General features: G+C 43.6%; 1 protein-coding gene across 1 annotated transcript; it reads left to right on the top strand.

Annotated features, from left to right (window-relative positions):
• Nucleotides 1-33,876: 33,876 nt before the first annotated feature.
• On the top strand, nucleotides 33,877-55,007 carry HSDL2 (hydroxysteroid dehydrogenase like 2). The gene is made up of 11 exons (XM_082301434.1): nucleotides 33,877-33,973; nucleotides 36,783-36,946; nucleotides 37,359-37,457; nucleotides 37,580-37,694; nucleotides 42,650-42,753; nucleotides 43,678-43,776; nucleotides 49,115-49,309; nucleotides 49,803-49,874; nucleotides 53,466-53,654; nucleotides 54,150-54,278; nucleotides 54,711-55,007. The coding sequence occupies exons 1-11, from the start codon at nucleotides 33,957-33,959 to the stop codon at nucleotides 54,821-54,823; spliced, it is 1,296 nt and encodes a 431-aa protein (XP_082157560.1). The 5' UTR covers nucleotides 33,877-33,956; the 3' UTR covers nucleotides 54,824-55,007.
• The last annotated feature ends 17,082 nt before the right edge of the window (nucleotides 55,008-72,089 follow it).

Raw genomic sequence — 72,089 nt, 5'->3', positions numbered from 1 at the left:
GCCTTTGTTGAAACCAGGTTTCATTTCAAGCTGCACCACAGCACACTACAGAGAAATCCATTCCTGTGGTTGCTAAAGCAAGCAAAATGCTCAGGGATATGAGGAGAAATTTAGCTTACTTGCTGTCTGCCAGACTGGAACAAATGGATTTAGGAATACTTCTAAAAGAGATGCAAACAAAAAAAAAGCCTCTCACAGCATTTTAAAAGGCCTCTGTTTAGAATAGCTGTGCAATACAAGGACAAATCTGCCAAAGACAAAAAGGGAAGAAATTAAAATCTCTTGGCTGTACACTTTTGGAAGATGATAGATAGGGAAAGGGCAGTCAAAAAATTTCTCTCTCTGCAGCACAGCTGTGCAAGTTAAACATTTCATAGCTAAGAGCACTGTATTTGGTAAATAGCCATTAATTTTTTTTTTTTTAACGTAAAGCTTCTGGTTGTTCTCATCCAGAGTCCAGTCCTACAGACTAGGCAAGATGGACAGTGCAGGGCAAGGGGATGGAGAGCAGCCTCTGGGACAAATACACCATTTGGCAGGCAGGATTGGTTCTGTGCCAGTAACTGGAAGTGATACTTGAGTCAACTATGTGAAGATACAAGACATGCAGAAGAAACCCATGGTGGCACTGCTCTCCAGTGCATGGAGATCACTCAATCCAGTGGCAACAGGTTGAGAGCCTAAGAAACTACCTTGCCACTAGGCAGGTGGTGCTTGGTGAGACTGACTGCTCACCTGGGTGGGCTGCAAATGCTTATCACTCAAACATGGTGCAAATCTGAACCACAGCCATCACCGTGCACCATCCAGTGATGGGGCTGTATTTATTAGCTTCAAGCTTTACAAACAACCAGTTCACTTTTGTTACCTATGGACTATTTGTGAAGCCAGTAATGTACAAAGTCTATGGCACCCGCATTTAACATTAGGAAAAGGCTGATTTAAGAAATGAATGTCAGCAAAAGGCTACCAAAAACTCCAAATCACAGGTATATCTTTAAACAAATGTCCATAAAGAAGACAAGTGGGAATGTTACCACTGCACTTAGCTTCTCAGTGAAACAAAGCAGCACTGTCACCTGCCTCTGCTTTAACAAGTGCTTCCAAAGAAAGTTAAAGACTGACTTTAATAATTACTATTAAGAAATACACTCTTAACCCAGATGTTTAAACCAAATACTCACTGCCAGTTTCACCAAGGCTCACATGTGCCTGTAATTTTCTTGATTCTTCCTCATAGCATCTGACTGACCCAACATTTCTAGTAGTTTTACCATTAGGCATAAAGGCATGCAGAAATATGTGAGCCATCTAGGTCCATCCAGAGGGACTGGTAGAAGGTAATGCGAAGGTTTCCAGCATGGTTCAGTTTCATCAGCTCTCTTCAGCCCCTGCACCTTCACAGCACATGCTGTTGCCATGGATGTCACTGCCAAGTGGCATTCCCAGTTGACAGTCATATGCCAGATCCTGAGTGATGCATAGTGAGGGCACTCCCTTGATCTTCCTTGTACCTTGCACTACACACATCAAGCTGCATTTCCTAGCAAGCATCAGGCAGCACCAGGTAGCCCTCGCATTGCCCATTTTTAATTTTTGCTGTTTAGCTGTAGTCCCTTTCTCCTCAAGGTATCACTGACTAAGACACCAGCCCTAAAAAGACACTGTTGGATATTGTTCTCTCCTCTTACTAGGAAAATACTATTGCTTTAACCCTGTCTGTGGGGAACGGCTTTCTGTGTCTCACTTAACACCACAGGAGCAGCTGGACGGAGAGTGAACAAAACCAAGGCACACTATTGCAAAAGGAACCATTTCAGAGTGAACTGTAGTCTCCTGTCTGGAGAATCTGACTCAATATTTGGTTTTCCCTTGAGAGATTTATACCAAAATACAGTAAGCACCAGTCCTGAGCCACAAGGGTTTTGAGGAAAACTGAAGTTTTAATGTCCCACCTCATCCTCCCACCCAAACCCTACTGTGGCATGTGATCACCCAATTATCCAGTGCACTTCCATCAGATTATTTCTGACCTGAAGGGCTGGAAACTTCTTTGTATTTTTGAGTTGTTTTCATCCTGCTCTCATTCTTTTTCTGAGGATATTATTCACACCTGTCTCTTCAGAGTTCTTGAGCAAAGCAGATTTTCAAAACTTGAGGTTTTCTCCCCTCCACAGTATATTCTTATAATGAACTATCCCAAAACTTGAGTCAGCAGTGTCCCTGCCAGCCAGGAGGGCCACCCGTGTCCTGGGGTGCATCAGGCACAGCATCACCAGCCGGGCAAGGGAGGGGATTGTCCCGCTCTGCTCTGCACTGGGGCAACCTCACCTCGAGTGCTGGGGGCAGGTCTGGGTGCCACAACACAGAAAAGACACAAAGGTAATATAGAGCATCCAAAAAAGGGCCACAAGGATGGTGAAGGGTTTGGAGGAGAAGCCATATAAGGGATGGCTGAGGTCACTTGGTCTGTTCAGCCTGGAGAAGAGGAGACTGAGGGGAGACCTCACTGCAGTTACAACTTCCCCATCAGAGAAAGCAGAGGGGCAAGTACTGATTTTTTCTCTGTGGTTAGCAGTGACAGGACTCGAATAAAAAACATGAAGCTGAGTCAGGGGAGGTTTAGGTTGGATATTAGAAAAATGGTTCTTCACCCAGAGGGTGGTTGGGCACTGGAACAGGCTCCCCAGGGAAGTGGTCACAGCACCAAACCTGACAGAGTTCAAGAAGTGTTTGGACAATGCTCAGGCACAAGGTGCGACTCTTGAGGTGTCTTGCACAGGGCCAGGAGTTGGACTCAATTATCCTTGAGGATCCCTTCCAACCTACATATTCTATGATTCTATGAGTCTATGAAAACTGTCTTCCTGCAGTTTCCTGCCCTCAGAGCACAGAAATACTGGTTTCTTACAGGAGCTGATCGTAACTGCTGCTTTTCACTCTCCTGATATAAAATACAGGGACGATGGCACACTGCAGTCAACTACTAAATGCAAACCTTGGTTTTTAATGCCAGGGCTGTAGCCTTAGCAGAGAAAGCAAATTATCCAGAAAAACATGAGCAAAGGAGTGGTTTACAAAAGAAAAGCTTTTCTTGGGCAACTCCTATAAGAAAAGTCCAGGCAGCATTTCCATACTCTTCTGATACCAAGCAGATAGTGTGAGTATCAGGTGTCTGCTCAACACTTCTATCAGATACAATAAATAATACACCACTAATACAGAATATCAGTTTCATTCTGTTCCTACTTACTTGAGACTGCACTGCATGCATTACCTTATCTCTAACTGAATGCAAAACATCTGCCCAAACCCATCACTGGAGACTGAATTAAATTTCCTTGGCAGTAATATTATTATATATGCAGCATGTATACCTGGTGCTGTCTTTTCTATTTTCTATCTTAAGCATCTTGGAAACATAAAAGCAGTTCAATTTGTCGCCTACTCAGATACTTTCTACCAAACAATCTAATGGGTCAAACCCTGTGAAAAAATGGTAATGTCTCTTTCTTTTGTCAGTCCTCTGACAGAAACCAGGAAAAAAAAATACATCCCACACAACAAAATCAAGGCATTGTTTCTCAAATAGCGTGTCACACTAGCAGAAATTTTACTTTGACATCCTCCTGAATTCTGAATTCCTTATAGTATAATTATACATTCAGCAAAAGTGATACACTTCTATTATTTTTGAGGAAGTATCTTGCACAAGCAAAGTATAATTAAAAGTGGTACAGCATTTAAAACAAATGGAACCAGAAAGGATCACACTTGAACAACAGTCATGAGGGAAAACTGCCAGACCACTGATGGCTGTGAGAGTCTTTCAAAGTGGTCTTTAAGTAGAGAGGAAAGGTGAATCAAGCAGATGAAAATGACCTGTATAACTTAATTTACTTGATTTTCGATAAAACTTCAACAATATTCCTCATGCCTTGGGAAGAAGGCATTAATTCTTGCAATAGCATTATGCAATGGGAACAGCAGACCTTCCTGATGCATGAGCAGGACCTTCCTGACAGCGGGCTCTGGCATAAGTCATGGGGGCTGTGCTGGTTTTGGGCCAGGTAGAGTTAATTTTCTTCACAGTGGCTGGTAAGAGGCTGTCTTCTGGATCTGTGCTGAACACAGGGTTGATAATATATAGTTTTGTCATTGTGAAGTACTGATGCCTGAACAACAGGCCCCAAGCCAAAGCTGACCTCTAGATGAACCTTCCAACCAAATGTTACATGATATTTGTATCTGCTCATTAGTAAAATATGTATGATCATTAGCATTATGATATTTGTATCCCCTCATTAGCGGAATATGTAGTGTGATAAGAATGAATTTTTCTTTCTGTGTTTAGAGGCTGGACAAGGCCATGAAATGAGACATCTGGCCTTGTTTGGAGGTATATGGTCAAAGCCAATTCCCTTGGTTCCTCCTTGAGCCCTGGCCAGGCTTTGGGTAGAACCCAAGAGGAGGATGAAACCAGATGTTTCCACACTAGAAGGTATGTAAGCTTGTTTATTCCGCAATATAAAAGCCGGACTCCCTCACAGCAAGGATGGAGACCTTGCTTACGAGTGGACGCACCATGTAGGATCTCCCAGTTACCAGGAGTGGCCCTCCAGTCCTTCACTGTGACCAGGGCTCCCCAGCTGATGTGTGGATCTGGATGTTGGTAAAGTACTAGGGTAACCAGTGATGTATCTTTCTTCATTGCTATAGGCAATCTTTTGTAGTAATGACTGAGTGCATTGCTTAGCTTATTCTTTTGTAATTCTTTGCTGTGTTGAACTATAGTAAATTACACTTCTTCCTTGAAGCTGGTGTGCGTGTCTGTTGTGCTGACCCTGCCCACTGGTAAAATGTTTTGCTGAGCAGGGCTCACACAGAGCCAAGGCCTTTTCTGCTGTTTGTACTTCCACACTGGTGAGGAAGTTGGGAGTGCATGGGAGGCTGGGAGGAGACACAGCTGGGACAGGTGACCCCAACTGACCAAAGGGACATTACAGACCATGTGACATAAAGCTGTGGGGAAGAAAGAGGAAGGGGGGAGCATTTGGAGTAATGGCATTTGTCTATCCAAGCAAGCGTTACACGTGATGGGGCCCTGCTCTCCCGGAGATGGCTGAACACCTGCCTGCCATGGGAAGCAATGAAATAATTCCTTGTTTTTCTTTGCTTGTGTGCATGTCTATTTTTTCCCTATTAAACTGCCTTTATCTCAACCCATGAGTTTTCCAGCTTCTATACTTCTGATTCTCTCCCCAGTCCCACTGGTGGGGGAGTGAGCAAGTGGCTGTGTGGGGGTTGGCTGCTAGCTGGGGTGAAACCATGACAAGGACCTGGGTCCAACTCTCCCAGTTGCTGGCTGGCTGTGAGGAGGCTTTTATACCAGCCAGCACTGCAGACCTCTGCTCAATACAGTACCAGAAACACCTTTCCTGGGATACCAGCCCTGGACAGAAAGTGCAAGACCACAGGAAACTCACTACATCTACAAACTGCAGTGTATAAATCTGAGAACCCACAAACACCCCAGAGGAACGTAAGGTTCCTCCACACAAAAGCCCTGGTCCCTCTGCACAGCCAGGATGTTCTCACCTATTGCCCACCACCCTCTATTAAGGCTACCAAAGCCTGCCTTAATTATATGGAAAGATTTGTGTGGTACCATCAAGGCAACCCTGTGTGTCCTGAAAGCCTTCCTACTGACTTGCCAACTCAGTCCCCAAACCTTGACAATGACATCTGTGGGGGCCAGGGCAGAGCTTCATTTCAGCAAAAAGCTCCTTCCTCCTCACAGGAGTCTCAAGAGCCACATGCAGGTGCTCCTCCATCTTACTGAGAAGTCCCTCCTGAACAAGGATGGGTACACTGGTCACCCTGTTGTTTTCTGAAGAGCTACGGTCTCCAAAAAGTAAACAAACAAAAAAAAACCAGACAACACACAAACAAACCCCAACTCAAGTGAGAAAAAAAAAAAAGGACTGGAAACCCCTTGGAACACATTAATGAAAATCATTGCCCAGTGGCCATTAGTTGTGGAATAAAGGCCATTTGATGAAAAGAAGAGACATAACCTAACATTACAAATTTACCCCAGCTATGCCAGAGGGAACAAGAAAACTTATCTTCCAACACAGCACAATGTAGGCAAGTAGCGAAATTCACAGGTGGAGGCAGACAAGGTAAGAGACCGAACAGCTGATGTCTACATGTGCTCACTCAGACTTTCTGCTTTTTCATTGTACTAGGACAGTGGTAGTGCATCAACAGTGATGAAGTAAAACACAGAGCAATTTGCTTTGCTCTCACCTTGTTGAAAAGCATATTCCTCGTGCCCCACATGGATCTCACAGCTATGGACAGGGCACCAACATCAGAGCAGAGCCACAAGGGGAACTGCTGCAATATGGGAAACCAATGCCTTTCACTGAAGGAGTGACATCTCCTCCACAGGAAAAAAAAAAAATCATTGACCCCACAGGGCCAGTACTGAGACTTTAAAATACATACATACATGATGGATTCACACCTCTTTGTTTCATAGAGCCTGCTGAAGTGATTCCAGGTTTTTACCTCCCCCATCTTCACAGTATTATCCCATGCAAATACTGTACCAGTTAAATGGCGTGTAAACTAAGCTAATCAAACACAGCCAAACTATTTAATCAGTATCTAGGACTAGGAGGTCAGCAGAGGTGACACAGTTTTTAGAGATGCCTGACTGGAAAGAGGTCACTTAGCTTTACAGAGTTAACTATCCAACAGAAAAGCACTGAATGTTAACACACACACACACACAAACATAAAATGCAAAGGTTAATTGTGCATATCTTTGATATATGGATCTGAGCTGCTATTTTTCTTTGACTCCTGGCTAGACCAAAACAAATTTTGACCCTCTTTGAGACTGTTCAAATGCATACAGCAAACACAGAGTGTTAAAGCAGATGCAGCATATTGAAGAGAGCTGAATTTAAGTGCGGAATGTGACTTGCAAATAAAGGGCTGGGTGAACAACCAACCTCCATATAAATTGCCTGCTGCTGTATTTCAGTAGTGCTCCACTACATTGTGGAGCTGTTCCAAGACATAACTTACTTGCAATGCTCAGTATAATGTATTCTCTTGTGGTCAAAAAGAAATGGTAAATCCAAATTTACACTTTTTTTTTCCTCTGACAGACCACCTTTTTTCCTCTGTACGTGTGAATGGATTGCTAAGAAAGGCTCCTGTACACTGCTATATTGAAATCAGTCTCATTATTTCAGAACAGATTATTGAACAAGAGAAAAAAAATCTAACCAAAGGGTAGGCTATTTGGGGGGGGAAAAAACAGGAAAAAAATGCTTATAACTTAATTATCTAGTGAAACTTGCAAGCATTAATTAATTTAGGCAAAAAGCTCCTTCCTCTTCACAGGAGTCTCAAGTGCTTCTGTTTCCAAGAGGTTAACTCACCTGTATTTTGCAGTATAGTACCATAATGTCTAATATTTACAGGAATGAGCCCTTAGACTGTTTATGGTGAGACAAAGGGAAAAGAAAATCTACTTTCTGTGTGTTTATACATATTGCATACATAATTTTATGACTTTCTTCACTCACCCCCACAATAAGTAACTTCTGTTCCTCAAACCAAGACAAATTTGTAAAACCAGAATATCTGACCCAGCTCTGCACAGCCAAAAAATCATTGTCACCAGTATTTCAATCAAATCACACTGCGTGTTCAGCAGACACTTGGCACTGTGCCTGATCTTTAGGCTGATGCCAAACAGCAGGTCAGACAAAGTGGGTGGAATACTACATTGCTTGTTTAATTCATAATATTCAGTTCAGACCAAATTTGTCATTTATGGGGTTCTTAGCTGTGTGCGAAGCTGTGTGCAGGAAACAGGATTTAATTGAAACAGGCTTTGGACACAAGTTATTTGCATGAGGGTTTTTTTTTTGTTTTTTTTTTGTTGGCTTGGGGGTACAAGTTTTAAACTTGTAAAGAGAATCTACATTCTCTTTACATGAGACTTGTGACTTGAAATCTAGAAGATTTGGAAAATACCCACCTGACAGTGGATAGTTAATGATAAATCATTATAAACACAAAACACAATGCTTCTTTTTAACCTGCTCATTTCCACAATAGTTACAGTAATAGTACTTCTGGAAACCTTGAAATCTAGAAGATTTGGAAAATACCCACCTGACAGTGGATAGTTAATAATAAATAATTATAAACACAAAACACAATGCTTCTTTTTAACCTGCTTATTTCCACAGTAGTTATAGTAATAGTACTTCTGGAAATCAGAGATGGAAATGTTAAACTTGAGTGGTTTGAAATTAAGTCATCAGCACTCATCAAGTCTGGTAAAATTGCTAGGATACACATATCTGGCACAGACTATGCCAAACACTTTACAGAACAGTTTCAATTCTAATGTACTGGTTACACAATAAATGTTTGCCTCCTGGGTTTAAAAAAATTAATACTGGCACTGTAAGAGCTTGGTTTTTAAAAGCACACCCTTGTTTTTATAGTTACAGATAAGAAAGTTTTAAAAAAAGAAACCAGACATTATTCTTCCCCCTACCAGCGCTAAAAAAAGACAGCATGAAATCTAAATTTTGAACGGGAAGTACTCACTTTCCTCATTAAACATGAAAAAAGACTCTATAGAACTCTTTCAGTTACAACAAAATCTGAGCAAATATTTAACCTAAGAGTGGAGAGTGGCATGATGCAGTATGACTATGGACTGCCATAGGGGCACAATCCACACGATGGAAAACAGAAAACATTCCACTCCATGAGTAGCTGGGCATCTTCTGTGGCATGAGCAAAGCTGGCTCAACAGCAAGGATCAAAAACTCACAGATAAAAAAAAAGTGCCAGCTTCTACATTTGAGAATAGTTCATTAATTTTTTTTTCCATGCTGCAATATTTTGCAAATTCCAAGCTATGACATTTGGAGTGTTACCAGCTAAAATATGCTGGCTCCTTATGGTGTGTTGCAGCAGATTTTGCAAACTATCACAGGGTGACGAGGGTTTTCTCTACAGCTTTGGGAGAACACTTGTAACATAAATACATCCTCTCCCCTCTGTACTTAGACTGCAGAGATACCAGAACTATAGAAACTACACTCTGTGGCTTCAGGTTTAAGGAGAGAAGACAAACAGAAAAGTTACACTGCAACACCAAGTGCATACCAAAAGCTAATCTTACCCTAATTTCGGCTCTCATTCTAGAGAGAATGGAATCTATTCTCTCTTCCATTGCTGCGTGGAAGTACCTGCTGTAGCCAAGATAAGGTGTAAATACCATGCCAGTGTGATGTTCAACAAAACGGAGGAGGTTTCCAGTGCTTTTCTGCACCAGGATGATTTCTGGGCAGATATCAGCACTGTGACAAGGACAAAGCTGAAGATGTGCCAATTGAGAAGCATTTTCATTTCACCAGTGTTTTCCTCTTCATGCCACTGACATCCCTCTGCACACCCGTTCCCATATCACACTGGCTAATGAGCATGTTTTCATGCCTAGCCCTGACCTTTCCTCCTACTGAAAATGGTTTCCTGTCCCATCCACCTTGGCCGTAGAGCAAAGCTACTCCCTTCCCATTGCACAGAATTTTTTGCTTAAAAAAAAAAAAAAGGCCAAAAAATGGCTACCTAGGTTGCAATATCAGCATTTTCCTCACCTACCACAGAGCACAACCGTACATTTCACACCTCACATCCTGCCATCTCCAGCCCAAGTTTCCAACCTGTTGAGATGATTTTGAAATTTGATTCTGTGCTCCCGTATCTTTGTGTCTCCTTCTGGCCTCATGCTCTACACAACTGCAACACAGAGAGAGGTGTGTTATTTCTTACACTGTATCATTCAGAAACATCTGGATAGCACAGATTCTGGCAGAACCACAGCTTCCTCACCCTGTAAGTCAGACACCTTCTGCATAAGATCTCTCTTTTCTCTCTCATCTGACTATGGAACAGAACAAGTTAAAAAAAAAAAAAAAAAGAAAAAGCATATACCATGCTAATAGACTATATTATATTTAGTAATACAGAATATAGAATACAATTTCAAAATAAAATTATATTACTTATATGTATATGTATTTATAAGTAAGGATAATTTATTATTTAATAATAAATATATTATCAATATTTATATGTGACACGTCTTTAAATATTTATCAAATACAACAGCAGTTATTTTGGGGCACTACCGCAGAACCTATTAAATGCAGTTTACAGCGTGTAAACCATAGTCCTTGACCACGTGGAAATACACACCCGCAAAATAAATGTCTGGGTTCAGCAGAGGAATACTAGAAACTCTGTTTTTTTAATTTGAGACAGGGAAGGAGGAGATAACAACTTCAAACAGGGTAGCAGTCAAGCTCTGGCCTTTCCCGGGCAGCTGTTGTCTTGGCACTGCTCAAACCTATCTTGGCTTACAGCTAAGAGGTTATTTCCCTGCTCTCCCTCCCCACTTAATGGGTGTCCCTTAGGACTTCCCAACACAAGAGGGGGAGGAAAGTGACTCAGATTCGAAAATACATTTGTCTCAAGATACACTAAAAAAACACTGGTGGTCCTTGAATAAGTAACAATTTTATTTGAAGGACAACTTACAATAGTTACTCACATGAAGGGATATGGTTAGCAAATGGCCGTGTTCATAAACTTTGCAATATGAGAAAGAGGAAGGAAGAGGATAGCGGGGAGAGGGGAAGAGAAAGAAAGGGAAAGGAGACAGAGAGTTAGAGAAATCCCTGGTCCTGAATCCAGCCAACGGGGCTCTTTGATATCCTGAAGTCCCATACAACGTAGCTCCCTGTCCTTTTTTATGTTGGTTGCTTCAGGCGACCCCCCCCTCCCTCCATGCCTAAACAGGGCGGGGACTGGCAGCCAATTTATATGTAAATGAGTCGTATCGGGAGTAACAAAGTGATTACAAAGACGGTGGGTTTTGCATAAGGGCGGAACAGGACCGTAGTCACCTTAGCATCACTTTAGCTTTACCTCGGCTGATTCCAGCAATAGGTCTTCCAACCCCTCAGCACCCCATCCACACATCTCATGGCGTGTCTCATGGTGTGGCTCCAGTTGCTTAATTTAATTTCACTTTATTTCATTTGAGACATTTCTCCAGCCTACTAGATGAGCAGCGGTTTTTCTTTTCTCCAGCCTTAACCCCATGAGGATAGATAGTAAAATTTGAAATTACAAAAACCAGTTGCTGTCAGCTTTAAACATATTTCGAAAAAAACTGCTGTAGAAGATCATTATATCATGGACACCTTTCTTGCCTATTTCTTTCGTGAAGATGCAGCTGTTCTTAGGTGAAGGGACTGGACAATCGCTTTCAAGCTATAGCATTGGTGATGCAAGAAAGTCCACTGGACTAGATGAAGAGTAAAGTATCAGGTACATTTGGATCACTGCTATACGGTTATGTTCCTGTTTTCAGAAAATGCTAATTTTTTTATGCCTGATTGTCCACACTGATCAAAGACAGTCACTTTACTGAAGACAACAGAGGAAAACAACAGGGCAGACCACACACAAAAAAAAAAAAACAAAAAAACAAAAAAACAAAAAAAAAAAAAAAAACCCGAAGAAATAAATTGATGAAATAAACAAACCGGGAGAGAAATGGGACAGGAATCTCTTCCCTCCCCTTATCTCTTCCAGTTATCTTGGGTACTATTTGTAAAACACATATGTAAAATATTTAAGGCATGATCACCACTTTTAGAAAATAACTACCTTGAACAATAGAAATAAAAGCTTGCAGAAGGTCACAGTGCTCACTCGGTGAATACCATTAATCTAACCCTGTGATTCTGCACTTAGAGGAAAATTTTTCTTCCTGTAACTTTTCATAGGACTAAAATCCTAAAACGGCCAGGTCCAACAGAACTTACGTGATGTCTCTGAGCTAACATCAGTCAAGTGAACAAAAGTTTCAGATCCTGCCTGTTGCTAAACAAAAATAAGAAAAGGGAATGGAAGCCCAAATGAACTCTCAAGCAATACAAGGACCACGATAAAAACTTACTGTGCAGAAAATGTGGAAAATACCTGTAATTGAGAATAGCCCCTAGATCACGCAGAATAACTTCTTAGCACACAGCCAGGCAAAGAGGTTCTACTAAGATCAAACTAAACCCAGGATGTGAGATAGGTCCTTTTCACCATACCGTTCTAAGCAGAAAATACAATACTGAAAGTTATCTGCTTACATCCCAATTGTGTATGGATGACTGAGGCCAAAATACAACACATTCTCACCATGCTGAAGGCACCTATTATTTTATTTCTGTTTCCATTTTGAATGCTTAAGGTCAGGCAGTCATATGACCAAGACCTTTTATTTACTTCAGGAAAAACATGGATGGTCAGTGGCCAGCCAGGGGTGTCATTAGGGAATCTGTGAGGTATACTCGTTACCAAAGAAACAAGAGAGGACTGACACCCTGTAATTTCTGTCTTGCAAGACAATTCACCAACCTGGCTAGTAAATAAAGTTCATAAATCAACAAATCAGAACCAAGGTCAAGTAACTGAAGATGAAGCAGCTGGGCTCCATGGGTCCTCTTCATCATTCATAGTACTAAGGTGTAATTCTTTTGAGCTCCTTTAACTTATGCAAATCCATCACGGAAACATTTGATACAAACTAAGACTCCTTTTTGAATATTTTTCACAGAACGGGACTAAAAAAGCCAATAAAAATTTGCTCTACTTTTAAGTCACTAATCTTCATCTCACCCTGTTTTACTCTGCAAAAAAGGTGTGCAGCAATAACCTTTGGAAGCAGAGTATTATGTTCAGCCAGCTACACTTGAATTACCAGATGTGTAACAATCCTCGAGAGGAGCAACTGCCACACACATTTCTGTGAAAGTGCCTTACAAACAGCAGTTAATTTTCACACCACCTCTGTGAGCTGTGCATGGATGGGTTATTGCTCCCAGAGTGCAGATGTGGAAAAACAGCGGCACCGTTGAAATGAGTGCCAAGGTTGGGATCACACTTAAGACCTTCAGACCTCTTCTGTCTACTTTTTATGACTAACAGGGAAGGAAGGCAGAGGGGCATAAGGCTGGGAGACTGAAAATACCAAAGGATGTCATTGCTGAAACTCCAAGTCTCCATGGATCTGCAGTGGGTGGACACATGGCAGCCCACTCAAACTGGCACCAGGGTGAGGTTCAGTGGCCTCTTAAGGCAGGTGCAGCTGGTGACTGCCAGGTGTGAACAGCTAAGGCACCAAACTGCTGCTGCTTTAGGAACTTTTGACTATAAATCCATTATCACTGCGTGAATGAAACAGAATTATACCATGCTTTTGAAATTTTCAGTGTAAGTTTCAGCATATAACTGAGAAAACTACTTTCAGCGTACAACTATAGAAAACTTCCTGGTGTGATACCAACTACCAGTGCATAGATGCATCAATACAGGAGCAATATCAATACATATTTTCTTACAAAAAAACCCCAGCTTGCTAACAATGGCTAGAGAAGTACTCGAGCTGTTATGGTTTCTCCACAAGTTTTAAGTTACCTTCTGAACACCTAGCTATTTCAGTGGAATACAAAGAAAACCTCTGCTACACTCTTGAGATGAGTTAGAGGCAACAGCAAAAATAGTAACTCCGTGGTGTACCTCTGTCACAACAAGTTTTACACTGCATGTAAGACCACCTATCATCTACTCAACACTTTCCATTTATACTTAGACCACACAGTATCTTTTTGCCAATTCTTGTATCTATCACATCTTCAGGTGCAAGGTCCTTAAACTATCAGGTTTGTTTGTTAGCTTACATATGAAGGATTTCAAAGAGCTGATAAACTTGAGCAAAAGGTTGAAAAATAGCTTTTTGCTGAAAGCCACAGGCAAAAGGGGAAGAGGGGCTCTGTGTATGACTTAGTCAGGTCGAGCACCAGGCTCAGCACAGGACAGTAGGTGAGTGAATGAACCACGTGAATCCAACTTTTGTGTGGCTTTAGAAGTGAGCAAAACCAGGTTTAGCCAAGCCTGAAGTGATGCTTGAATAATCAGCCTGAGAAAACTGGCAGATTTGACCCCCGGGGCAATTTTTCCTGGCTTCTGGTAAGGCCAGACAGTCAGAAACGGTCTGAAACCATGCACATATGCTGTGGGGCAGGCCTGCAGCCCCGGTGTGGTGCTGGTTATTAGGTTAATTGCACAACCACGTGAGTACAGCCCTGTTGGTCTGAGCTCTGAATTATATGGAGGAGAACTGAAGAAGCCATGAGGAAAACAGGAACTGGTCACTCCTGACCTGAAAAGACCATTTGGGGTTACTCTGTTCGAGGAAACAAAAAAGTTAAGAAAAACAACCTTAGTTCCTGACCTGAAAAGTTGCCATCCAGAACACAGCAAAGGGATGTCATTATTTGTTTTATGCAAATTCTCACTGCTGCTATCAAGCACACTAAGCGCTGAGTCCTATTTCTCTTCAAACCAACAGAAAAATGAAAAACATTAGTTTGTGCCAGTTCACAGCCAAGCTTCAGCATCTATCACAGTTTTAGCATTGCAACACCACTGGCAGAAGTTGTATTTCTGAGAACGATAGCGGGGAAATAGCAAAGAAGACAGTCAAAAGTAAACTCTATGGATTAACAATTCAAATGTTGAAAGCCAGCCACGTAAAGGGATGTCATTTTTACTGAGTGTTTTAGGTTTTTTCTATGACAGATCTTCATTCACTTGAATGGAAATAGCTGTACTCTACATCTAGTACTACTGAACTGCCAGCTGTGTTCAGGAGATATTTATAACCATTAACACTGTAGATGGAGGGTGAGTTTTAATGTGTCATAGTTATTCCTCTGGCTGGAGAGTGGCTCTCTGTCTGACAGCTAGAATTTAATTGCAGAAGGCTCAATATATCTCTCCAACGTTTTCACTCTTTTCCTTTGCATGTAACCATCCTTTCCAAGCTTGCTTCTGTTTTCTGGCTTGCCTTATTGCTCCTGCCTCGTCTCGGTGGCAAGCCAAGTTAGTGAGGAGCTGCCTTTCCCAGTGCTCACCCCACCGCCTGCTTGGGCTGGCGACCAGAGGGACCCCTCGGAGCTCCCCTGAGGGAGGTGCCAGAGGGCCCGAACCTCACGTGGGGCCAAACCACAGCGCCAGGCACTGGCCCTCGGCCCCGTTGTCGGTGCAACCGGGAGACCCGTGGGGCCCCAAACCACAGCCCCCTGCCCACCTCTATTTCAGCCGGGAGCTGGGGCTGGGAGGGGAGCGAGGGCTGTAAGGGTCGCTTTTCTTTTTGCAAGAGGGTGCAACGCGGGGCGAGGGGCTCCACTCCACTCCGTATGTTGTGACAAACCACGACCCCTCAGGCACCGCTGCCTCCCCCCGTCCTTCACCGGCATGCCCCGTGCAGCCCGGGGGGGGTCACACCGAGCCTTGCCACTGCACAGCGCTCCGCGACAAGGCCGGGGGGCCCGTGCCTGTGCCCGCTGAAGCTTCCAGGAGAGCCCTTGGCCGCGCACAAAGAGAGCGAGCCAGACACGGGAGTATCGCCCGCCCCCGCGCCGAGCAGCGCTGGATGCACACACACGCAACCCCCGCACACGCATCCACACACACGGTGCGGCCGGGCGGGTCACGTACCTGCAGGTGCCTGTCCGTGGGAGCGCGGGGCGGGGAGCTGTGCTATATCGCCCGTATTGCATGGGGGGATGAGGGCGATATCGCTCGGGGCTGGGGCGGGGGGGCTGCTCCGCTCCCTCCGCCCTCTTCCTCCTCCTCCTCCTCCTCCTCCTCCCCGCGGTGTGTGCGGGGGTGTGTGGTACTCCGCGCCGGAGGAGGCAGCGGCGGGCTCCGGCTCCTGTCAGCCACCGGAAACCAGCGCCCGGTCCCCCGCACCGCAGGAAGTGTGCAATGGCACACCGCACACCGGCCCGGACTGGCAGCGCACCGCAGGCAGTGTGCCATGGCACTCCGCACACCGCACAGCACCGCAGGCAGTGTGCCATGGCACTCCGCACTCCGCACTCCGCACAGCACCGCAGGCAGTGTGCCATGGCACTCCGCACTCCGCACTCCGCACAGCACCGCAGGCAGTGTGCCATGGCACTCCGCACTCCGCACTCCGCACAGCACCGCAGGCAGTGTGCCATGGCACTCCGCACTCCGCACTCCGCACAGCACCGCAGGCAGTGTGCCATGGCACTCCGCACTCCGCACAGCACCGCAGGCAGTGTGCCATGGCACTCCGCACTCCGCACAGCACCGCAGGCAGTGTGCCATGGCACTCCGCACACCGCACACCGCACAGCACCGCAGGCAGTGTGCCATGGCACTCCGCACTCCGCACTCCGCACAGCACCGCAGGCAGTGTGCCATGGCACTCCGCACTCCGCACAGCACCGCAGGCAGTGTGCCATGGCACTCCGCACTCCGCACTCCGCACAGCACCGCAGGCAGTGTGCCATGGCACTCCGCACTCCGCACAGCACCGCAGGCAGTGTGCCATGGCACTCCGCACTCCGCACTCCGCACAGCACCGCAGGCAGTGTGCCATGGCACTCCGCACTCCGCACTCCGCACAGCACCGCAGGCAGTGTGCCATGGCACTCCGCACACCGCACACCGCACAGCACCGCAGGCAGTGTGCCATGGCACTCCGCACTCCGCACAGCACCGCAGGCAGTGTGCTACAGGACACCGCACAGGCACCGCGCCGGGCGAAGCGGCACAGCCCCAGGCACGGGACATTGAGGGACACCCAAGGGACACCCGCTCCTCCCACGCCAGCAGCACAGGGCGGAGAGACTCCCGTGGGGCAGAGAAGGGGGGGGTCGCCGTGCCCCTCTGCGGGGAAACAGGCAACGGGAGCTGTTGCTTCCTTGCTTTGCCGTGGGCAGAAGGGAAAACAAGGAGAAATGCGTGCGTGTGAAATAGGGATGTCGCGCTAAGGAACACGTTCTCAGCTAACATAATATAATTCTCATTATTCTGGTGGGGGTCTGTTGACTTGCCGCAGCTGAGCTACTCTAAGCTGCTGCTCCGTTGTTTTGTGCAGATACAGAAACACGCCATTTACTGTTACTTTTTTTTTTAATAGGTATCTGGCACGATGTGTTAATTTTATGTGGACTATATACATACACATGCACGTATCTACACACACACTGCACCTGCATATAAGACTATAAAAACTGCAATTTATCTGCTGTGAAAACAACAACTTTCTTGATTTGCTTGCAACTAGAGACCCTGTCAGCAACCTTACTCATATTGGGACTTTTTTTGCAAATAATCACAGGAGGGCTCACTGTGTGCTTGCAGCATTTTCTCTGGGTGTTGGTTCTCCCACAGTAAGCAAGGCACATGCCAAAGCAAACTGCTCATCTCCTCAGTTGTGCTTTTTTCACCCTACATCGCTCCAGAAGGAGACAGGCCTGGCTATCAGCCTTCTAAGCCAGCTGCTTCCCGGCCCAGAGGTTTCCTTTCCTCATCTTCTTATGCCAACCAACATTTGCAAAACTTGAATGGGCTAACACATGCTACTAGCTAAGATGGCAACAATGCTTACATAGAGTATAATCTGGAAGTGTATTCATGCCAAAAGTAATGCTCTTTCCGGGTTTGCCTGGGGTGTGACAGGGGAATTTGGTAGCAGCATTAGCCTTGCCTAGGGAAGATTGCCATCTCTTCTGCTATTGTTATTTTCAGTAAGGTGTCATGGTCATGTTGCTGCAACTGAGCAGAGGTCTGTAATACTTAAATAATCAAGGTTTCAGGGGTAGACTCCTAAAGATGGAGAACCCTGAGCAGAAGGAATAATTATTCCAGGGAGTGAAGGAAGAGTATGTCTCCTTCCATCATGATCAAATACATGACACCCTGCTTTCACATCTTGCTTTTAAGGCAGGGTCCTGTAATAAAAGCACTGGCAACATTAAGAAAAAGACCACAACCATCCTGGACTCTGCTGTGCCCACGAAATCCTTCCAGGGACAGGAAGATGCTCAAGAATATGCTCCCACAGCACCACACAGGCCATCAAACACACCTCCTGGGTCAGAGGCTGCATGGATTGTATTGGTTGAAACCAGTGCCCTGTTTGCCTCCGAGACAGGGCTGCTGAGCTGTCTTTTCACAACCAAATAGTTACACTTTCACAAATGACAATAAGGAATTCCCGAAGAGGAGGACTGACTTCCAAACAAACGTTCTTCATCTCTGGAAGCCCTACAATCAAGCACATCATCTGCAGTCAGGCAACACAAGGGGCTTCCTCTTCACGGTTGGTCTTCAGTCTTGTTCACTTCTTTGCATTCTTTTTCTTTGCTCTTCCCTACTTCTCTCATGCTCTTCAGTGGCTACAGGACAAAGCAGCCTCCAAGCCTACCCTCCTCCCACCTCTTTCTACTCCTTCTTCACTTCTTCATTTTTAGGAGCAGCCACAGGTCAATGCAGTATCTGTACTCATTAATTTAAAAGAGGGTTTGAAAATACTTCACAAACCTCTGACATGATTGCTTGGTTATTGTGCCCTTTTATCATCACAGGGTGCTACACAGGGCTGTAATTGCATCACAGAGGTTCCTGTTTCATATTATATGCTATGCCTAGTATAACATCACCAGCATTTCAACGCAGAATTGAAGTTCTGGATGAGCTTGTTTAACCTCACTGCCTGTGTTAGTAACTGTTGGGAGGGGAGCAATTGTGTGCACCGATGTTCCCAAGTGAGAAAGCAAGGTTTTCTCCAAGAAGGAAAGCTGCTGATATTGACCTGACAGGACTGTGCTGGCTGCTGCAGGGTAGACAGACAGACAGACTGTTCTGCCTCTGCAAAGCTGAGAAACTGCTGTGCTGAGGATGGTCATTGATGGTCATTTCTTCTCCTATTCCTCACTTGGAATATATCACATCCAGGCAGAAGTCTGACTTGGTTGGTATGGACACCTTCTGGAGGTGCTGAGCATCTCTCTATAGATGGTCCACATGTCTGGGTGAGGCAGCAGGGTCCTGTCATTAATGCAGTGGGCTGAGAAAGAAAGTGTATCACCTCATCCCAGAACTAGCATGGATTTTATTCTGTGACCTCTGGCAACTCACTAACCTGTGTGCTATGACCCTTTATCAGCCATAGCAGGCTGTGTGGCAAGGATGAATTTCTCACTCCACATGCCAGTGCCAGGAAAGCTGAGCTCATGGTGCTCAGTGGAACCTTGTGCTCTCCCCTCCAGTACTTCTGGGCAGCCTGCCATCTCATTAACACCCATGCCACCAGCAGACCAAAAACAATGGGCAAAAACAAAAGCATCGCAGATCCCACAAGAACTGAGCCTTCTGCAGGGAAACACTGGCTGTGAAATAGGGTGTACAAGCTGCCAAACAGAAGGAAAAGGAATCTCTGTCCTCCTGTTTGGGAACACCTGACTGTCTGCTTGAAGAGAGGCCCAAAGGTCCTGGCAAGCAACATCAGAGCACGGCCTCTACCACCTCACAGAAAATGTGCAGACACCAAGTGACCACATGGCTTTGTTTTGAACTGCTCAGCTTCCCCAGCATCCCTCCAGCACCACATCAGTCAAACAGGAAGAGAGCAAAGCTTGGCTTTTCCCAGGGATGTCCTCCATGAGATAAGACACACACCGACTGGGACTGGGCCAGTTCCCCTTTTGTGCAGGACTGACAGGTGATCTGGGATTCTGCTGAGTGGTTTGTTTCTGCTGCCCAGCTCTGCCCTTCGTTTGACCCAAGTACTAGGGAAGCTGAGCCACACCCCTGCAGTCTGTGCCCTGGCCATGCTTTCTCTCTCCTGCCCAGCTGAGCAGGGTGTGCCAGCACCCACACAGACTCTCCATCAGCCCCCACCACCAGTCATGAGCCTGACCTGCCAGAAGCTTTGCCAGCTGAAGCACAAAGGTGAAACAGCCCCTAGGTGAAATCCCTCAGCCCTCACAGCAGGAGGGAACCTGCCCTGGGAGGTGATAAACAGGCTGGGAGGAAGACAGGCACAATCAGAAAATATTTACATTTTTATCAGAAAGCTGGCCATACAATAAGGACCTACCACTAGAGCAGCTGGGATGAGAAAGAAAAATGAGAAAGGCCAAGAATGGTCTGTTTGACTATTTAGGTTTGAAATCAGAACTGATTGTGTCACAGGAGGAAGGGCAGGATCAGGCCACTGCCACAACAGGCTTTTTTTTGCAGCAGTTCCTCACAGACTGCCATTAGCATGTCTCCTCCGAGGGCTGCTCATCATGGCTGGAACCACCCAAATGCATATCATGAACTAGTTTTCAAAGGTTTGTTTCTCAGAGGAACATATGCCCAACCAAACTAGCTCCTGTGGTGCCATGATGATTTTTTTGCCTTTTGTTTTGCCTTTTATACCTTTTACAACTTCTGTATTCTTAGTGCTTTTTGCCTATATTCTTGGACTTGTTTGTCAAGCTGAGAGACTAAACACTTTAGAAGCTTCATAGTTAGGGATCAGTGTGCCCAGACCCCAAGGTCCTCTCCAGAACATGTTCTGTAAACCAAGATAGAACCATCCAGGGGAAGGTTCCTTGGGGAGGGGGGCTCACTCGAGCCTCTCACTGGGGAATCTTTGGTAGATATGCTAATTAGTAAAACCTATAATGTTATACCTGATCTATTGTGGGTGTGCATTGTGGTGTGCATTGAGGTGCATTCAACCTGGATGTAGTGCACCTAAGGATCCTTAAAATAAATACCGAGGTAAAACCCCTTTTTCCCTTCTAACCGTGTTTGACTCTTGATTTTAAGACCAGGAAAAGGCATCACCTGCAGTGCAAAAAGTTAAGCTGGAACCACTTTTGAGTCAGGAAAAATTCCTGGCACAACCAATATCGTCCTGAAAAAGGCAGCCCCTTGAAAAAGCAGTATAAGTTAAAAGATTCATCTTCCTTTTTAGACTTAATTTGTTGTGACCTAAGCAACACTTTATCCCATCATTAGCTGGAGCATGGAGAGAGTAGTATTTGGAAGGTCCCAGAAACTCCTAGAAAAGCTCAGTGCCTGGCCAAACCTTGTGGTGTCCCACACTGCCTCTGTAACACTGTGAAGGAAGCCTGTTTCAGGCAGCCTTCCAACATGCAGGCAGACAGCTGGTTCTTCCCTGAGGCTTCCTCCACCTCAACATCTATTGCAAAGGAATGAGCACAAAAAATCTGGGGAGCCAGCTTCCCACCCCAAAAGCCTGTGTGTCAGTCTGGTGTACTCCTGCGGTCCCCTCTCAGGGAATTAAGCGTGAGCTAGACCCACTTAGCTGACACTTCTCTGGGTGAAAGTGCTTGATGGGAAACAGGTGTATGCAAGTCAGTATTAATGGGCTGGTCCCCTCGTGGGACATCAGTGCTCTGGAAGGGCAGAGCAACAGGTGGGTCTGTGGGGCAGTGCAACTTACAAACACCCAGCTATGAGGACTCAAAGTCAAGGACAGCAGGCTGGGTGGCAGTTTCCTCCATAACTGCAGGAAGACAAGTGGTCTGACTTGCAGAGAACTGGTGTGACAAGTGGAGCTGGGGTATTACAACACACTCCTAGGATGCTGGTGGTTAGTAAATAAGGAGTCCTTCTCTCATGACCATGCAGAGGGCTTTGTATCCCTGTGTTTTCAGTAGCAGTGCAGCAGAGCTGCACTGGTCTAGGCAGGATCAGAGTAAAAGCCATTAAGCACCTCTGTGGACACCAGCTTTCTGGCACTATACTGGTATGCTGCTATTGGGAAGCTCCTTGGAAAATTGCAAATAAATATGGAAGTGAATAAGTTTCTTGTCTGTTAGTTTGGGTTTTTTTTAAGTTTCCTGTACAAAACACTGGAACTGTAATGTTTGAAAAGCAAATTCATTTACTAAGGCATGGCAAAGCAGCATCAGAACACATTCCATTTGATGATGCATTTATTTAACAGTGGTCCTTAAAGAGGAAGACCAAGCAGGCAACTTCTCCCTCACACTCGACAACTTCTTTTGATGTAAGGAAAGGTTTTAAAAGCAGAATCTGTGAGGCATCATATCTGCATTCCTGGAACACCTGTCATTAAATACACAAAATGTTTCCAAGCAAAGCGCTGCTGGTTAATTTGCCCTTCACTTATCTGCCAGTCCAAAAATTACTTGTGAGGGGCACTGCATGATGCCATAAGATTTTGTCACTTTTGGAGAAGATTTCAGAACAAACTCACTTTTAGTAGACCATGGTCCTTCATCTCTGTCAGTCGTTCGCCACAGCATCTAGTTGCATCCTGCTCAACAGTATTTCAGCATTTGTAATCCTGCTTTTAACACTGATCTGACATCCCTGCTCCATAGGTCAGAAACAAGGGCACTAGAAGGATCCACAAGAGAGGAAGGCATGGTTTGTTCTGGGACACTAATGGGACACAAGCCCACAAGGAGCCTGATTCAAACAGGAAAGCTTGAGGAGAGTGGCCTTCTGCTCCAGCTGCCTGGACTGCTGGCAATCCCTCTACTGGATTGCTAGGATAGGTGTTGCAAATACTTCTCTGCCTGACCAGGGCAGGGCAGACTTACACAAGTGCTCAAGCAGGCGTTTTTCTGGTCATGTAGGAAACAACAGGCTGAATTAAAAGGGGTGACCAGGCAAGGAGTGTCCTGAGCTTGTTTCTGAAGTAGAAGATTGTGTGGGAGAACCTGAGTAGCAGGGATTCAGGCATCACAGTGCACTGTAAAGGTTTTGTCTTTTTCCAGTAATCACTGATTACCAGAAAACTCCTACCCTTCTCAAACTCCCTTTGAAGGTTCAACACGCAACCTATAGCACACATGAGGGTATGCTCATTTTTCTTTGGATATCCTGAGGGAACGTGGGGGAGTAAGTACCAGCACTAAAGACCACCCAACTCACAGTCCCTGGATTTTTTATGACTGCAGTTATTCATCAACTTTAAAAAAAAACCAAACAGTACAAAATAATACCTAACTTCAGGTCAGAGCTAGGATCAAAGCGAGTTAGAGTGTGATTGATTAAATGCAAAACAGATAACAGCTTATGAAATCTTAGAGACATGGTAATGCCCAGGAAAAATACCCAGCCTTTGGGTCACTTCTAAATTTTTCATACCCTGTCTGGGGCAGCTAACAACCTGACAGAACTACCTGTTAGCTTTCTCCACAGAGAACCTCAGATAGTCACATTTAGCAGCCACCTTTCCTTCACCTGTGCATGATGCTGAAGGATGCGGTGCAGATATCACAAGGATACTTTGTGATTTACAACCAAGCATATCAGGGCAGAACTAACTCGCTGCTGGTCCTTCCTTTGTTAGTTTTGCTGCTAGGCTGCAACTAACAATTAGTGTTAACACAGAAAAAGGTATATGAAGATCAGTCCCCAAGGTGCCTTTGGAAATTCTATACTGCTTCACCAGAGGCTTGAAACACCCTTGAGAATCCAGTCTGTGTGTTTTCAGAGTTGTCACCACAGAATTCTGTTTTGTATTAAATTCCTATGAGTTTTGGTGGAACCGGACATATCTGTGGCAACAGCAGGTGCGTGTCAGCTCTTGCATGAAATATACAGGTAAAGAAGAGCAATTTAAACAAAAGCCTGAATTGTGAGTATGGTAAAAGTATGTAATAACAGCTCAACAAGAAGCCCACTTGAAAGCAAGCAGGAGACTTGGCACTACAAGTATGTGCTAATTATATGAGGGAGATTTGTCTGAATGTACAGTGTGTAATTTCTCTACATAGGATAAGGAAAATGGGACGTTTCTGTCTAAGAAACCATGGTGCTTTTGTCTCTGACCTGTGGCCTCAAGTTATTCCCTTATGTCCTTTAGAACACAGAGAGTGGCTTTAAAACATAACTGGATCATGCTCTTCACCCAACTCATGCTGCTAGCTATGAGTTCCTGAGCTCACAAAAGTGGGTGACTCTCTGCAAATGACGTATGAAGGCTGTAGCTGACCCGCAGTGCATCCATTTCTGTTTTCCTCTTAATGCTGGGTTGTGAGGGCAGAACTCCTGTTTTACATGGTGCCTTACAGAGCTCACAGTGCAAACACAAAAAGATGGAGGGTGGGGGAAATGTTTGCAATGACAGGACTGGAGTCATGCGGGAGCTGAGTCTTTGCTCTGCCACAGAAATCCTGGGGCTATTTCCAATCTCTCATGCAATTGCCCATCTGTAGCAGAGTCTCATATGTTGTGTCTTTGGGGGGATCTCTTTTTCTTCAAAGAGAAGAAAATAACTGCAGACAAGGTTGTAAACATGAAGATGGGGAATTACTTACTTAAGATATATCTGACTGTCACTGTCACAGGAGCATTTATTCCTCTGGAAAACAAAATAACCAACTGAGCCAATGTTTCCTCCCAAACTGGGTTGAAGCAACCATGGTATTATTTTCTTCCCTCCCTTTTTGGCCTGGTAACTTTCAAAGTTTGAGAGACCTGTTTCAGTGAATAGATGTGATCTAGACACTGCTTTTACAGTAAAGTCTGGTTCTCAAAATTCCCCTTTGTCAAATTAATTTGTTTAGTAGAAATAGTAAGCTATATATATAAAGAAATAACTGACAACATATGAATATGAATAATATGAAAAGTATGAATTATGTTTATTGGTAAAAAACCGCCCAGCACACTGATTTTGTGTTATTTATTCACCCAATACCACATCTCACAAATACTCACAATCCAAGTTGTGACAAAGAACATGACTGAAGCTAATGATATTGTACTTATCCCCCACCCAGCTAAAAATTTAACCATTGATGAAAAGGTCTGCTTTCAGACTTGTTTCTTATGCCATGTGGCTCCTATCAGTGAGAGAAAGTGAGAACAGGGAAACAAGCTCAAAATTACTGTTCACATGTAAGAAATTTGATAGAACCCACTTTTTCTTCTTTGCTTCACTGTCTAGTGAGCTAACCATAGAGCTTGAGCTCAACCATGCCATGCCGAAACAGTGTGCACACTTTTCTACCTCGTTGGTTGTTAGGTTCTAATGTGTAATTGTTATCACAATTTCATTGCATAATACTTCTTTTAGCACTGAGTAGCAAATGCCACTGCGGCACACAGACATGCACAAGTGACTTCACTTTTGCAATGCCAAGTGCCTTCTGTGCACCCTTCAGGGCTCAGCTATCCCTTGCAGCCCTGCAGCCTTCCACCCAAGCTGCTATGTCAGTCTTTCTCCCTTTTCCTCCCTATGCTGTTGCCTTGGGCTTCCACTTGGGCAAGTTTCAGTAGGTTCTCATAGAAAGCAGTTGCTCATAGTCTGAGAATCTCCTCTTTCTTCCTCTTGTGTTTCCTATCTGTTTGGTAACTTTAGTTTGTATAAGGGTAAAACCAAAAGTTATCAAATAGAAAAGCAGATAATAATCATGTAAATAACTTGTAAGCATTACCAGCCATAAATATGCATGAAGTGGAGTGACTGACACGTACCACCTGTGACTGCTTAAATGTGATACTGTCAGCACTGACAGCATCATATACAGGAACAACCAAGAGCCTAGCTGGGTCCTAAAACCAAGGGCAGAGTTGACAGAGGAGAAAGACTGACAAGAATAATTATAGTCATTTTCCTCATCTTCACTGTTTGCTGACTCTGGAAAGGACACTCTTCTGGGGGCCACATTGCTTCACTTCTTGGCTGGCCACTTGTCAGGCACTTCCTTCTCTTTCTCTTCTCTTTTTTCCTACAGTAACTTGAAGTTGATGTGTGGACCCCACTGAAAAAACTCTGTGCAGGTAAATGTGTCTCAAAGAGGTGTGATGATACTGTCCCCAAACAGTTGGCAAGGTCTTATTCTCAGCCCCTGGTAGAAATGGTGGGAAGCAGAGCTACAGTTCCCCCTCCCTCCCCCCCCCCCGTAAAAGACACTGACTCTATGTATTATTGCTTGAGCTTGCTATATTTAGTTAGTTAGAGCTTAACTTTGCTATTCAAAGCACCATCTGATTCTAGGACAGAATGCTGCACTGAACTAAGATTAAGCAACACTCCAGTATATGGACTATATGACTATATGGATTATATGGACATTATATGGACATTATATGAAGATTCACTGGGTTTGATTTTTGTCAAAGTTTTAAGTGTTCAGGCTAACCTTCTTCCAAACCAAGTCTCTCCCTGACAATAAAGCATCGTGCCCTCTGATTATTTCAGTGGTCCAAATAAATATGACAGGCCCTGGTGCTCTATCACCTAGAAGTACACACCCTCATTCCTGTTCTGGAGCAGGGTTTTTATACCAGGACCGAGGGAAGAGAGGTGAGAGGCCGCAAGGCACAGACACAGATTTTTAAGTTGCCGCAAACCTGTTTATCTCACACTCCGATGTGCTGCCTGCTCCCTCTGCTGGCACCGCCTGCTCCAAACTCCGGCAGAGGACCTAGAACTGCTGAACAGGTGGAAGAGAAGATATCTAAACGGAGCCCTTGAGCACATAAGGGTTACATTTCTTTCGCAGTACAATGAGCCATCAGTCCTGCTCACTACTGTCAGCAGCCTTCAGATCGTGTCTCTCTTATGTACAGCTTGGAGCTGTTCTATTCATTTATCATCCCCCAGAAAACCTGTACCTTTCTCTCCAGTTACTCACAGTAGCAAAACAGTCACAGTTTTTTTAGTCACTTCATTTTTATGGGCCTCAAAATCGGTGAAATGAGCAATAGAGAAAAAAGAAAAACACTTCTGACCTCATGTAAAAATCCTACGCAAAAGGCAAATATCTGCAATAATTCTTCTACTACAGCATCCATTGTAGGTCTTGTCCTAACAGTGCACAGCAGCCTTTTTTCAATAGTTCAAGATCATCATCCTTTTAAAATAACATCTGATAGGGGTGGTCAATTCATACAAGCTTTGTGAAAACCAGTACAGGACAGAAAAAATACTGTTTGTCTCCCAGTCAGAGGAAAGTTAGTGCTGACTTCAGCTCTTACCGTACACCAGAAACATGGTGAGCATCCCCTAATCCTGGGATCAGAACTCACATCTCATTAGATATCAGGTAATTTATAGTAGAGAAAACATTATAAGAAATAAAGTTCTATTAGGTTTACATCTCACAGTAACACAGGACAGTCTGCAGTCAGGAAAACAAAAGTGAAAATGATGAAAGCTGTCCTTGAAACACCAGAATTTTGGGACATAATTTTTCTTTTAAGTCTTACAGCAAGTTATTTAAAAACCCCATGTTTGCTGTTGGGTATTGTAATCAACCTGAGTTGTGACTTCTGTAGCAATTACAAAATCTATTGATCTTATACTGCAGCAATGAAAAATGGTGTTTTAAAACATCATTGTAGTTACGTAACAAAAACCAGTATTTTGCTAGTGTTTATTTAACAAATAAAAATTTAACTATAGCAGCATCATTTCAAGACTCAATGTTAGCACCATTCACCTATAATAGTAGAATTTCCTAACGTGGAAGCCATGAATGGCTTTAGCTCATCTAAAAAGAAGAAACAGAATCATCAGAAAATGAAAAGGACATAGGCTGTGCACAGGAAACAGTAATATCCCTAGACTAAGATTTTTGAGTTCTTTTGAAATTCTGTTTTGAAATACACCTTACAGTTTTATCCACATGATAAAAATGCTAAATCAGACTCTGTGATTAAATGTCCTACAATTCCAATATCTGAATTTTACAAGGTATTTCCATATACCTGTATCTATCTATATTTCACAATATGGAAGCATTTTGCTGTAAAGGAGGAGGCTGATAATGGAAATAGAATTTACTTTTCCAGTCCATTTATAAAAACATTTCTGAGGACTTGGTTATAATGATTAACTTAATGGATAACTTCTTTTTTTTCATGATTGATCTGTTCTCTTCTGACTCCATTTTGAAGTTTGTTAAAGAAGGTTTGGAGATGTTTTGACTAGTGATACTTGTGGAAGTCACACTTACAAAAAAGTGTGGCAATTTAACATCATGAAAGTTCTGACATTGACTCCTGTCCAACTTAACCAGTAAATACGTTTTCTGGAATGAGAAAACACTCCATAAGAGGAATGAATTACATCAGATGCTGTATGCTGTTACTTAATGAAATTATTAGATTATGACTGATTTAACTAAGAAAAGACCATATGACTCCGATCACTCAGGGGAGATTAAAAAAATCAGGTTATTTTCCTACCAAGTCATCCTGGTAAAAGCAGTGACACAGGAAACACCGCTCGGAGATGTGCAGAGCAGAAGCCCAACACATTGACTGGATTCTTTCTGAAGCTAGCCTGGCTGCTAAAATGTCAGCAGCTGGTTAATAAAAGCAGGGCAAGCTTTTGCACTCTTCCTGTTCACAGGACATGAGAGTGCAGAAAAATCCAAGCAGTTCTTGCCTACCCGTTCCCTTGAGCCACAAGAAGCCGAAAGCTCCTCCAATCCCAGATCACAAAGCCAGAAGCAGCAGAGGCTTTCCTGGGCACCGGTACCTGCGTCCCCTGACAAAGGCCTTTGTCCCTCACCTGTGAACATTTTCACAAAGTCGGCACTCGACATGCTCATAACCACGTCAGCTGTCACAGGAGGCTTTCCGAAGCCAGCGCTCCCACCCTTGGTCTTCAGGTCAATATACCAAGTGCCTCCACCATCACCTGGACGAGAGCGAAGCGAGCTGAGAAGGCAGCAAAGAGCGCGGTGCCCTCCCTCTCTGTTGCCCCCGCCGGACGGCCGCAGCCGTGCGCCTTCGGAGCGCTTCCATGGCAGTCCGCACGCCGGCGGATGCTCTGCAAGAAGCCACCTCTTGTCCCCCGCGACGCCCCGAGCACCACGTGCTGGGGACGTGGCCAGGAGAGCCCAGAGGCTGCGCTTGGCTCACACAGCTGGTGGCAGCTGGCGCTCCTCCCGCGGCCCCGAGAGCGCCCTGTCGGTGGCCACAGCACCCCGGGGCGGGCGGCAGCGCCGGGACAGAGGCTCCGTGTGCGGCACGAGGGGCAGCAGCTCCCGGCGCCTGCCCAAGGGGGCCCGGAGAAGGAGCATCCCACAGAGGGCAAGAGGAGCTGCCCTGCTTGGGACCGGCCTCCAAAGGCTTCTGTTTGAACATACCCGGTGCCTTTTGCTAGGCAAGGCTGCACAAGCGATGCTCTTACCAGATAACTCAAACTGAAAGACACCTTGAGTACTTCTCACATACTCTTCAGTCATTGCCCCTTGAATAACTCTGAATGTCTCTGCAACAGGACCCGATGGCTCGGCTGCAGCAGATTCTGTCTTAACCTTGGCTCCATCTGCTCCTTCCTGCTGAGATCTGCTTAATTTCTCATCCCCTTTGAATGCTTGCGCAGCACCTCCAAGAAATTAATTCTTCTGCAAAGGCTTCTAAACTCTAAATCAATTTACTGCTTTTGTTGCCAACTTTTGGAACTCTCTAAATAAACAGGGACAAGAGGTAAGGTCAACGTGAGAGAATTCACACATTGAAATCTACATAAACCTGCCTATCTAATACATAGTTAGCCCCTCTCTACTGCATAACTGCTTAACTTGAGCAACCTTATGCAGTACGTGTCACTGCACCTGCATGGGCCTCTTCGGTACTCTCTAGTGGTTGGTCCCTGGTGGTGGTTTGGGGAGATGCCCCCTACTCAGTTTCAAGCAAAGTTCAGTTCAGGACGTGCAGAACCTCAGGCTGAGTGTCAGAGAAGATGTCATCTTCTCAGACAACTGCCAGGCAGGTCATAAAATACAAAAGCTTCCCAAAACATTGAGCAACATCTGTTTAACCCACCTGATAGCATCTTTTGACAAATAAAAGAGGGGTTAAAGAGGAGAATGATATCATCAACTTCTTCCATCTGCAACAGAGATCAAAGGAAGGGCCAGGGACAGCAAATTCTGCTTCAAGACTCAGAGCTTAAAGATCCAGAGAATTCTACTTAAAATACAGAGAATTCTGCTGAAATACATCAACTTGACCAGCATTTTACTTTACCCCAGTGAACATGCACATTTAACAAAGGACAGCTTTTGCAATTTACAAAGCAAATCAAGTTGAACAGTCCTAAAAATGCTGTTGAAAGTCTCCTAGGTGTCTTCAGTATCAAAAAATGCTTAGGTCTCTTCTGTGAGTCCCTACAAAATAACCTGCACTGGGAGCCCAGGGAACTAACACCATCCATCCCTGGCAGAACGGCCCTAGGGTGATGCTCAAGGGGTATTTTCAACAGAAAGGAACACTTCCAACTTTGCCTCCTCTGTCCTTGCCTTATCCCTATTTTGGCACTCATATAAAACCTGTTCTGGAGAGCATTCTTAGTTGCTCTCCAACTTGACACACTGCAACTCTGAAAAAGCAAAAGCAAGGCTTTAAAAAAAAAAAAAAAACCAAAACATTTCTGTATTTCATCTAAGAGACTGTAAATCATGTAAATTTCATCTAGGATGCAAGACAGACTGGTTTTGATATAATTCAGCAAGGCAGATCATATGACTCTCCTGCAAAATGTGCTATTTTCCATTCGATTTCTTTTTCAGTAATATTCACCAGTGACCTTCACTATAAGAAAGGATTCTTCAAAATAAGGTACTGATCATAAACCATTAATGTTTCAAAGTCCAGTGGTAGGTAACATTCTTTCACTAGCTTTAAGTACATAGGGTCTGCAGCCACTTCCATATATCTCACCCTCCAAATGAGAAAAGAGGTTTTGGCAAATAGCTTGAATGGAGTCCAAATTCTTGGACTTTCAAGAGAAAATTCTTCGTTTTTCAAGAGAAAAACCAAATCAATCCACTTGAAATCCAGAGAGCTTTCCATATCACCAGAATTGATCAACTTGTATATACAGTGGTTTTCCTACTACATCTTTCTATCTTCACTGCTACCATCAAAACTAGAAACCTTTCAAAGGTGCAAAGAAAAAAAGTTTGAAGTTGAGAAACCATGTCTTTTGCCGGTATGTAGTAAAAAAAGAAATAGTTATGAGATGGGGAATTTAAACCAATTTAATTAATTATCATTTAATATAACTGTGTAATTATTTTATTACTAAGAAATAAACAAAAATTCACCTCAACTCTTCCTCACAAGCCTTATTTGTTTCTAATAAATTCTTATTTTTTCACCAAACTTGGGAATTGATTTTACTAGTAGTATATCCATGAGTGTCCTTAACATTAGTTGTTAGATATCCAAATGTTATTTAATATTCCAATCAAATAGTGGTGAGTTTAAAATTAGTATTTTAACTACAATGGTTCTCCTGCTAAAAACTATCTTCTTAATATGTTGAAATAACAGCAATATTCACTAGGGTGCACACTTGTTAATGAACGGGGGAAACAATTTCATGCAGACCATGGGATGGGCATACCAGTGAACTATGCCCCATGCGTGCTGTGTGATCTTGCACAAGTGGTTTTCCTCAGTTTACCTCCCTTCCCAACTTTTCACGTTTCTACCTATTTCTATATTCACATGGATATATATTCATTAAAAGAAGTGCTCTAAGACTTGAGCGATGCCAAAAGGTTAAATGTCACTCAAAAACACGGGAGGCTTGCAGTGAGGCAGTAAGTGTGCTGGAATTGTCCCATGGAAGACACACAGTGTTTTCAGAGCCGACTGCTGGCCTGAAAGATCTTCTCAGTGTCTTGAGGACACCCAGAGCCCCGCTGACAGTGCTCGCTAGGACCTTGCCCGCCACCTCCTCCCGCCCGGCGGCGTTTCCTCATCCCCTGCCCGGGCTGCAGCCGGGTCAGCCCCGCCTGAGGGCTGGCAGTGAGGGCAGCTGGCGGAGGGCGGCACTGGCGGAGCGCGGCACGGGGCGCTGCGCCAGCCAAAAGGCTGATGGGCGAAACAGCCGGCCCCGCGAAATCAAACGAGTCGTTCCTGAGCGAGAAGGGCGCACCACGTTCGCCTGCGAGTAGCTGGGGGGTCAGGGGCTCAGCTCCGGGTGAATGCTGCGCCATCGGAGGGAAGGGCATTTGGGAGAGCAGAGGGGTCCCCCCTCGCCAGGACCGCGGGGTTTCTGCATTGTAGAGAGCAGAGCACTGGACTGCAAGCAGGGGTGCTCAGCCCACGGCAATCCCGTGCTCCCCCGCTCAGCACCCGGAGTGAGGGAGGGTGAGCCGCATAACCGAGCACCAGCAGCACTGCTGAAACCCAGCGCTCGAGCCTTCCACCTTCTGTAGCGCTGTTCAAATGCTTTCTGCCCCTCATGCTACAAAAACCTTCGAGGAGGTAAACTGACCCTCCTGACAAAGAAAAAAGCGCCGTCACTCCAGTTCCCCTATTACGTACTGAAGAGAAGGAAAAAAAATACAACACTTGAGGGAAAGAAGGTTGAACCATGATGCCCAGGGGCTTCTCCTGCAGGTACTTCGGTGCATGGTTGAAAGCGGCAGCTCTCTACACACAGACACAATGGCTCACTTCCATGGAGCACACTGCAGGCATGAGGCTTACGGTCTGGGCATGCAGCTATGGCAGTCAAGCCCTGCCTTGGTCATTCAGGCCGAGTGGCTGCCGGGAGAATGAAGGAAAAGTATGCCTGAAGACCTTAGCAAAGCACTTTCACTTCCATCTGTGCAGGATGTCAACCGGGAAAGCAGGCAGCATGGAAGACGTTATAGTTGCAAAGCATTCAGACAGCCCTTGGCCCCTCCAGCCTGCTCGTGGCTCAGTCCTGCAGGAGTCTGCAGCCCTGTGAGACTGTGAACTGCTATGAAGCAAAGTAATAACCACCATTATATCAATACACAAGGACTAGTGCATCTGCTCAGGCTCACTTTGATTTCTGTCAGTAAAACCATCTGTCTCAATTCCTCCAGCAGGTTCAGACCTACCAGGTTGATTTCCCCTTCTGCCATCAGTTCCCAGTGAAACCTGAAGCCCTCTCAGGGTGCTGCACAGAATCTCTATGTGAAAGCTGAAGGGGGAAAGACAAACAAAAGGTGGAACCTGGTGGAAGATTTGCCAACCACAGTAACAGGTGGGCAGCATGACAAGGACGGGAGGAGGTCAGAGTCTTCATTGGGCAACAGAGGGAGGAGGAAAAGTTGCGTGTACTGGGCGTGGAGGCGAGGGCTGACCTTGCAGTTATTGTGAAACAAGAGAGGGACTAGGGGAGAGGTTGAAGGAGAGGATAGGTGTGGCTGGGTGAACAAAGACAGAGGATCCTACTGCAGGCTTTTTAACGAACAGGGAATCACAGAATCATTAGAGTTGGAAGTCACCTCTGGAGGTTATCTACTCCAACCACCCTGTCAAGGCACAGTGACCTAGAGCAGGTCACACAGCCTCCCTAGGCAGCCTGTTCTAGTGCTCTGCCACCCTCAACATAAAGAAGTTCTTCGTCATGTTTAAGTGGAACTTCTTGTAGCTTAGTTTACAGCCACTGCTCCTGGTGTCTCTGGGCACCACTGAAAAGATTCTAGCACCATGGTCTTGGCATCCAACTTAGGGATATTTATATGCATTAAGGAGATCCCATCTTCTTTAGACTGAACAGGCCCAGCTCCTGCGGTCTGTCCTCATGACAGAGATGCTCCAGGCCCCAGATAATCTCTGTGCTCCTCCACTTGACTAACTCCAGTAGCTCCTTGTCTCTCCTGTCCTGAGGAGCCCCGAACAGACACAGGACTCCGGCAGATGAAATGGACGCAAACCTCCAGTGATTTGAGTGCGACTGGCAAGAGACCAAAGCAAAATTTCACGCATCCGGCGGAGAACGAAAGGATACAGGAAGCGTCCCACTTCCACCCTTCATCCCGCGTACGCCTTTTTCCACTCTCGGGTTGCCTCGCAAGCCCCGAGCCCGCCACCCTCGCTCCTCGGGGCTGAGCGGCCGCGGGAGCGACCCCGGAGCTGCCCCTGCCCCGCCCCGAGCGGCCGCGGCGGCTGCGCAGCGGAGCGGGCCCGGCCCGGCCTCCCGGCCCGGCCTCCCCGCGCGGCCCCGCGCCGCCATGCTGCCCAACACCGGGTAAGGTGCCCCCGCCGCGGCCGCCGGGGCTGCGCGCTGCCCAGGGGCTCTCGGGGCGGGCGGGCTGCGGCCGGTGGCCGCCGCGGGGTTCGCTGGACACCCCTGAGCGCCGTCTCGCTGCCCCCGAGCGCTGTCTCCTTGCGGGGACCCGCAGCCGGCCGAAAGCGAGGGGCTGTAGCGGAGGACACGCGTGTCCCCGCGGGCCTGCGGGGTCGGGCCGGCCGAGGGGCCCCGGGCAGCACCAGAAACCCGGGGCGAGCAGTTCGGGGCGCGTCGTGGGCTTGAACGGCGCCTTTTGCAAGGGAAACAGTTATTGGAGGACTTTAATGTAAATCAGGCAGTTTATCAGTAATTTTGTATAGAACATTTATATTAAAGTATAATTACTTATTATTATTACTACTATTGCTGTTGTTGTTATTGCTATTTCTGTTGTTATTTTTGTTGTTATATAGTATTATAGTATTCTAGTACTGTCTTACCTGGCAGTCAAATTTTCATCTGGTATAGGATCTTAATTTAAAAGTGGTTTTCTGCCTTTTGGCTTTTCAGCGGCCAGTACTGCTGACAGCTGGGAAGATAAGTTATTATTTGTTCCTGTGTGTTATAAACAGGATTATTAAATTCCTAGCGTCTGTGTAAGCTGTAAAAAGTGTCCCTGATGTGACCTGAAGGTCTTTATTGGCAGTCATCTGTGGTGGGAAAGGAACCAATCTTAATGAAGATTCCCAAGACCATAGGGCACAGATGTGAATTTGATGTTTTCTGTCTTATTAGCAGAATTCAACTCTCATGGCAGTGATGCAGATGTGACCTTTGCAATACAGGTCATAAGAAATTTTAGACAGGCACATGCTTTATAAACTTTAAACTATTGGGCTGTTAAGTGAATTAAAAAATAAATCCTTAGTCTTCCAAACATGACTAACTAATCTCCATCCTCTGAGCCTGACCAACCAACCAGTTTTTTACCTGTCAGGTTGCATACGCATCCAGATCATAGCATCATGTCTTAAATATGAAGCAAAAATATTGTGATGGTGTTGAAAGATTTGCATTCACCCACTCCATTGAGCAAAGGGCCTGCTTTTACTACCAGTGTAGCAGAAGTCTCTGAGCTCTTCATGCCCTTCACAAGCTTCTGCTGCAGGTGAACTTTGGTTTTCCTGACACCACCCCAACATGCCCTGGTAATATTTCTAATTCCTTCTTTGTGGCCTGTCTTTGCTCCCACTCCCTGTATCCTTTCTTGGGAGCTGAGTCACAAGTTCCCTGCATAGCCCTGCTAGTCTCCCGGTACACCTGCTTGTTTTCCTGAGTAGACCACTCCAGCCCCAGGCAGGGCTTACAGTCCCATCAGCTTTTCTCTGCTGCTCTCTCCTCCAGAGCTGCCTCTCGCTGGACCCCATTTACCTCTTCCATGACTAAGGTGAATTCTGCTGACCTCATATTGGTTGGCTGAAGGTAGAAACTAGATTCTGGCCTTACTTTACTGAGTTTTACACTTTGACTATGTATTCCAGTCATAGTGTAGTGTGCATGTCACTGAACTCATGGCATTAGGTTTCTGCGGTTCACTGTTCTGTTTAGAATATTTTTCTTCCTGTGCCTTTCTGAGACTCAATTTTGTAGATAAAAGCTGTTTGAAATGGCACCTTCAGGACATGATTGACTTTCTGAGATCCTGTAGATGCCTAGCCCTGCCTCTGCAGGGGGAGATCACTCCCCCTTTCTGCCCCATTACAATTTTCTGCCATCTGAAAGCAAACATCCTCCTAGAGAGGGTTTATGAGATGGATGTTCTAAGGTTAGAGGGGAAAAAAACACATCTGAAAGAGGTGGGGGAGAAACAATACAAAGTTTGGCCCAGTCTGAAAGGAAAACTAATGGAAGCTCAGAGCATAAACTTTTATGACATTTGTGGTGCGAGCAAAGAGGTGAAGTCACTGTTGCACATAGTATATATTAATTCTTCAACTGAAGTTAGAAACCTGAACCTCTTGAGTTTTGCCACAGTGTTACAAAAAGCAACATGAGCTTTATGCACAGCACTGAAACATGCATTCCTACATTTGAAAAGCCTGTTGTCTAAAAGGCTTTATCATTTAATGTTTTTGTGGAGTTGATATTTCTCTTTTCAAAAATTCAGTGATATTGTGTTGGCCAGACATCCTTCTTAGGCTCTAAAACGTTAGTTTCTCTAAGTTGATTGGACCTGTTTATTTGGAGGACCCATTGGACTACATGCAGTTACTGGGAAGGTGTTGAGGGTAGAAGATTTAAGAGAAAAATTGCTATTTCTGAAAATAAAGGTTTTGGCATTTTCACATGGCATTGTGGTTCCAGACTCGGTACTTTGTACCACATTGAGACATCAGTTTTTTGTGTTTAGAGCACTGTGATTAATAGGTTACAGAGATCCTGTGTAGGTGTGTCTTGTTAGAAACTGGCACTTTGTTTTTACAAATTACTCCTTTTCCATTGTTGCAGAACATAGCAGCTCTGTTGTAAATCAGTGTGTTGGGTCTTTTTACAAAAAGGGAGAAATGTAACTGGGTGACCTGGGTAACCTTCTTGCTTTATAGTGTTTGCAGACTTGGGGTGTGGTACTTCAGTGGTACTTTTCTGTAGCTGTAGTCATCCCTTTTGTGTTCCCAGGCTGTTTTCTTAGTAAAAGGATGAAGGCATTTGTCAGGTTGGGAGACTGTGCAAATTACATTTGCCCTTAGAGTCTGAAAAAAGTCAAATTATTAACAGCTTCTGCTTTATTCTCCTCTTCTTTACCTTCCACTTCCCCCTTCACCTTTAGGAAACTGGCAGGATGCACTCTCTTCATCACAGGTGCGAGCCGAGGCATTGGCAAGGCCATTGCTTTGAAAGCTGCCAAGGATGGTGCCAACATTGTGATAGCTGCCAAGACAGCTGAGCCCCATCCTACTCTTCCAGGGACTATCTACACTGCTGCTGAAGAAAGTAAGTTGTAACAAATGAAGGTGCTGGGCTGGATGTATACCCTTGCTTAATTATCATATCTGAGTGGAAAAATGCATAGACTGTCTTAGTTCAGTTCACATTTACTAAAATAATCTTAGTGTTTCTCTTGCCTCCCAGGAATGCTGTAATGTTACTGTAAGGAAGATGGGTCTGTGTATATAAATGTAAAAATGCTACTCTACTTGAGATATATGAAATAAACATTCGCAGTGTTAAGATTTGGTTTTGGCTTCCCTGTTCTTCATACAACATGTGAAAAGGTCACAATTTGAGAGTGTGATTTTCAGTGGCTTCTTGAAGCATGTCACTGCCTGAGAGATTCTCAGAAGCTTCATACTAGTTGTCCCATCTGAGAGTAAATTTTTAAATGTTTAAATTTTTAATTATGCAGTTGAAGCAGCTGGAGGAAAGGCCTTGCCTTGCATTGTTAATGTGAGGGAAGAGCAGCAAATCATTAATGCCGTGGAGAAAGCTGTGAAGACTTTTGGAGGTAAGTTAAGGTGTAGGGGAGACATTAATAGGCAGGTTGTTCAAACAAAAACAAAAAAGAACAGCCTGCCCTATGAATTTTGTCTTCAAATGCTAATGTGAAATGGCTTACTTTAAAACCAGGGATTGATATTTTGGTGAATAATGCAAGCGCCATCTCTTTGACGGGCACTTTGGAAACAGCAACGAAGAAAGTCAATCTTATGATGGATGTCAATGTACGAGGAACCTATCTCACGTAAGTGCTGAGAGAAGGAAGCAAAGCAATTGTAACAGAATGTATGGTGTTACTTCAGCTTTTCTGAGAAATTCTGTAGCTGTCTTGCTGCCCTAGAATTTAAGTGCAGATGTTCTGCACGTGCTCACAGGAAATTGGTCAGTTATTGGTCAACTCATATAAACTAATGTTTCCAAGAATTATTTGCAAGTTGGAGTGAACAGGAACCTTATTACTGCAGTCATTAAATGTTCACAAGCCCCTCTATGTGTGAAGGAGAAAAAACTACTTTGTTTCAAATGAAGCCCCAGCTTGGCTTTGTTAAATGCTGATGCTCTTTCATTTCAACCAAAATGACTAAATTTATGCCTACATCAAGTCAGTATTTTATTTGTCAGTTTCTTTCTCAAAAGCGTCTTTCTCATCTTTAGAGATGCTATTTAACTCACTGTAGTTAAAAGAGAAGTGTTAAAGATATAGCTTAATGATCCAAAGTGTTCTTCACCTACTTTCAGTTTATCAACTCTATTATTTATTTAAATTAACATACCAAGATTTGATTTCACAATTCCCGGGGTCCTTATTTTGCACATTTTTGGAGGTGGATTTAGTAGGTTGAATCATCTTTACATTTACAGGATGTCATTTAAAGTACCGTCTTAAAATGAAGACTCTGGTTATCACAGGGTTTAAAAAAAAAGACCCTAGGATGATGCAGATTCTCTAAATTCAGATGTTGCTTGGTGTGATCAGAAAGTTCTGTATCAAAGTATTACCACAGAATCATTGAATAGTTTGGGTTGGAAGGGGCCTTTAAAGGTCATCTAGTCCAATCCTCCAGTCTAGAATAGTGTTTGTCATTCTCCTTTGTGAGAGAATCAGTCTGGTTGCCAGCTCTTGGTAAATCGCTGAATGGATTCAGTTGTATTGCTGTGGCAAGTTCCGTCTTCTCCTCACCACCCAAGAGCAACAGTGATTTTCTTGATGTTACATCTTGCTATTCCAAATTAATGGGGAATTCTCAAGTGTATTTTTGGTCCTATTCTGCCTTGAAAAGATTAAAAATCAGATTCTGTGTGCTCCAAGTGGAAGAGCATAAGAAAAATCAGTGCCTCTCAAGGGAGTGGTCTTTTTCATTACTTTTGTAATTCTCAACTGAGAAAACCTAGTGAAGGATTTTCACCCTTTCTCCTTGCTTTGTATGTTGATTCTGATTGTAATTTGTAGAGACCTACTTTCAGTTTAATGTTCAAAAAATTGCAATAGCTTAAAATGGTGTGGATTTTTTGCCAGTGTAAAGGTGGTGGTAGGGAAGATGTCCCATCTGACAGAGTATACCTGTTGACATAGAATCGTGGAATTGTTGAATCATGGAATTTTTGAATCATGGAATGGATTGGGCTAGAAGAGACCTTAAAACATCGTCTACTTCCAAGCCCCCTGCCATGGGCAGAGACATCTCCCATAGACCAGGTTGCTCAAATCCTATCCAGCCTGGCCTTGAACACTTCAATGGGTGGGGAATCTACAATTTCTTAGGCCACCTGTTCCACTGCCTTACCACTTTCAGAGTAAAGAATTTCTTCCTAATATTTAATCTCAACCCACCCTCTTTCAGTTTAAAGCCATCTCCCCATGTTCTCTCACTCCACACCCTTGTGAAAAGTCCCTCTCCCACCTTCTTGTAGCCCTTTTAGGTACTGGAAGGCTGCAGTAAGGTGACCCCAGAGCTTGCTCCTCTCCAGGCAGAATAACTCTCAGCCTGTCCTTGCAGGAGAGCTGCTCCATCCCTCTAATCAACTTGGTGGCCTCCTCTGGAGTTGTCTCAAAAGTCCAGTGTCCTTCCTGTGCTGGGACCCCAGAGCTGGATGCAGTGTTCCAGGTTGGGTCTCACCAGAGCAGAACAGAGGGGCAGAATCCCCTCCCTCCCCTGCTGCCCACGCTGCTTTGGATGCAGCCCAGGACACATTTGGCTTTCTGGGCTGTGGGTGAGTGCTCATGGCTGGGTCATGTCCAGCCTCTCACCCACCAGCACTCCCAAATCCTTCTCACAGGGCTGCTCTCCATCTGTTCATCCCCAGCCTGTGCTGGTACTGGGAGTGTCCTGACCCAGGTGCAGCACCTTGCACCTGGTCTTGTTTAACCTCATGAGATTCCCATAGACCCACTTCTCAAACTTGTCCAGGTCCCTCTGGATGGCAGTTCTGAACTTCAGGTGTGTCAGCAGCACCACTCAGCTTGGGATCATCTGCAAATTTGCTGAGGCTGCACTTGATCCCTTCATCTGTGTCATTGGTACAGACATTGAATAGCACTGGTCCCAATACCAACCCCTGAGGGACACCTCTTGTCACTGATGTCCATCAGGACTCTGAGCCATTGACCACTACCTTCTGGATGCCACTGTCCAGCCAATTCCTTATCCACTGAACAGTCTGCCCGTCAAATCTTCTCACTGCAGTTTAGAGAGAAGGGTGTTATGAGGATCCTTCTCTAAAGCTATACAGACTAAATGACACCTGTAGCCCTTCTCTTGTCCACTGATGTAGTCCTTGCATCATAGAAGGCCTTATGGTTGGTCAGGGAGGACTTGCCCTTGTTGAAGACCCTCTGACTGTCCCAAATCACCTCCCTGTCCTAGGATCACCTCCTGATTCTAGGTGGATCTGTTCCATGATCTTCCCAGGCACAGAGGTGAGGCTGACAGGTTGGTCGTTCCCAGGGTTCTCCTGTCCACCCTTTTTAAACATCATTACAATGTTTCCCCTTTTCCAGACACCTGGGTCTTCACCTGATTCCACAGTTTTTCAGATATGGAGAGTGGCTTGGTAACTACATCAGCCAATTCCCTCAGAACTGTGAGATGCATCTGATCCGGCCCCATGGACTGACTATCTTCAGGCTCCTCAGATGGTCAGAGACCTGATCTTCACTTAAAGTAGGAAGCACTTTGCTCCCCCAATACCCATCCTGCTGTCCATCCACTTAAGAGGTGTGGGAAGAGAAGACTGAGGCAAAATAAGTTTTGAGTCCCTCAGCCTTCTTGTCATCAGTTGTCACCAGTTTTCTAGCCTTGCTTATCCCGGGATGTGTGTCAGTACACCTCCTCTGTCTTCCTTTTCTGACTGACACACCTGTAGAAGCCCTTCTTGTTATTCTTTGCATCCCTCGTAAAGTTCAGCTCCAGCTTCACTTTGGCTTTCCTCACCCCAAACCTACACAACCAGCCTGTGCCCATATATTCTTCCTGGGATACTTGTCTCTGCTTCTACTGGCTATGCATTTGTTTCTTGTCCTTTAGTTTAACCAGCAGTTCTGTACTCATCCATGCCAGTCTCTTACCTTCCTTGCTAATTTCTTGTGCCATTGGATGACTAGCTCTTGTGCTCTGTGGGAGGCGTCCTTAAAGATCTGTCAGTTCTGTTCTGCTCCCTTGTTTCTGAGGGCAGTGTTGCAAGGGTTCCTGTTGACTTTGAAGAACTGGAATTTTGCTCTTCTGAAGCTCAGGGCCCTGACTTTGCTCTTTGCCTGACCCATTTCCCTCTGGGCTGTGAGCTCCACCAGTGCATGATCTCTGCAGCCCAGGCTGCCTCCCATCATGGTGTCCCTGATTAGCTCACTTAGGGTTGTGACCATCAGGTCCAGTATGGTGTCCCTTTTGTTAGGGTTATTACCTGGATTAAGGAGTTATGCTCCATGCATTCCTGGAATCTCTGGGATTGCCTACAGCTTTCTCTGCTACTTTTCCAGCAGATATCGGGGTGGCTGAAGTCTCCCAGCAGGACAAGAGCCTGCGAGTGTGATCCTTCCTATAGCTGGAGCAAGCAGGTCTCATCAATAGGCTACCCGTGGTCAGGGACCTACAGTGACACCAACACCAACAAGGCTCCCTTTGTTGCCTCAGTCTCTGTTTCTTACCCAAAGGCTTTTACCTGCTCATTGTTGTTGATCTTCAGTTCACAGGTTGTTCTTCAGAGATGGCTCATCACACTCAATCCACCTCTTGATGCAGGGGGCAACGCCTCCTTCTCTCCTCCTTCCCCTGTCCCTTCTGAGTAGGCTCTAGCAATCAGTGGATGCAGTCGAGTCACGGGATTCATCCCACCAAGTTTCAATAATGGCAGCTAGGTTTCTTGGTCCCTATGCATTAAGAAATTGAGACATCTGTTAGTGAACTGCCACTGAAAAGAGCTGAGACCCTAGGATGGTTAAGTAGGTGGTAAATTATTTACTTTACTACTGTGGTGATTTTGCTATTGAAGGTGTTGAAGTTGTTCCCTTTGTAGCTGAGAGTATGCATAAGTCCTGTTGGAATAGGTGACTAGTTGATCACTAGTGTGGTGATGTTTTCACCTTGTGAAGCTTGATTAAAAATTCTCAAGCAGAGATCAAATACAAACATGTACCCTAGTTCTAGAAGTGAAGTCAAAAGACAATTTCTGTAAAGTAAAAGCTCTGATTTACAGAGATGTGTAAATTCAAAGTAGAATTCTCTCAGCGGAGAATAGGTTTTCAGTTTTCTTCGAAATATTTATAATAGTATTCTGCTATGCAGTATTATTTCTTCAACATGGTTTTAAAGAAGAAATAGGTATGGGATCAGAAGAGAATATTTTTATGACTAAATGATGCTCTTCACTGTTAATTTTGGTTGTTGCCTTGTAGTGTTTTGTTGCCCCTACCAGAAGTATTACAAGGAGATAATGGTTTCTGAGTATCTGGAAAACTAGCTTTAGTCAAAGCTGATGCACTGGTTGGAGAATGTGGTTCAGTTTGCAGGAATGAGTACTAGGCCTGAGATAAGTGATCTGGGACAGATTTTGTTTTGTTGTTCTTTATATCATTTAAATATTTGATATGAGGAGAGGGTTTGTCTTGGGCTCTCTGTGAAAATACTGGTCTACTAGTATTGTTTTTACTGTAGTTATTGATGTTCCATAAAAGAGGAGACTGATATGTCTGAATCTATCTTTCAGGTCTAAAGCATGCCTTCCCCACTTGAGGAAGAGTAAGAACCCCCATATCCTGAACCTTAGCCCACCTATGAATCTGAATCCCATGTGGTTCAAAAATCATTGTGGTGAGTAGCATTCAGAGCCTTTGTTGTTGTGAGAAACATATAAGTACCTGGTAAAGTGTGCAGTAGTGCCTGAGCAGAATGACAGATCATGTATCTTTAGCACTATATACAGAGTGGCACTAATGGCTCCTCAGAGCATTTTGTACCTGACCTACAAGAAATTGTTTTGTGGGAAAATGTAGGGCAGGTTTCATGGCATCATCCATCCTTTTTGGTTTTAGGGTAAGTCTGTGCTTTTCTATGGGAATTTTTAGAGTTACATAATATTTTTTTTCTCCAAATAGAGACTGAAACCCAAAATTACTTTTCTTACTGATTCAGCTTCACTTTTTTTACTATGGATAAAGCTCAATGTTGTCTTTTAATATGGAAATTACTTTGAGGTGGAAAAAGAACTCCAATGTAATCTTGAAGTTAGTGTTGCTTATTTTAAAACTGCAGAAAAAACTTTGTATTTTGGACACTTGTCATGTTAAACTCCAGCAAGTTCCAGTTCTTTCCCCAAAAAAGTTTCCCTTCTCAAAGTAACAAGGATTTAGAATTCCTGTGTCCCACCCTTTTGTTTTCTGTAGGATGCTAGTTTGGTCCTTAACAGCTAGTATGCCTTAGGCATCTTGAAAAAAATTGATCACTCTTGTCAGTATTCTGTTTATAAAAACATGACAAAATCACCATGCAGCTAGGCTTAAGTTATTTTTGGCAAAACATGTGTAGCTTTCATTTTCTTTGCAATGAAAAGACATCAGAGTACAGTTTGTATCTGACAGGGGTGGGAGGTCGAAGGGACTCTAGGAAGGTACTGTTCTGCCTGAAAGCCCTGAATTTTCCATGTGAACCAATTATCTGTTTTATCTTCCTTTCATTATTAAAATTACATTTTACATAGAGTGTAAACTTCTATCTTTTTTGCACTTGTTGTCTTAGCTTATACTATTTCTAAATATGGGATGTCCATGTGTGTCTTGGGAATGGCAGAAGAATTTAGAGGAGAAGTTGCTGTCAATGCCTTATGGCCTAAAACAGGTGATTTTTTTTTTCTTTTTAATATTACTAAAATACTGACTTTCTGTGTTTTGTCTGTGAAAGCTTGTTTTATTTGACATTAAACATACTTCAGACTTCTTCTGGAATAGCTTCAGGTGACCGAGCAGTTCTTTTATATATTCTTTTTTCATCCTGCATGGGTTCTTGTTTTCATTCCTAGTTGTCACTAGACTGTTGCCACTTTGATCTAAACTCATGTTCAGCTAGTTTGAAACCACACGGTTGGTTGAAGCATATGTGTAGTGTTTGGCTTGCCTAGGCTTTTTCTGATGCACCCATTGTTTTGGTTTGGACAGAATCACAAAAATATTCTTGTGCTTTCATGAGTGGGAATTGAACATCTGTGTATGTAGTACTATTTAGAATTCCTTGCTAGTTAAATTGCGAGAGCCTACTGACAAGATAGATACCTCTGTACATGCGGAAATAATTTTTAAAAGGCCTATTCCTAGAAGTTTTGGCACAGTGCAATTCTGTGAAGAGTTGTTCACAGAACCATCTGATTGCAAATTACAGGAAATTAAAGAGCTCTCTGGAAGAAAAATGGCTCAATGCTCCCATGTTCTATTAGCTTCAATTTGTTTTCTCTGGGTCATTGAGGATAAGGGCTGCTGTTTGAGGTTTGGCCAGCTGTTTGCCAAGGAGGCTGGTTTCTCCTCCCCAAATACATCTGTGGCAGAAATCATACTGATGTTAAAATCAATACCAGACAGAGGGTAATCCTGCCCTTTAGTGGTGTAAGCCCAGTCATTGTGTTTATTTCCTTAACTAGTGCAAGGAAGAAGGAAGAGGAGATAAAAATATGAACCAAGATCCTCTTCTGAGGATGGTGCTTCAGTTTAAGAAGTGTTTGTACACAGACAGTTTTCAGTGTTTTCCTGTTAGGAGCTGCAGGTCCCTTTTAAACTCTAATGGAAACTGGAACTCTCTGATCTACTTTCTCTAAATTGATAAATACAAGAAAAACTTAACTATTTCAGACAAAATCAGCCAAATTTCTTAGCTTAAGTGCTGTAGGTGATCATCAGTTGAACAGTTGGGTTGGTGTGCCTGACCGACTTGGTCCTTTTTCATTGGTCTGGATGCTTGCATCTTAAATTCTTCCAGTAAATGGATGCCTCATAATTCTGCTCACTCTGTGCATTCTACCCATAGAAATATTTTGGTAAGAGATTGACTTGTAAAATTATAATTATATCATTCATGATAATTACATCATCACAAAACCTGTACTATGGTGAAGAGAGTAAGGTCTTCTTCTGTGACGTACTGAAGGCAACTACATGCATAACTTCAGAATCTGGATTGCCTTCTGGTGGAGTCAAAGTTCACCTTTCAGGTTTCAAGTGTGTGTTGTATTTTTTTATTTCTGAGGCCGTTAAAAGAAATACGCACTTGTTTCTGCATACTTGCTTTTTGAGTGCCACAGGAAGACCTCAAAACATTTTCAGTGGAGATTTCCCAGGGTCTATGTCATCTGCAATAGAACCAAGAAACCTGATTCTTGGTCTTTAGCTCCCTAGACCCCACCCTTCCCCCTGTCTTGTCTTTAAAATGGCACTGCTAAATGGGTTTTATATCTCCTCAGAATCCAGTATGTGGGAGTAACTTGGTTTCTCATTAACAGAGGGTGACCTTTTACCTATCATTGTGTGGTTTTTTGTCATTGATTGATTTAACAATGTATATTGCCTGTGAGAGTTAGGGACAGTAAAGGAATTAATCAAGAGTGTCTTGTTCTGATAGAGATATGGTATGAAACTGCAGACAACCAATTTGACTTACTTTTTTCATGGAAAGGCTGTTACAAGTTTACCTGTGTCTTGTAAATGCACATATTCGTATGCTGCATAGACACATTATGTGCATCCCTTGCAGCTCTGGATGTGCTGGAAAAAACACCCACTACTATTGGGGAAATGAGTCAGTGGCTTTATGGGTCCTGTTAAAAGCTGAAGATTTTTTTTCTGCAGAGACCAGCTGGTTATACTAGGTATTTATTTTGCAATGTGGCTGTTTTCCCCCACCCACGTGAATAATTTGACCTCCTTTTTTTTTTTTCATGGCAAGGGAAAAGAAGAACCCGGGAGAATTTCTCCACCCACTCACAATGGAAGTTTTTTCAGAGGGGTGGCTAACTTTATAAGCAGAAGTTACATTAAGTCTTACATTGTATAGTTGAATACATTATTTCTTTCTAGTTTTGGCTTAGGCTGCAGGACTCCAAATATCAGTAGTAGTACCAGTATCTCAGATGTGGTCTCGTATTAAAGAATGTCTATAATTGTATTAATAAAACTGCTACCAAATCTGACATTCTTATGTGGGGAAGTGGGAAACCCAAACTAAATAAAGTTGTATCTTTCTCTTGAGCATTACAGTGCTGCCTTGTCCTTGGTAACTACCCACACCTGCTAAAGTAAGAGGAGAACACTGTGGGAGCTGGTACTGGTTACAGAGTGCAGCTAATACTTGTTCCCCACTGGATCCTGCAAAACATGAGGCTTGGAAGTGCAGGAAAATGCCCTTTACAGATGAAAACAGTAGATATTCTAATAAATGCTTTTTAAAATAAAGATTTCTCTCTGTGAGATGCTGCAAAGAAATGTTAAAAAGTAATTAGGCTTTCTATAAAACCAAAGGTATACAAGCAGAGCTTTTTCTTTGCAGAAATCATGCCTGCTCATTCAGTGATCCCTCCATGAAAACTGATGTGACATCAAGTATAAAAGAAGATCATAATATGTGAATTCTCCAGTACAAAAAAATATGCTTTTGAAAGGTTTATCTTCCAAAAGTGAGAAAGTTAACTTCTTTATTGTTGTCATCTAGACAGATAGTGTTACAGACTTCCACAGTGTCTGAAATACAGTTGCAGAGTTCCTGATTTAAAAGTCCACTATCATCTCATACAAATATGTTTACCCTCAGTGTTAGTATGGATGCCAGATCTGTTCATTAACCTGGTTCTTTAAACATGTGAAGGTATGTTGGTAATAAGATGCCAGAGTTCTCCATTTATCTAAAAGTGAAATAGGATGTCTATCAAAAGGGCAAGGGGCAATCCCATCACTAAGAGTGCAGAGGAATAATTGAGGTGTCCTGGGACAGAACTGGAAGTCTCTTCATGTGCATTAGAGGCAAACCCACATCACTTTATATGAAATTAATGTAACAATGTACAGCCAGACTATGAGGCAGTGCTGTTTGAAACCTTTTTGCTTCAATCTATGCAAATAGGCTGTGCTCAGAAAAATAATAGTTACCAGTAACAGAGAAGTGGCAGACCTGTGGGCCACGAAAAGTGAGCAGCTTAATGAATCCTTAGAATAAATATATTAACATCAACAGAACTCAATTTCATCATGGTGTTTGAGAGAAATATTCTCTGAACTGTTGGTAGTTATTATGGTAGGGCACATACCATTTCAGAAGACCAAGAAAAGGCAAATTTATTGACTTTTTTAAAGATGAGAAAAAGACCTAGGTAGACCTACATGTATGTACAGTATATCTATTTGTCACTTTTTATTTTGATGTGTATTTGTAGCCGTTCACTCAATTTGAAAAAAAAAAAAGAAGCTGAGGTTGCTTAAAGGTAAATGAAACCTAGACAGTAATTCTCATCACAGAAGACTAAAGTAATGAAGTCAACGAGGACATCTACACACTTGGGCACTCTTGTAGAAAACACTTGGACAGGAGCTCTCAGGCCAGTGCTGAAGACTTCTGTCCTTTTTCCCAGTGCCTACTTGGAAAGGTGAATGATCCTGCTAAGATACATGTGTCCTGCACAGTGCCTGTTTATTTGCTATTTAAGGAATGTTGGGATCATTTCTGTATCAAAATTACTTTGCGTGGAATGGAAGCACTGAAAGGAGGACAAAAATTTGGTTTATCCTTCTGCCTCCCTGATCTTCTGGCTCCATATGTAGGAAAGGGTTTGTGAATCTGTCTCAAAACTTGGGGATAGAGCATTGAGTTTTAAACAGCAGATGGGAAAAACTAATGAAGCAGAACATATGATGGAAAAACAGTAAGATGGCAAATGGCAAAAGCTACAACCAGACAGCCTTTCTGTGGAATAGGATGAAAAAAATGGAATGGATACCTCAGCCTGGAAGAGCAAATCACAGGCTTAGACAGCAACATGCCATGATGTTAGTAGCTTCCGTGGGAGAAACATAAAGAAGACTACTGGAATGGCACAGAAGTAATAGAACTGCTTAATAAAATAATCAGAAGCCAAGGAGATGTGGATTTTATTCTTAGGTCTAACACAGCCTTTCTGTGAAATGTTGAACAAGTTATGTGAGGTTATGTTACTTGGTTTCTCATTAACTTAGGAGAAACACCTTAGTAGCTCATGGGAGTTATCAAAAGACTAAAATTGAGCATCAACTTTCAGTGTGATAATCACCAAAGCAAATGCCTCTTTATAACTGATGTGTCATACATCCACTTTGAGGAAAACTGTTGTCCTGTTAGTTTTTCATGGGCTGAATAACTTGGTGGAAATCTATTACAGCTGGTGATGGGGTCAGTGACTCTGACCCAGGAAGAGGTGACCGGTCCAGGGAGATGGTCCCGAAAGGAATCGCCTTCCCAAGGCCCGGTGTCTTCCCTCAGCTGCTGGCAGAGGGGCCCTTGCAGAGACTGTCAGCTCTTTAGTGATATCAGCTCGTGATTCCAGCTCAGCTCTGCAGGGCAGCCTCCAGGCCAAGCCAGACCAGAGAGAGAGACGAGAGGCTCGTGTGGCTGGTTCCACACGAAGGCAGCTTTATTGTGGGTCCCCTCCGGCGAAGGGGAGAGCCAGGGACGAGAACTCTCTCTGCACAGGGGCAGAGGGCTTGCTTTTATAGGGATACAGGGGATGGGTGGGGACCAATGGGTTACAAAGAATCTGCATAGGGTCTCCTAAAGGATTGTGGGCTTGTCTTTTCTCGCCATGACCACAGAAGTGGTTGCCTTTCCAGGGAGTCCTGCTGGGTGATTGTGAAATCTCTTATCTCAGCAGAGATCCCTCCAGGGCAGGGGCTGGGCATACCCCACAGAAATCCAGGTGGGATGATAAATAAATAGAGGGATGTGAATGTCATAAAATGTTCTGGCCTTTTTGATTCCTGTAATAGTATCCTGGGTTTTTATTGTTGATTGTAAAGAATTGGTAGTATGATTGGTAGTATTTCACAGCTTTTGTCTTCCTAGAATTTCCTTTTGCCTGAAAGGAAAATAAAGTCTGTTTATTTACGAAAGAAATGACAATTCCATATCATCAGTGTTAAAGCTTTGTTTTCATACCCTTCAAACTTTCTAGCCATACATACAGCTGCTATGGATATGCTGGGAGGAGCTGGAATAGAAAAACAGTGCAGGAAAACGGACATCCTGGCAGATGCTGCATATTGCATTTTGACGAAACCAAAAACTTTCACTGGAAACTTCATTATTGATGAAGTTCTGCTGAGAGAAGAAGGAGTTAAGGATTTTGATGTTTATGCAATTGCACCAGGTAAAAGAGATCTTTAAGGTGAGAAGTAAGTTCAGGAAGGAGGGGAGAATATTAATACAGTTTTGTTTCCAGGGGCTCTTAAATTAGTTTGTAAAAGAAGTTGCTTTGCCTCAGCTTTGAGAACATGTCTTACTGGAAAGCCCATATGGATCCACTGGGAGTTTAATAATTAAATGCCTATTAAATCAAGAACTTCTTTAATGAAAAGAAAACCTACCTGCATTGTAGGTGTATGTATTACTATTTAACAGCTCATAGATTTTTAACGTTTTTTTCTCTGATGTTCTTCACTGCAACCTTAAAAGCCTTCTCAGTCAGATTTTAAATGAACAGAACTCTAAACGTGTTATTTCATGCTATGTTTTTCCTGCAACTTGTAGTTTATTTACTTATAAACTGAAGTACGGTACTACTTGACTGTAGTTTCAGATGAAATGGATTCCTGCTGTGCAACTTTACTTGGATTTACTATTATATTTTTCCTCCCTCTTAGGTCACCCTCTGATGCCTGACTTCTTCTTAGATGTTGAAACTGACACTACAGCTATGAAGCAAGAAAGATATGGTAGGGAAAGCACTGTGTATACAAGTCCATAATTTCCATAATGAATTTCACTTCACAATAATGAATGCCCTCTGTTTTTCATTTTTCTCCTATGAATTTGGACTCAAGCTATTTAGCAAAAACCCTTTTCTCATTTGGAGAATTTATGGAAGTGACTATGTACTTAAAACTGGGGAGAAAATAGTCTCTCCTGCAGGACTTTCATGGTGTAAAGTCAATACATTATTTTGAAAAATTCTTTGTTAAACATCTGAATTGTGGTAGTAGGGAGGTCACAGGTAAATATTGCTGGAAAAAGAAATTTGACTTCAAACTGCGTATTTTGCAGGAATATCTCCTTTGCCTTGCTAATTTATACAAAAGAATATGACATAAAGCCTCCATGGTTTCTTAGATGAAATGTGCACAATTTACACAGTTAAAATAACTCTTGGATGAAATGTTGTTGCAGTGGGGTCTCCTGCAACATGCATTAGACAGCAAGGCCCGTGGAAAGAAATAGGGAGCGTTTCTTGATAGAAGTTTCAGAGATCTTTATTTTCCAGCCACATGGCCAGGGGACTGCCCAAAGACTCTGGAATCACGGGACAACCAGGGTCCTCCCCCGGCTGGGGAACACAAAAAACCCAGTAGGGAACAGGATTAGGGTACATGTGACCAGAGAGCAGGGAGACCCCGTGGCTAGGCCGTGCCTCTACCCCAGGGTTCCCTCTCCCAGGACCCCATGGCAGGGGGGAGGAACCCCAATACCTCCCCTTTTATTTTAACTAAAAGAGGTTTAAAACTTAACATTGGAAACAACTGGAGAAACATAAGATAACAAGAACAGTTTCAAAAGAAAACAAGCCACCCTCTTGATTCTCTAAATGTCCAAACAGATTTTTTCTCTGGAACATCTTAGGGCTGGCAGGAGGGAAACAGGACTCTCTGAACATGCTTTGTGGGGAAAGTGAGGCAGGAGAGGGTTTCTTCTACTTGTACCTGTTGGAACTTTAAACAACAGTAGGTAATTCTTTCTCCCTCCCCTTGTCATCCCCCACTCAGCATTGGAAAGGAATTTTTGGGCAACGGATTGGTAAAGGCATGGTTTTGTGAGGGAAACCATGAGTGAAAGAATGGATTAGGAATACACAGGGGATAACAGGATATGGGATAAAAGGGAAAGGTAGATTGAGAAAGGGAGACTGTATGGGTTGCTTATAATGGGGATATTGTCTGATGTGACTACGACTTGCAGTGTATATACTGCCTTTCACAGAAACACCACCAGGCCCGGTAACATTTGCTGCTTGCAGGCCTTTCCTTCCTTGTATAATCTTAAACTTTACCACTTCTCCATCTCCTAAGATTGGGATATATTTTTTGGGCTTATTCTTTATAATGGCAGTACGATGAACGACTATGTCTTCCTGGTTGTCACATCTTGTTTTAAAACCATAATTTTGTTTGACATGATACCATTTTACTATTCCTAAAACCTTAGCTACGATAATTTTTTCTTTCTTCCGTCTCGCTGGAACTGCTGGAGTTGCCAGGGCTGCCCGTTTCTGCGCGCTCTCGCCGCAGACTCTCGACTTCTCAGGGTCGCATTCGGGACCGCGCGGGCCGGGCCGGGCCGCGCCGCTCAGCTCCTTGCGCGCTGCTGCTGCTGCTGCTGCTGCCTCCAGTTCTGGCAACAGCTGCGCTGCCACTGCCTGGTGCCGCTCCGCTTTTCTCGACCGGGCATTTACGGGGCTCGCACCATCACGTGCCGCGCAGGGCCAGGCAGGCACCGCCGGGTCCGCTCCATCGCTCCGCTGCCGACACCGCGGCTCGCGCTGGCCCGCCCGTGCGCGGGAATTGCCTCGCTGCTGCTCGCAGAGCGCTCGGTGCACGCGGCCTGGGCCGGGCGGTAGCGGAGGAGCTCACTGTAACGCACGCGCCGTTCGACCACGTGGCCCCACGGTGGACTCCATTGTCCGCTGCCGGGATAGGAAAGGGACGTTTCCCTTCGCAGAGACACAGCTGATATTGTTCAGCAGTCTCCGTAATTAGATAATATTCACAGAAATATTCTTCCCTTGGCATATATGCTGACTCAGAAGTTAGCTGTGTCCAAACATTCTTCCAAAAGTCTTTGGTAAGAATCAAGTCCCAAGAAACGTAGAAAAAGTTCTTAAACAACCATGAAAGGAAATGTTTCAGTTCTTTTTGAGCTTGAATTAAGCTAAAATTTACATACCGTTGTTCAAGAATCTTTTCAAGTTTAAGATAAATGTCCGTTTGTGGCTCGGAGAGCCATGAGTCTTTCCACAGTTCCTCCATAGTTTAGAGATGGAACAGCAAAACAAAAGCAAGAAAAGAAAATCCAGGGAGTTTCTTTACTCATGAATTTTTGGGAATCTTCAAATTCTTGATCGTTTCATAGTCACTGTCTTCAGGGAATCGTTACGTTGCCCGCATTCTCTACCAGTTGTTGCAGTGGGGTCTCCTGCAACATGCATTAGACAGCAGGGCCCATGGAAAGAAATAGGGAGCGTTTCTTGATAGAAGTTTCAGAAATCTTTATTTTCCAGCCACCTGGCCTGGGGACTGCCGAAGAACTCAGCAATCACGGGACAACCAGGGTCCTCCCCTGGCAGGGGAACACAAAATAACCAGTAGGGAACAGGATTAGGGTACATGTGACCAGAGAGCAGGGAGACCCCGTGCCTAGGCCATGCTTCTACCCCAGGGTCCCCTCTCCCAGGAGAGAATTGTAGTGTGTCAAGTTGGATAGCAGCTAAGAATGCTCTCCAGAACGGGTTTTATATGAGTGCCAAAATAGGGATAAGGCAAGGACAGAGGAGGCAAAGTTGGAAGTGTTCCTTTCTGTTGAAAATACCCCTTGAGCATCACCCTAGGGCCGTTCTGTCAGGGATGGATGGTGTTACTTCCCTGGGCTCCCAGTGCAGGTTATTTTGTAGGGACTCACAGAAGAGACCTAAGCATTTTTTGATACTGAAGACACCTAGGAGACTTTCAACAGCATTTTTAGGACTGTTCAACTTGATTTGCTTTGTAAATTGCAAAAGCTGTCCTTTGTTGTTAAATGTGCATGTTCACTGGGGTAAAGTAAACCATTGATCAAAGCAGTAAATTGATTTCCCCCTTAGAAGCCTTTGCAGAAGAATTTATAAAAATATGCATGTTCTTTACAAGATAGACTTGACAGAAGTATTTTGGGATGAAAACGATGGTTATTAAAGACACTGATTTTTTTTCTTAATGTTGTCAGGAGTAGTGAATAGATTATGTCAGAAAACTGTTGTGTAAGCATCTGTAATGAACTGTAAACAGTCAGAATTAGAATTTTCCTGTGGTTATATTTTCACTTTTCTTTTGATCTATCGGGAATCAAAATTTATTGCAGAATTACATTTAGTGATGTACACCTATTCAGATTCCCAGGTGGAGAAAGCATCCTTTATCAGTGTTAATACTGAAATGGTAAAAAAATCATTTTCCCTACTTTGTAGCTTAAAGCTTTTCAAATGGAGTTCTCTGTTCATGTTTTTACATTCATTTTTAAAGTGGTTTGCATTTGAAAGAGAAAAATAATCTTTCTCATAGGTGCTGCCCAAGAGGAGAAGAAATTAAGCAGATCTCAGCAGGAAGGAGCAGATGGAGCCAAGGTTAAGACAGAATCTGCTGCAGCCGAGCCATCGGGTCCTGTTGCAGAGACATTCAGAGTTATTCAAGGGGCAATGACTGAAGAGTATGTGAGAAGTACTCAAGGTGTCTTTCAGTTTGAGTTATCTGGTAAGAGCATCGCTTGTGCAGCCTTGCCTAGCAAAAGGCACCGGGTATGTTCAAACAGAAGCCTTTGGAGGCCGGTCCCAAGCAGGGCAGCTCCTCTTGCCCTCTGTGGGATGCTCCTTCTCCGGGCCCCCTTGGGCAGGCGCCGGGAGCTGCTGCCCCTCGTGCCGCACACGGAGCCTCTGTCCCGGCGCTGCCGCCCGCCCCGGGGTGCTGTGGCCACCGACAGGGCGCTCTCGGGGCCGCGGGAGGAGCGCCAGCTGCCACCAGCTGTGTGAGCCAAGCGCAGCCTCTGGGCTCTCCTGGCCACGTCCCCAGCACGTGGTGCTCGGGGCGTCGCGGGGGACAAGAGGTGGCTTCTTGCAGAGCATCCGCCGGCGTGCGGACTGCCATGGAAGCGCTCCGAAGGCGCACGGCTGCGGCCGTCCGGCGGGGGCAACAGAGAGGGAGGGCACCGCGCTCTTTGCTGCCTTCTCAGCTCGCTTCGCTCTCGTCCAGGTGATGGTGGAGGCACTTGGTATATTGACCTGAAGACCAAGGGTGGGAGCGCTGGCTTCGGAAAGCCTCCTGTGACAGCTGACGTGGTTATGAGCATGTCGAGTGCCGACTTTGTGAAAATGTTCACAGGTGAGGGACAAAGGCCTTTGTCAGGGGACGCAGGTACCGGTGCCCAGAAAAGCCTCTGCTGCTTCTGGCTTTGTGATCTGGGATTGGAGGAGCTTTCGGCTTCTTGTGGCTCAAGGGAACGGGTAGGCAAGAACTGCTTGGATTTTTCTGCACTCTCATGTCCTGTGAACAGGAAGAGTGCAAAAGCTTGCCCTGCTTTTATTAACCAGCTGCTGACATTTTAGCAGCCAGGCTAGCTTCAGAAAGAATCCAGTCAATGTGTTGGGCTTCTGCTCTGCACATCTCCGAGCGGTGTTTCCTGTGTCACTGCTTTTACCAGGATGACTTGGTAGCAATGTAGCAGCTGAGGTTTCACTGTGGCATTATGTTTTCCTGTGCACAAGCTTTCTCCAATTCCTTTCATATTCTGATAATTCTGTTTCTTCTTTTTAGGTAAATTAAAGCCAACTCTGGCCTTCATGTCCGGAAAATTAAGGATAAAAGGAAACATGGCTCTAGCAATAAAGCTCGAGAAGATGCTTTCACAGCTGAATTCTAAACTGTGAGGGGAAATCCATACTAGCACAATAGTGGCCTTTCATATATAACTGCAATGCTGTTTTAGATTTTTAGTCCTTGTTTTTCTGATGCGGTATAAGTAATATTGATAAAACGTGAGATTTTTATAGAAGAAATAACTCACTCTGATTAAGAAGGTGTCGATTAAACTAATTCCTTCCCAAGAACACACTTAGGTTCCAGGTGTTTTCTTTACTTCTGCTTCTCTGGACCAATGTAGAACACCTGAACTGATTTTTTTCCCCACATAGTTGTTTGTAGACATACCCCATGGAAAAGGTGGGTAGAGCACATGTCACAGTGCAGATCTTTGCTAGAAGTGCTATGCAGAATTTACTAAGCTGGCTTAGAAGTAGAAGCAATGTAGTCAGTTTAACAGGGTTTTAATTTCACCTGGTAAATTAGTATCTCAATTTTTTCTTTTCTTTCCTTAGTTTATTACTTACACAAGTTCTCACACCTCTGTATGGCACTGAGTTAGGCTGCACAGCCATACTGAGTGATAAACAGATTTTCTTCTTGTGCAAAGGTGTGCTTGCACACATGCATGCTTATGTGCTGTCTCTCTTCCCCTACCCCCTACGTTCCTACAGCCAGTCATTTCCCCTTCCTTCCATTTGGCTGGTAAAGATTTAAACTCAGTGGTAAAAGGATGCATGCCTCCACTTTGTAAGTGCCCGAGTACACGCATGGGCTGCAGCTTCATGTGACAGCATCTGCAAAACCAGGTGGACCAACATCTTAAAAATGTTTATTCATGGTGGCCAAAAAATTGCCCCAAATCTGGATCGTTCATTCTTCTGAGCAAGATGAGAAGGTTGCAAGGCTTAGGTTTTATTTCTCAATTAACTTAGCAGCCCAAAAGTTTACAACTCTTTAAAGCCTGTGCTTGTTTAAAATTGCTTATGACCTGCATTGAGGTCACATCTGTATTGCTTTCGTCGCAGTTCACAGAATCACAGAATGGTCAGGTTGGAAGGGACCACACTGGGTCATCTGGTCCAACCTCCCTGGTCAAGCAGGGTCGTTCTAAAGCACATTACACAGAATTGTGTCCAGATGGTTCTTGAGTCTCTCCAGTGAGGGAGTCTCCACAGCCTCTTTGGGCAGCCTGTTCCAGTGTGCAGTCAACTGCACAGTAAAAAAGTTCTTCCTCATATTTAAGTGGGAATTCCTGTTCATCAGTTTCTGCCCTTTGCCTCTTGGCCTATTGCTTGGTATCACTGAGAAGGGCCTGAATCCATGCTCTTGGCACCCTCCTTTCAGATACTTGCAGATATTGATGAGGTGAGGCAGTTGAATTCTGGTATAAAACTAATTCACCTCTGCCCTTCAGTCTCAGGAATCTTGAAAGACAGTAAGATGGGTTCCTTTCTCACCGGGCACAAGGGGCTGAGGGTGCTGAAGGAGGGAGAGAGAGAGAGGAGGTGGCTTACCCCATGTTGGACATTATGGTAGCACAGCGAAGGGTGGCTCTAGCCAGGGGGCAGCGCCAGTGGGCTGTAACGTGACCGCTTCCAGTCCAGCCCCCACACTGGGCTGTGCTCAGCGGCTGTGCTCAGCTGAGCCACCAGCACGGCCATCAGCCCGAGGCTCTGTTAGGTCTGCGTGCCCTAACTAGCTACCAGTGCCACTAGTCTCAGGGGCTGTGCCCAAAAGTTTCAGGCTCCACTGGGCAGTGTCTGCTTGCTACCCCCATCGTGGTGTCTGAATTGGTCACCACTAAGTCCCTGGCTACTGGCCTGCTGACTGCAGAGCACTGTCAGTCTGCTGAGATCTGCCAGCTGAAGGATAGAAGTGCTTGGCATACACCCAGACATGGAAGCAAAGGCTGTACATGCAACAGGAGGGAAAGAAGATTCAGCGCTAGAAACCAGAGTCTTATGGAGGAAACCAGAGTCTTATGGAGGAAACCAAACATCTCAACTGATGGCGATAATGCATGCATACTGCTGGCTGCTGTTAATAAGTAAGTCCAGTGCTCTGCTCTCTACAATGCAGAAACCCCGCGGTCCTGGCGAGGGGGGACCCCTCTGCTCTCCCAAATGCCCTTCCCTCCGATGGCGCAGCATTCACCCGGAGCTGAGCCCCTGACCCCCCAGCTACTCGCAGGCGAACGTGGTGCGCCCTTCTCGCTCAGGAACGACTCGTTTGATTTCGCGGGGCCGGCTGTTTCGCCCATCAGCCTTTTGGCTGGCGCAGCGCCCCGTGCCGCGCTCCGCCAGTGCCGCCCTCCGCCAGCTGCCCTCACTGCCAGCCCTCAGGCGGGGCTGACCCGGCTGCAGCCCGGGCAGGGGATGAGGAAACGCCGCCGGGCGGGAGGAGGTGGCGGGCAAGGTCCTAGCGAGCACTGTCAGCGGGGCTCTGGGTGTCCTCAAGACACTGAGAAGATCTTTCAGGCCAGCAGTCGGCTCTGAAAACACTGTGTGTCTTCCATGGGACAATTCCAGCACACTTTCAGGTGTCATTGGCCCTGTCCTTTGAGTAGTGTGTAATGTATGTGTTTACACGCTTCCGCTGACTCAGTTCCATTAACTCCTATGGGAAAATCTTCTCCACTACCTGTCTCACACTGTGTAGGAATATGTCTTTGGGGAATACTAGGTTTTGGCTGAATCTTCCTCTCATCTTGCAACTGAACAAACTGTCTCTGGAATGTACTTTTTTTCTGGAAGGAAGAAAAACTTCAGTTATTTAATTTCTTTTCCATCTAAGAGACTTTCTCCTTATGGTATAAACCTACATAAGCTCATTTAATTAATAAATATTTCTACTAATTTAAGAGACATTACACCAGCCACAGTGAATGTATAGTATAGGCTTCCAGGTACTCCAGAGACAGTGGAAGTCTATTCAATACCACTAGCACTACAAGAGCCACTCCAGGGGTAGTACATGTGCTTTTAATGACTCTGCAGTGATTCTGGCAGGGACTATTCAGCAGCAGGAAATTAAGATATCAAGTGCCTGGCACAGCATTTGTTTGTTCAGTATCAGGACTTTGAACTGAATTATAGAAGATTGCAGGTTTTTTTAGAACTGGAATTTGCAAATGGCAGTACATTTCATCCATCAATGTTTTAAACAGCCAAGTATCTACCTTCAGAGCATCTTCTGTGGAACAGCTGTTTATACAGACAGTATTATTTGCTACCACTCCCTAACAAACAGTCTGTTTAACACAGCAAGATTGCATTTTCAGCTTACAAGGATGAAAATATTAACAACTTGTACTGCATATTGTAAACTTTTATATCTGTTACCAAAATGGGAAAACCAAGGCAGTTTCATTAATAAGTTACAGTAAGTTATCTTGCATGTTTCATTTAGCAGTTCATCAAGATTCATTTTAGTGTTTCCTTTTAGGATTTCTTTTTAGCAGTGATACAGGCACAGGAGGGAGACTAGTCACCATATCAAGCATTTGTATCTGTTCCAACTGTTTCACCTTAGAGAAACTCCCAAAATTACGGTCCTAGTTAGTCAGAATTCCATTTATTTAATAAAAAGAATGTTTGAAATCAAGCTTTACTCATGACTGAAATAACCCATCTCTACTCCCTTGCTTGTGGCCTTATATTGGTTTCACATCTTGCACCAGCATTACCACTGTGTGTGCTCTAAGACTGTCCTTTTTCTCTCTTTTGCCTATACACTGTACTCCAGGCTTTCCTGGAACAGTCCAGGGTATTTGATTATCCTTAACTTATGTCAGTGTCCTTTCAGAATAGAGGAAGAAGGAAAAATCTGCTGGCTCAAGTCTTTTTTAAGCTATCTAATAGGAGATAAACTTTGATCTGGTTAATGACATCGAAGTCTAGCTAAATTAGTTCAGGTTTGTATCATTATCAGCTACTCCTCACTGTCTGTGACCACCAGTGCTCTGCATGTGCATCCACAACGTGGCTCTCACAAAGGGGAGTAACCTACTTTACACACAGGCAAATGCATCTTTTGCATCCCTTAGTGACACATCACATTGAGCAGAGGCAAAAATATGAGGAGGCTTAGAGAAGGTGGCACAAAGCATCACTATCAGGTGCCCTTGCAGTGTTACTCAGGGCATTATGAGGACCCTTCTGTCATGGAAAATGTATTTGTGGGCTCAGAGAGAGACACCTGTGTGTCATCTCTGGAGTTGTGAAGATCGTCCAGGAAATCATTATCTGGGATCTGATGAGAAGATGAAACAAAACATGGGCACTTAAAGATAGTGTTGATGTTCTTATGGGCCAGGTCTGTTCTCCATGATTTTTCTATTTTTCTATTTAAGATTCCTACTCCTACATAGTTGCAAACTACAGCCAGAAGAAAAACAACCCCTTGCCAGCTGAAGCACTCCCAGTCTCTTCCTATGTCTTCTGACTCACAAGGGTATCTGTGGCTCAGCTGTGCTGGTGTAAAACTGCATGGTCCTGCTATGAACCAGAATGGGAAATCCAAACAGAGAAATTAAGTCTTTTTTCATCAAGTTAAGCTATACAAATTCTGCAACTTTGTTAAAATTTAAAAAAACAAAAACAAAAAGAAACAACAAAACCCCAAAACCACAAACCAAAAAAACCAACCAAAACCCCAAACCCACAAAACACAACAAAATCTAAACAAAATAGCAAAAAACAAAACAGTAGAAAAAGACAGTTAATTTTTTTTCCATAACAGCAGGAAATAAATAATGGAAGCTGGATATGTAAAGCTGGGCATACATGGGTCTTTGTGCAGAACAGAAAATATACTGTGAATATATACCGCTTCAACACTAACACTGCTACATTATTTTAAATTACTTCTTCAGTCTGTGGTTCTGATTTATCTGAAGTTAGCAAAGTCTTTACAGCTAGTCATATAAGAATTTACTCAAATGGACATTTCAAACTATTTGGATAAAGCATTTCTGTCTGTAGGATCTCCTCTGTCCTAGAAGCATCTCCTTGCCACCTGCTGCTCTTGAGAATCTCCCTCCGATGTTCAGCTGGGTGCATTTGTCCCAAAGACCTTTAACCTACCGCAGTGCCCATGATGCCTCACTTAACCATGCAGCTGACTCAGATATTCTGTTACACTGGGATGATTAGTGTCAAGGTCAGTTATTTTTTCCTCAGAAACAGCTGGCTTAATTGCATGTGTCCTGTGATTATTACTCTACAAACAAAAATGTGGAATAGCAAATATTCTGAGTTAGGATAAGGACAGTTAAAACACAGAATTCTGTCAGAATTCATTATCTAGTTAGGAACCACATTTTCCACTGCAAGTTATTTCATTATCAATTCTAATCAATTTTTGAATCCTTAAAAAAGGACTTCTGTGATCTTGCTGCTATGGAAATATCTTTCTACACATTCCATAGTCTAAAATCGGTGTTGGTGGAAAGGAATTGATGATTGAGAGAAATGAAGTTCCATAGCAATGTATGAAAGCTTCAGAAACTTATAGTAGGATAGAAGGCTAAAGAGCTGTAAAATGGAAATGCAGTCAATCTTATTAAAGTTTTTGCTGTCATTCAAGCAGTTTTCCTCTTAATGGCATGAATGAAGAATATATGGAGTGCTGTGGTGTGGTATGGTATGACATGGTAGTGGTTATGGGTATGGTGTGGGATGGCATGCCATGGTATGGTGCAGTATGGTGAGGTATGGAAAGACCATTATACTCACAAGTAAAGTGCACAAGCCTGCCTTTACATGTAATAGTTTCCCTTGCCATATGAGACTGTGTGTTAGTAATTCACTTTTGATAAGGGTTTTCTGTCTTCTCTAGGGAATTTTTGAATCAGTCTTTAAGGTCTAATTCTCTAGTTTTTCTGTTTAAAGCATGACTTCAGTGCTTACAGGCAAGACCCCCTTTCTCATATTCTTCTATCTAGTTTGGTCATACTGTGCAAGTCAATGGAGTTTATAAAACCTTTGAGTCTCACCACCAGCCTGAAGAAGTGAAGCACGTGTGGTGAGCGATGGTTGCTGTTTAATTTTTTTTTTTTTCTTTTTCAAAGATCTTTGCAGTTGGCTTTGAGGAGGGGAGCTGCTGCTCTGGAAGATGTATGGAGGCTGGGGAGGGGGCTGCAACGATTGACTCGGTAGAGCATGGTGCTAATAACGCTGAAGTTACGCGTTCAATCAGCCACGGGCCATTTAAGAGTTGGACTCGATGACCCGTGTGGATCCTTTCCAACTCAGAATATCCTGTGACTGTGAAGATCCCCTGAGGATGGCACGATGGATGGCTAGACGATTCTGTTCTCGCCCACGTACTTTAGGAAACCGGGAGGAGGCGGGAACGACACAGAATTTGACCACACGGGGGTGTGCGTCAGTAGCAAGGATGAGGCGGCCGTCGGCGTGTTTCGGGAAGCCGGACACTCGCAGGTAAAACCCCGCTGTGCAGGGATTTCCGCTGACTTCACCCGGCAGTCAGTGAAAATAATCACCAGATTGCCTATATGTATTCTAGAAAGCACGGACGTAACAACTTCATGCTCGAAAAGCAGTCCCTTAAAAACACCATGTCAGACCTAGAGGATTTTTACCTACAACAGGAAGGTAAAAGACCACATTTTATGACTTGGATAAAATAAAAGAAAACCAAAAAATCCAAAACCAAACCAAACCAAGAAAAACCAACAAAAACAAACAAACAAACAAACAAAAAGCCAAAACCAAAAAACCAAAAAACCAAAAACCAAACCAAAAAAAACCCAAAACCAACCAACCAACCAAAAAAAAAAAAAAAAAAAAAGAAAGAAAGAAAGAGGGGAGGAAGGCAGCGAAGAGGCAGCCTGATTTCATTAGGAGCTAGTTTAGGGATGCCAGTCCAAGACACATCAAAGATACCCTGAAGATCTTAACTTTCATGTATGTACTGCTGCAACAAGGAAATGTTCCCTTAACAGCTAGCATAATGAGGACAATGCAGCAGCAGAGAATTAATCTGCAGAAGAGATCCTTATTGATATCTTAAGCAAAGCAGAAAGCAGATCTTGCCAATAGCTCAATAGGCATGAAATTCTAAACAAAAAATTTGCAACAGACAGAGGAAGCCAGTCTGGAGCAACAGCATTCTGCAAAAATATTAATTATTAAAACTCATCAAAGGAAGAAGTGAAAGATATTTGAAACAGCTTGAAAATTAAGTAACATCCATCAGTTTTAAAGCTGCTGGAGGCACTTTGTGCTGTTTTCTTCTCAGCCTGAGCTTTAAATGAAGAAGAAATACATGAACTTTTTTTTTGGGGGGGGGGAGGGGGGAGAACACAAGGTCATCTTGACCTATCTCACAGATAGAGCATATTTCTAAACCCTTGATGTTTTTACCTGACCTTGAAGATAAAAGAAGAATCTCAGAAGGACCATGCAGTAGAGAACTGTTTTTAAGTTATGAGAAAAGTTTAATCGTTCTTGACTTGAACACTTATGAATCAGGTCAGGAGGCTTAAGCTGAAAACATTGCAACAATTCCAAGGAGAGAACATCAAAGTCTCTTCCTTTTTTCTTACTAATCAGTAGATAAAGGAAAGCCTTCCATTATTTAAAAAAAAAAAAAACAAACTAGTGGGAGACTTAATTATTATTAATTTGAAGCCAGGACACAAGTCATACATTCAAGAGCTAAAGGGTATGACTTTGATAACGCAGTGGTGAATATGTAAGATGTGTATTCTTTTTGGTAAAATCTTGCTACTTTCATTCAGCATGTATTGGCTGAAGCCAAGAGAAACTTTTTAGAAAGATATACTGGTAAGTGCTTTGGCTTTGCCTCTTGTTTTTAATAGATTAAAACCATGAAACCTGTAGGGAAAGAGTCGTACAAAACTATTTCATATTAAAAGATTGAGTGGCATTTCTCAGGGGTTGGTGTTGGGACCAGTGGTCTTTGAACATCCTCGGAGCCACAGAGAGTGGGATCGAGTGCACTCTCAACAAGTTTGCCAATGACACCGAGCTGTGTGGTGTAGATGGTATGCTGGAGGAAGGGGATGTCTTCCAGAAGGACCTTGACAGGTTTGAGAGGTGGGCTTATGCAAACCTCATGAAGCTGAACAAGGCCAACTGCAAGGTGCTGCACCTAGGTCAGGGCAATCCCAAAGACAAACCCAGGCTGGGCAGAGAATGAACTGAGGGCAGCCCTGAGGACAAGGACTTGGGGGTGCTGGTAGCTGAGAAGTTTGACATGACCCAACAATCTGCATTTCAGCTCTGAAAGCCAAATATGTCCTGGGCTTAATCGAAAGCAGCGTGGCCAGCAGGGTGAGGGAGGGGATTCTGCCCCTCTGCTCCTCTCTGGTGAGACCCCAGCTGCAGGGCTGCACCCAGCTCTGGGGCTCTCAACAAAAGAAGGAGCTGCTGGAGCAATTCCAGATGAGGGCCACAACCCCCACCATGGCAGGGGGCTGAACTAGCTTTGTAGTCTTTTCCAAAATAAACTATTCCATGATTCTGTAATGAAGATGATGATCATCTATTTTGACAGAGGAAATAAGGAAAGTCCTAGTTGTACAAGTTGATGAAGACTACATCCATGGTGTCTAATCCTGCTAGCACTTAAGTGCATCTTTGCTTCCAGTGTTTCAAACATCTCAGAGACACTCATAAAGCTGAGAGTTTATCTTTTAAATAAGAAATGAATGAGAAAAGAAACATTTTACCAATATGACAGAATTGTTTGGTTCATAGGAATCATAGCAGGATAAGCTGCTATCAGACTTAGAAATTTGACAACTTCATCTCCTACAGGTTTTCTAAATTCGTATATAGGATATCCTTTTGTTGCATTTTGAAAAAATGTCCAAATTACCATTTTCCATTTCCTATGCAACTCTTTCCGCCTCTTTTATAACAATATTGTAATTCCACCAGGCAAATGGATTGTAAAAAATGTGCTGCATAGCAGAATGCTTTTGATTTAAATGTATAGCAAGAAATTTCTGTGAAATAAAACCTGCATTAACAAAGCTGGCACTTGGCCACAATTGACTCTCTTCTGGTTGCTGCAACCTGTACCACCTGCAAGGTTGTTTACTTACGGAAACAGGTGGAGCACAACTTGTGCCACTGCTGTCCTCAGGAGCCTCTGGTACAGGTACAGAATATATAGCCTAATCTCAGCTTCACACTGCAGATCTTTTGTGTCATTTCTACTTGTTATAGAAGGATGACTCTTACAAATGTAGTGCTGTAGCAAATTGCTCTAATACGTAGAGAGAATTCCAGTTTCTTACTTTATCTCGTTTGTTCCTCAGCCTTCATACAAAAGCGTAACTGTCAGCTATGTCAGAGAAACATCCAAGTGAGGGAGTGAAGGGGTGAGGGAAGGCTACCTCACTTCAAAACATTCCACTAACATTTATAATTAGAGTCTACTTTAAAAAAGGCAACAAAACACCTCCTTTGCTTACATCTTGAAATGAACTGTCAATGTAATGCTATCAGAGTTGCTGCATCCTTGGTCTTCTTGGCACGTATGCAAGGAGGAGGGTACAATGCTTTCCTCCCTCATTCCTTGGACAAAGGATTAAGACTATCTGACTTTTGTGTTAAAATTTAGAAAAGCAAGTTATGATGACAGTTACTATGCATCCTAAGCACAGAGAGCAAGTGAGTATTTGATTCATTAAAGGTTCTCTGTATAGTTTTCTCTTCGATAACTTGCAAATCAAAGCTTCTAATTTATTAGAAATTGACAACAAAAATGGAACATTGTAGCTTTCACAGCAGTAGAGAAGATAGGTACCATAAACAGAATTAATCAGTCATTCAATGGGGTTAATAGATCTCAAGTATGGGTGAGAACCACAATCAGAACATGTACTATGAAGAATAAAGATTTCAAAAAGATGATGTTAAGAATCATTTACTTAAAAAAAGACAAAGTCAAATTAAAAGCTAGAACCAAAGAGAAACTTTATATATTGCATGCTGTTTCTTTTGCTAACAGGTGTTTTATTTCTGCAGTGATGGTATAATAAGTTACAAGTTGTTAAGCAGGGACACTGAAAACAAAATACTTTCTGTGCAGCATTTCCAGCATCAGAACCAGAGATACCTACCTAACTGCCACCTTAAAACTTTAGCTCATCTCTGTTAGAAAAATAATTCATATTTTACAGTTAGCATGCAGTTTTAACCATGGGCTGTAAAAGAAGGAACAATGCAAATAATCTGTAAAATGTCACATACAAGAAATATTGCTGTATTTATCAAATGTTTTTGAAACCTGACTGAGAATTACATTCTGGTTTCACTGACTGTAGTCCTCCTGAAATATAACTATATATAACACTATATGAAGAGTTTTAAATAAAAGGTAGTGCTTCACCTGAGAGCTGAGCTGCAGAACAGAAACTTGTAGCTGAGTCCCAGTTAGTCCTTGTCTCAGCAGGTGTGTTTGGCCCCAATTGAGAAGATGAAAATGTAGTATCTTTGCACCATTTCATGTTATTTTTGGACTTCCATAGGGTTTATTAACCCTTGGTAAGTATGTTAATGGAAATGAATGTGGATTAGTTAGTCTATTTGCACTTTGCTAAAGGGTGAGGGTGAGAAAAGGTAATTCAGTTATTAAAGGATTTTCAGTGGAGGAAAGGGTTAATGAAGGCTGAATGGTGTGGAGTGAAGAAGGGACTTTGAAAAGGAGTTCAGCAAAGCACTGCAGACTGTGATTCTTTAGGCAATCACTACCATGAGGCATGTTCCAAAGGAAAGACTTTTCCAAAAGAGAAAAGTAACAGGGAAATTACTCCTGTCTCCCACATCACTGCCCTTCTGATGAAAAAAAATATTAATGGTAGTTGGAGATATTTATTGCCACACAGATCATGCACTGAATCAAAGCATTACTCTGTCACATTTTTTTAAAAAACCCCACACAGACAATCTCATTGCGGTGTTTCAGAAAAGAAGGGAGCCCCTGAAGTAGCCCTTTAAGAGGCCTCTGGACAGGAGAGCTGCTTTTCCAGTCACTCCAAGTATGCCTGCCATAGGGGTCATCATCCATGACTGACTGGGTGTCTCATCTGTAGCAGATTTGTTACTGCAGGTGTTCACAGAGAGTGGGGTTGAGGAGTCTCTCATAATCAGTCAAATCAATCTAACTTAAAACCACTGGCCTCCTGAACTCAGACAGATGTACTCTCATCAACCTTGCTTTTAGTGTAGGAAGAATTCTCTGCATTTGTTGCCACATCAGCATGGATCTGTGGCTGGAGACATGGGCACCTCCATATGTTCAGGTGGCATCAGGATCTAGGATCTCTGCCATAAGCACTTGACTGAGCAAGCAAAAAAGGGCAAGAGAAAGCAAAGAATAGGCACTGCTTATACAGATAGGTTGGTTTCCACTGAACCACCAATAATAGGCCATGAGAGTTTATGTAAAGACAACTACACACATTCTGCTGAGGGGTAAAGGCAGCCGTCACCTTAAGGGGGATGTTTCCAACAGCTGTTCTCAGTTACCTGCATTCAAACAGTGATGATTTATTTTAAAATGTTCCTTGCAATCATTTCTGTCTGATAAGAAAGAAATTATCTCAGCTTTCAAATGTGTTCAAACATTCCCTAACAGCTGTAATTTCTGTTTCCTAAGCTTGGATTGTTGAGAGGGTTCCTACGTGGAGTCACCTGCCTCACGTTTTCTGTAAAGGGGCCAGGGACTTTTGCTTTCCTGCTTGCACAGCAGCTGCTGAACCCACACAGTTTACTTTCAATATACTGGGCCTTGTACTGCAGCAGTTGCACATTAGCTGATGTGATTTCTGTCCAACAGGGATGCAAATGACTGCAGGCAATGTTCCAGCTTAACGACAGCTCCCTTTTTGGACCTGCTCACAGTTCATGTTCCATTTCACTTTTTAAGTACCACTGGAACTTTTGGTCCTTACCCTGCTAGGAATATAAACTAAACTAAAGGAATAGTGCATCTTTTCTTCAGGCAGTCAACCTGCCCACTGTACTTACCACTTACTTCTGCTTGTTTCCTAAGTGGCAGGCGCAGCCCTCTCTCACACAGCCTCTACAATTACCTAGGAAACTACAATACATGGATCATCTCTGTGTAGGGCATCTCCATGAACCATGAAACATGGTCCCATACATTGAAGCGATAACACAGAGATAAATACAGCACCGTTCAGCAACTTTACAATCTGTCTACTACTGCCTGTGTCTGTCTGTGTGCCAGTCACTTGAATTAATATCCAGTGAAAACAGACATGTAAGGATTATGCTTCAGTCTGTGACTGAACAAGTTGCCACAAGCATCAAGTGGGCTGGAATTTTCCTATATAACTCTTAAATCCTTAAGCAGTAGAGGCAAAATCAATCCTTTACAATTTACCACTCGATACTGAGTCACTCACTAAACACAAATGTTTGTAGTAACTCAGAACAATTCTAAGTCAGTCATTCATGAACGAGAATACTTGTGGCTTAGCTCCTACAGTAACAGTCTTTGTAATTTTGGCTTTTCTCCTTGTATTTCTGCAGATTTGCACTGATAATACCAGACTCACTGTGCAAATAGCAGAATGCAGGTTCTTTCTACCTTTCCCCTCAAGATGCTGCTGCTAAGACTTTCATTCTGCATGTCTTGGTTCAGCTGATATCTTTTTTCAAAGCCTTATTACTCAATATAAAACAGCAGGGATGAGGTAACTATCAGATTATTGGAGTTTACTGTTGCTTATACTGCTTCAAATGGAACACTGGGAAAGGAAAACTCCTCTTTGCTAGCTACCAAACCATTCAACCCTGTTAAGATCCAGTCCTGAAAGTTGTTGAGAATTCCTCATTGAAAGAGAAACTCAGACTTGAGTGCAAGTGAACCCCAAACTTGAGCAAGCCATCAAACTCATTGAGGAGAAAGATAAACATTTGCTTGTGCTGTGCATTATATATGTGGTTTTGTGTTTGTCTTAAATTTGGTCTTCCAAATAATGAGAATGAGAATAAAAATATGTGCACAAGAAAAGGCTTCAAGATAGTAAACCAGTCGGTCTCTTACACGCTTTTTTTCCAAGTGGAATCACTCCTTTGTAGCAGGTCCTGTAGATTCTGAGTATTAGATCTTTCTTATTTTTACGTATCAACATATGTCTTGTTCCTGCTCATGCTATAAAAATTAGGAGCAATACTACATGCTGAAAAGGCATCCTATGTAATCCTATTGTTGTCTAAATCAACCAGTGACTCAATTAGTAACTGCATTCAGCAAAGTACAGGTCAGTATAGGATTTATCCTGACATTTGTCACTAAAATAAATAGCCTAATTTTATTCTGAGCATGCAAAGCTGAGCAAATAAAGCTAATTACCTTAGAGAGGTAGGGCATCTGGCAAAGAAGGAAACAGTGCCTGTACCAGTTTCATTTTTTCCTAGAAGAAAGTGAAAACAAGTTACTGCAAATAGAAACACCCCCCTCCACACACAGAGCGACACATAATGCTGTGTGTGAAGTGCCCACAGCCATTTGAAGGACCATGCAGCAGAAGGTGAACAATGGTTCGCAAGGAGTAGGGGTTTCTAAACTAAGAAAATATTCTTGTTAATACTAGACAAAGTTCTCCCTAGTGATAGGCAAAGCACTGCTTGATCAGTCAAATGTTTCCTGTTACTATAGCTCTCAACTCTTCCAGCCACAGTTCCAGAGAGAATTCAGGCTGTGAACACTTCTACTGGGTGAGGCCAACAGCTTCAGCCTTCTGATACGTGCAGAAACCGCTCTGGGGAAAGGCACATTTTCTTCACAAAGAATTGCCTGAGAGGCCATCTTATGGAGCAGTTATTTTATAGATCAAAGGGAAAAGACAGGAAATGTGCCAGCAATCAGAATTACTATCTTCTGAGCTATGTGGTATTCTAATGAACAGGTCAAAGAAAAATGGTTAGAATATGTCCTAAGCTGTCAGCAGCACTTATCTGAACATTATTTAAAAAACAGTAATAAAAAAGAAAAAGTAAAAAAAACCAAAGCAACAAACTCACAAACAAAACAAGCAAACACAAAATAAAATAAAGAAATAAAACTTTCCAAAACAAAGACATAAGCTGAGCCACTTGAAAAAATATCAATTAGAAATTCAGGAGAAGAGGAATTCAAAACAAATTAAGAAACATTGTTTTTTAGAATAAACATAAGGGCAGCCCTACCACAGTGAAATAATATCAAATACCAGCAGTACTGTGTCAAAAATAAACACAATTTATTTTTGACAAGGGAAGTCAGTTAATAATAAGTCACAGGGAAACACAGTGAATGAAAAAAGCTGTGATGCTAATGCTTGGAGCAATGACTTAGGTTTATGAGTATTTTTGATGAACAAATATTTATTGGAGCATGAGAAATGTAAGATAAGCATTTTCAAATACACAGGATTAGGACAGAATCAAACACCTTCACAAAAATATTAGTAATTAAGCTTATTAAAATAAACCCAGAACCTTACACAAAAGGATGATACAAAATTGTGGTTTCCGCATGTCATTGTGTGGAAAAAAATCAATCTACAAACAGACATAATGTGTGTTAAAATTAATCTAAAACAAGGGGACAAAATGAAAAAAAACCCCAAGCCCAGGAGAAGCTGGTAAAACAGTTTTCTTTGTTACCTAACAGACACCACAAGATTATAAAATATTACATCTAGTTAAGCCAAAGAGAATCTGAATCCACTGGCTTCAGTGGGTTTTATTATAAGAAAAAGCTGCCTTGGTCTATGCAGTTATTTCCATCAGACACTGTGCAGGCCCAAAGATCTTAACACAAGGATCTAGCTCTGAGCTGGGACTATGGCCTGTGATAGTACCTGGTGGCACCCCCAATTAACCGCTCACCACTTTGCTGGTAAGGAACTGCACTCCTGAATCCTCAGTCAGCATCACCTTCCAGGCTCTAATCTGGGACCTCTTCAACTTCAGGTTTCCGCACATCCTCCCCAAGCTACAGTTTAATTTTTGCATAATCTTATATTGAGATTTGGATTCTGAAGTTCAGCTGTCTATTCACTGTGTTTGGCCATGTCCAAGCTCCTCTGTTTCCCACTTCTGGTGGAAAGAACCTGTTTACAAGAATCCCAGAAAACTGAAACCCTCAGGTTCACACCTAAACCCTTCAGAATGCCTCAGTCCCATACACACAAACAAGCTGATGGTGAGCTTTCTTAGTATTTCTAGACACATAGAATCATAGAATGGTTTGGGTTGGAAGGGACTTTAAACACCATTTAGTTCCAACACCCCTGCCATGGGCAGAGACAACTTCCAGTAGATGAGATTTCTCACAGCCCCATCCAACCTGGATTTGGACACTTCCAGGGATGGGGCATCCATCCACAGCTTCTCTGTTCCAGCACCTTGCCACCCTCACGGTAAAGAATTTCTTCCTAGTATCTAACCTAAGCTTACGCTCTTTCCACTTGAAGCCATTCATTCTTGTCTTGTCACTACATGGTCTTGTGAAAAGTCTCTCTCCAGCCTTTTTGTAGGCCCCTTTAGGTATTGGAAGGTGCTGTAATTTCTCCCTGGAGCTTTCTCATCTCCAGGTGCACCCCAACCCAGGTGCAGCACCTTGCACGTGGCTTTGTTGAAGTTTATGACATTTGCACAGGCCCCTCTCTCAAGCCTGTCCAGGTCCTTCTGGATGGCTTCCCTTTCTCTCCAGCATGTTGACTGTACCGCACAGCTCGATGTCATCAGCAAACTTGCTGAGGGTGCACTGGCTGTGTCACCAACAAAGATACCAATGCCCATCCCCAAGGAATGCTACTCATCACTGGTCTCCACTCAGACATTGAGGCAGTGATCACAACTCTTGGAATGCAACCATTCAGCCAATTCCTTATCCACCAAGTGTAACATCCATCAACTCCAGCTTAGAGACAAGGATGTCACGTGGAAGAGTGTAAAATGCTTTGCACAACTCCAAGGTAGATGATATCAATCACTCTTCCTTCATCCATAACTGCTGTAGCTCCACGGTAGAATGCCACCAAATTTTTCAGGCATGATCTGCTTTTCAGCAAAGCCATGCTGGCTTCATTGGTTTCACTTCAAAAAGAAAGTGAAAACCATTAGAATGACCCTAAACTTCTTATAGCACAGTGTTCTTCCTTACAGCTGAACTGTTTGCTTCTAAGAACCAGAATTCCCTTCTCTCCACCAACACTGAGATGATAAAAATTGTCAAAGAAGGCAAATAATCTGGCTCCTTCCTTTTTATAACAGTGCATTTCTCTTCTCCTCAGGTGATTGATACAGGGTGCTTACAGGCCTCTTCCACAATTTTCTGCTAGTGAACATGTGTTCTTCCGAACCAGTTAACTTGTTCTTTTCCAGCACATATTTTGTGATAGTGAACAGAAGTCAACAGGTTTTTATTACTAGTCTTATGCCAACAGCCCTGTGCAGTTTTACTGTAATATCACAGTGTGAAGGTGAAGCAGATGAAATGGGACCATAGCTGAAAAGTTTTTTATAAAGCAGTACGCAGTGGTTCTCTTTGTAAAAGCAATTCAGACCTGTACTGATGCAACTAAAAAGCTCTTGCTTACAAGCAAGACATTTCAATGATAAACCTTTTGTTAGTCTCTGTATAGCGGCAAAAGGATTATTTAATTTTTTTGCCAGTACAGCTACATTTAACTGAGCTATGTTCAGCTATAGGGGTAAGTAATCTTCCCAGATTCCTTAATCTGCATCATTCATGGCAGCAAAACCTTTTCAATGCTGATCACACTGAAAGCACAGGCAATCTCATGACCGGGCTATTTCTATTTTGACTATGTTTCCATGTTGCAGCAGTGGTAAGAACAACACTCTGTATTCACTCTGTGGATTCTGCATGGTTTAGTTTATGCATGCAATATACAGAAATCCAAGGAAAAAACATTGAAGGAATAGCTATGCTATAGTCTTCATAGTAACATATCTCAAAATAAGTTGATATATGGGGAACACTGATTGTAACATCTGCACGAGTAAATGCAGATGGCTAGAAAAATTTGTGACTAAGCCAACTGTCCACGTGTAATTTCTTATTTCTGTTTGATATCTCACTGATGCAGATCTTAAATTTTTTTAAGAAAGTCGAGCCCACAGAAAACCAAAACAAAAAGCTGGAATAAAGTCATTACTTTCTTCAAAGTGAAGCTTTTTAATAAGTCTGTAATAAATTACCAGTGAGTACAACTAGCATAAAGGCTAGGCTGACAAAAAAGCAAAATCTGACTACATAACATATTAACTAAGGTGCAGCCTCCCCTTT

Source organism: Coloeus monedula, assembly GCF_965178545.1.
Source record: "Coloeus monedula genome assembly, chromosome: Z".
Taxonomy (NCBI): domain Eukaryota; kingdom Metazoa; phylum Chordata; class Aves; order Passeriformes; family Corvidae; genus Coloeus; species Coloeus monedula.
The sequence above is the reverse complement of the archived record's forward strand: the minus strand, read 5'-3'. Positions and strand labels throughout refer to the sequence as shown.

What these genes read in the sequence shown, in the direction of transcription:
- HSDL2 (XM_082301434.1), top strand. An exon ending in GTACGAGGAACCTATCTCAC is followed by an intron (nt 37,695 to 42,649) that starts GTAAGTGCTGAG and finishes TCTATCTTTCAG; the next exon opens with GTCTAAAGCATGCCTTCCCC. An exon ending in TGTTTATGCAATTGCACCAG is followed by an intron (nt 49,310 to 49,802) that starts GTAAAAGAGATC and finishes CCTCCCTCTTAG; the next exon opens with GTCACCCTCTGATGCCTGAC.